Below are 72089 nucleotides of genomic sequence, written 5' to 3' on the forward strand. Positions count from 1 at the left end.
ATTTTTGTTTGTAGTTTATTTAGTATATATTTAATTATCACACAAAATAAGTTGAGATTCAATTACAGTTATTAGGAACAAATAAACAACACAAGAGTCAAGACGTTGTGGGTGCAGCATCCAAAATATCCAAAACAGTTCCAGGAAACTTGAACACAGGAAAACGGGAGACAGCAGAAACTGCATGAAAAAACAAATGGACATGAGAATCACAATGATCTGAAAAAGACAGAGCAAACATGGTGATAATATACAAATACACAGGCACAGTATATACACACTACCAGTCAAAAGTTTATGAACAGTAAGGTTTGTAATGTTTTTTAAAAGCTGCTTCTTCTGCTCACCACACCTGCATTTTTTTTTCCGAAATACAGCGAAAAACAGTAACATTTTGAAATATTTTTACTATTTAAAATAACTGGTTTCTATTTGAATGTACTTTAAAATGTAATTTATTCCTGTGATTTCAAAGCTGAATTTTTAGCATAATTTCTCCAGTCACATCATTCTTCAGAAATCACTCTAATATTCTGATTTGCTGCACAAAAACATTTATCATTATTGTTATTATTATTTGAAAAATAACTGAAACGGCTGAGTAGTTTTATTTTCTTCAGATTTCTTTAGAAAACCAGCATTTAGAAGAAACAGAAATCTTTTGTAACATTATAAATGTCTTTAAGCATCCTTGTTAATTAAAAGTTTTATTTCTATCATTTATTTCCCAAAAAATATTCACATCGGTATCTGGTCACTAAAATAAATAAATCAGTGAGCATGTTGATGGTGTTGTGGTTTTCCCCTCTTCCCCGTCAAAGAATTACTCTTGAGTCTTGGGTTTTGATGCCAAAAGATAGACTTTATTGCCGAGACAATCAAGTCGAGTTGTCTATAGAGAACTGATCTTTACTTGGTTGAGCACAGCGTTTTATACTGGTTTCCTCACGTACGCCTGTCAGCGTAAATCATTGGGGCAGGGGTCCCTTAGGTAAACACTATCATGGGAAACAGATGGTTTCCCTTAAGGCCTCTTAGTGGCCCCTAAAATAACATGACATATAACCCTGCTAGTGGGGCCCTTTTCCATGCTTCTGGTTTCTATAATAACACAGAATGTGCTGGCCCAGCAAATATAGGTAGGATTATAATGGTAAATTAATTTGGACACAATTCCTCTATATTTTAGTTAATAAAATCTTCCTCAATGGCAACTATATTGTTACATTAGCAATCACTAATATTGCCCATGTGATTTTATAGGTATCAGATGCACACATGCTTTGTATTTATTATTATACAGTACAAACACAACATCTGAGAAACTAAATTATTATTAAGCACATTATAAACACGTTTGAGCAGATATTTGCAGACAGAGTTTTTTACAGTATAGATTGGTCTAAGCAACTTTTATAAACATTCTAAACATTACATCGTATTACATCTTTCCTTTCAAAAAAAAAAAGTAATGTTTATGGAACATAAAACATTTCTGATGCCGTACAGATGCGTTGAAAGGTTTCCTATCATATTTCAAAATGTTGCACTTAATTTCACACATTTTAGTCAGGAATTATAGTTTTGAAAAAGTCCAACTAGTAAATGCGTGCAAGTTTATGTCTCAACAACACATTATCTAATGCCAAATGCTAAGCATTTCTTGCACTGTATAGGAGTTCTTCTCAGCCGGCCCAGTCCAGTCGCCTTCTGTTTGTGAGGTAAACAAGTTTAGCCTGTTCCTCTCTGTAAATGCATTTTGCAGATGACTCTGAAGCTTTGGAGCTGACCAAGTCCAAAAACACTCCCATCTGCGTTGTGATCATCGTTCAGAAAACAATCTAGATGTAGTCTTTGAAAAAAGTGTTGAAAAAGAAAAGAAACTAGGGCTTTTTTTTGTTTGTTTGTTTTAAGCAGAGGCTCTGCATAAGAGGCCTGTAACGCCATGCCAGCAGAGGGAGCCCTCACCCACTGACTGACTGTTGCTGCTCCCTCTGCTGCTTCGTTGGTTATTTCCTGTTTGATGGCCATAAAAGGAGGCCATTCTCAAACAGGAAGCTGTGAAGTATTGTTTTGCTGATGCGGACTCTACTAAGCATTTTTCCTGTTTTCATTGCCTTGTTTCATGCCATAGTCATAGTCTTGTTTGTGTTATTTTCATTGTTTTATTTCATTTGTTACTTTGGACTGCCCACTGGTATTTGGACCCTTTTGCCTGCTTGTGGATTTACGTTTTTGTCTTGCCCTGATTATCGCTGTTTGTTTGGAGATCGACCCTGCCAGTTCACCACGCTGTGTTCTAATAAAGCTTGTGCTTGGATTTATCCACGCTGTCTGTTGAGTCCCATTACAAGGCCATACCTTAAAAGAGAGAAAAGAGAAAATGAGAGCTGAAAGCTCAACACAAATGGAAGCATGCGAAATGGCAATAAAGAACTTTTTTTGTGACTTTTTTTGTGAATACTCTACACCACGAATACTAGTGGTAAAATGCAAGCATCTCGGAATATGTTTCCGCATTTACCAGTTCATATTGATGGTGGTTCTTCTCTGGTAAGCTGCTTAAAGAAACAACATTAGAAAATTTACAGTTTACACTTTAGTCTTCTTCTAACTTTATTTATTTGCAATCAAGTGAAAACTACACTAGTTAATTTCAAACTCTGTTAAAAAATTCAGTTTACCATAGTAATGTTTACTTGTGTTGATATGTACAGCTGTGTGTTTCTGAGTCAGAGCCACCAGGACACCGACAGCGTTGTCAGCTCCGTCACCACCAAAGTGAAAGGCATAGCTCTAATAAACAGCAGCGAGCTCGGTGAACAGATATGGGATGTGGCTGACTATGTCATTTCACCTGAGGTAATCTGTTGATACCGATTATTTTAACTGCACAAATGAATCCTCAACAGTGCCAACACATCACATTATGGCTTACAGAGAAGCTACTCGCTGAAAGAGTTTTTGCATGCTTTGTTTGCTCTATTATTTACAGTGTCATTACAATTGTGAATCTTATAATGAAGTGGTTCTAATGAGTTTTTATGTTATTGCTGTTTTAAAAGAATTACATTACATTTACATTTAGGCATTTAGCAGATGCTTTTATCCAAAGCAACTTACAAAGGAGGAAAAATAGAAGCAATCAAAGCCAGCAAAATATGTAAGCGCTGTGAAAAGTCTCTAATGGTGTACACACAGCAAATAAAAAGAAAACAAGTACTTAGAATAGAGAACGTTAGTGTTAGAGCAGGGGTGCCACCGCCTGCACAGTTTAGATTCAACTCTAAATATATCTGCAAGCAGTGATAACAGGGCCACACCCTGAACGCCCAAAATGAACAAAAAACACATTTACTGCTAAACCAAGAGGAAAAAAAGATACAAAGAAAAGTACAATGCTTACCCACATAATAAAGAAATCAAAATGACACATTACACACAATTTCAGTAAGTTCTCCCACACTGGGTTCGAATCCATGACCTAAAAGTTTCAGGATCAGTGGTTCAGCATAGCGCACCACTCTGTCGGTGCACAAATTGCAGACCCCTGTGGAGCACACAAAAGCATGAATTAGCATGCTAAGCAGACCAAAAAATTGGACAAAATTTATGGGAGGAGTAGTGAATTTATGGTAGGAGTAGTTTTTCATTTACTTCAATATGGCGGACAGACATACTGATGGAAAATGTCAAATGAGACATCACGAGAATCGACATAACCCCGGGAATGAAATGATACAAATATAAACATAGGTGGCACTGTGTTTAAACTTCTCAGGTACCTCCAGTACATATTGTCGATGATCCCCACCGATTTTTGTGCAGTTCAGAAGATATTGCAATTTATGACAAATTTCAAAATGGCGTGTAGCAGATCCCAATCTGTACATAAGAATGTCACTCTGGAGACAGCAGGAACGGCTTCAAATCACCACTGTTTTATTGGTCCGTAACACATGGGACACGTAATTAGAATGTTGCGTTCATCACGCTATCCTCTCTCCACGTTTCAAACAGATTAAACTGAGAGATGAGGAGAAAACTTTTTAGCATGTTGCCTCGCCAGCGTCCAAACGCGGTCTGAGGCTGGCGACAATAACAATATGTTAACATTGTACAATATATTAAAAACAAATAAAGAAATGGACATAAATTGACTGGTGTACGTTGTTCTTTGCACATGTATCATCAATAAATGACTTAGGAAATTAATGTTTACACAAACATTCCCCAAAATATCATACAAGTTCACAACAAAAACGATAGAAACATGAAATTGGTGCATAATCCAAATGCAAGCAGTACATTGTTTTTTTTTAGAATAAGGGGCATGAGAAGAAATATAATAAAACAATATTCAAGTTCACATATATTAACATTTAAATCACTTTTCACGGTTTGAAATAAGGAACAGAACATACCTGTAACACATGGGACACTTAATTAGAATGTTGCGTTCATCACGCCATCCTCTCTTCACGTTTACACACTGTGTACAAACCAACGATTAATTAGCTCCATGTGCGTCAGGCACAAATCACATAAATCTCACGACAAACAAAAGTACATATGCATAATCACATTTAGAACACATACCGTTTAGAACAGGGGTGCTCAATCCTGTTCCTGGAGATCTACCTTCCTGCAGAGTTTAGTTCCAACCCTGATCAAACACACCTGTCTGTAATTATCAAGTGCTCCACGAGATCCTAATAAGTTGGTTCAGGTGTGTTCGATCAGGGTTGGAGCTGAACTCTGCAGGAAGGTTGATCTCCAGGAGCAGGATTGAGCACCCCTGGTTTAGAATTTAATGAACCTTAGTTAACTAAACACTGTTATACATACCAGGTTTAACTGAGAGATGAGGAGAAAACTTTTTAGCATTTTAGTTGCCTCCCCAGCATCCGCTCGCGGTCTGAGGCTGACATAACTGAGCGCACAACACGGCTAAGAGTCCCGTTTGAATAAAACGGCATAATTAAAGTCCCTACACGCTGTAACACAGAATAACCTGTGTAGGTATGTAATACGTAATAATTGTCTTTAACAGTGGGAAATAGTTTTGGGAAGTTCATCGCAATAAAATACTATAAAATTAATATTTATCTTCCCAACTGGCTACAGGTGCACACATGCTTCAGCTGTTCCATTTCTGATCCAAATTGATATCCATAGATTTGGCATGACCAAGTTCTGACCAACTGTTCAAAGTTATAAGCAAAAATTCAATTATTTTTAATGATGTACTTTTAACTTAATTAAATTAAGTTTTAAGTCATTTTTCATATCTCATAGGTGCTGCTATTCTCAAATTTGGTATGGACCCTCAGATTGTGGTGTTGATGAGGCATACCAAGTATCATTAGAACTGATCAAAGTTTGGCCGAGATATAACCTCTGAACCAATTTTGGGTCAACTTCATTAAGTTTGCGACATCATTACCTTTGAACAAAGATGAATAAAAAAGTCATTTCTGTGCAGCTCAGTCCAAAGATCATCTGAGCCAATTTTGGGAAGAACTGGATCAATTTTGAAGGAGTAGCCAAAAAAAACCTGAATACTACACTTTTTTTTTTGTTTGTTTGTTTTTTTAAATGGCTGCTACTGTAATGGGCGGTGTCTTAATGTGAGCTATTGAATGTGATCAGCATGATCAGTTTAATTTTTCTAGAATGAAGCATTCAAAAGTTATAACCATTTGAAAAGTGAATATTTGAACTGGTGGTGGCGCTATAGAGTTGGTCCTAGAGACCACAATGTTGGTCAGATCACTTTTCAGGCCCACCATTTCAAGCCAAATTTCATAATTTTATCCTATATTCCGTTCATAGGGCTGCCATTGACTCCCATTTAAGAGGTATAGTATTAAAGAACACATATAAACGCAATAGGGGCTTGGCTCCTAATTAAACACACCTGATCCATCTGGTCATTTAGACTTATTTAAAAATCACATATGTTATGTGTGGGTTGGAAGTAAACTCTGCAGGGCTGCGAGTTTGACACCTCTGTGTTAGAGGTTCTTTTTTTTTCCCAAAGAAAAGTGGAAAGAATAGAGAACACGAATGTTAGGGGATCATTTTTATAATAAATACAAAGAAAACAAGTAGATAGAATAATAACAGAATAGAGAGTCTTAGTATCAGAGGGTCAAGCATAGATGGAAGAGATGTGTTTCTTGAAGACAGCTAGGGACTTTGAGTTGGGCGGGTCATTCCACTAGGAGGGAACAGTTAATGTGAAAGTCTTAGAAAGTGATTCTGTGCCTCTTTGGGATGGTACAGTAATGCACCGTTCATTCAGGTTTGTTTGGGTTTATATACCAGGCATAGGCAATGTTGTGGAGGACCACTGTCCTGCAGAGTTGACCTCCAACCCTAATCAAACACACCTGAACAAGGTCTTCAGCATTACTAGGGCTACAGGCAAGTGAGTTTTTTTTCAGGGTTAGAGCTAAACTCTGCAGTTTAATTAGAACTATATATGATAGTTTTCACATATATCCCTCGTTTGACTGTGAATGTTTCGATATTTTAAAAAAATATTGTTATATTTTGGAGGGTGACCACGTATCAATTAAGAAAAATATTTTTACAAGGCAGATGTTTAATGTTAAAAAGGGATTTGTTCAAAATAAAATAGCAATAAAAGTTAATGTTACAATAGAGAATGAGATCGTCACACCACGTTGAGTTCTGGGAAACATCTCAGGTTACGTATGTAACCCTGGTTCCCTGAGAAGGGAACAAGACACTGCGTCCTCTAGAGGTCGCTAATGGGGAATGCCTTCTGCGTGACCCGTGTCTGAAGCTATATACAAAAACTACAAGGTACTGACCGGCAACAGCCTATGACGTCACTGCCGGCGCGACTCGTCGCCGCTGGCGCGTCATACCAGCGCGACCGCATTGTACAAAAGGGCGCCGGTTGAACACAACGTCCGCTTCTTCGTCTGAAGCATGTGTCCGAAGCATGGCCACAAGTCTAGAGGACGCAGTGTCTCGTTCCCTTCTCAGGGAACCAGGGTTACATACGTAACCTGAGACGTTCCCTTTCGAGGAACTCGAACTGCGTCCTCTAGAGTTCGCTAATGGGGAACGGTTATACCCACGCTGCCATGCTGAGGGGAGTGCAAGCCCGAGACAGGGGCGAGCACTAAGTACCAGCCTCACTTAGGTAAGTGGAACTGCCCCAAAAGACGTCCAAGCGGCTGTCAGTGACTTAATCCCTTCGGCCAGTGGCCTGAGCTGCATACCCAAGGACTTACCTGTAAGGCCCAGGCTAATGACGCCTGGCTAAGGGCAGAGCTCAGCCTTGGAATCAGAAGAGAGATTCCTTTAAGGGATATAACCTACAGCCTAGGAAGGTAACCTAGACCTTGGCCCGTCACCAGGGAGTTCGCCTGTTGCTAGGTAACCCTGGTCGCAGGGAAAGTAGCACAGGTCAAAGCACCCTATTCAGAAGTATCGTTTAATAGGCGATACAAAGGTCGAGTGTAGCCCAAGATCCCGGGGCTGAACGACTCAAGAAAGGGTACGAAGCAGAACGCATGATCCCCACCATACAGGATTTGAGAAAGAACACAGAAAGCTAGTTTTATTTTACCCACTCTACCAAGGGATGGTGTGTTCTGGACCCCCTCGACCCAAAGGGTGGACATAACCTTTTCCTGGGGCGAAAGGACCAGAAAGGAGCTTCGAACGAGATCCAGCACCGAGGGGGAGTCAAACCGTTCTTAGAAGCATAGGCTGAGATCAGCCCATATCAGAAAAAGTGCCTTAGAACCTACAGCTGTAGCTGAGGCGAGCGCTGAGGCTAGCCCTCCGTGGAGGGGAGCCTACCAGGGCGACCGCAATGGCTGGGAAGGGACATCGTCACCCTCAGGAGAGGAGTTTCGGCTGCATTTACTCACGTAATATGTGCTCTAAAACCTTCAGCCCATAGCCGAGGTGAGCACTACAGGCTAGCCCTCCACAGAGGGGAGCCTATCCAGGGCGACAGCGCGGAACATCCTTACCTTCCGCCAGGAAGGGCTTTAGCTGTATTAAGCATCAAAAGGCTAGCCCTCCGAGGAGGGGAGCCCATGCGTTCTGGCTATATTCACCCAGGTAATATGTGCTCTCCTCCTCAGAGGAGAGTGCAGGCCCTGTTCAGCCCACCCTCAGGTGCGCATGAACAGAGGCCTAAACATGCCAAAAGGGGGTTTTTCTCAGAAAATACCCCAAGCATGAGGAGTGGGTGAATAGCTCGGCAGCAGAAGGCCCCTCAGGGCGAGACATGAGAAGGGTGTGATGTATTCAGCCAGGGACATCAGGGGCATCTCGTGAAGAGACATCCGAGAGCCTACCTAGAAAAAGGACAAAAAGTCCTGGAAGAAATACAGGCGAGCAGAGATAAAAACCAGAAAGGTTACCTGAATAGCGATCAACACGCCCTGGGGATTACAGTAATGTGGCGAGAGACCCAAATAACAAGAGCTACCTTGTAACGTCTAGATATGCTTCTGCAGCAACAGCAGGCAAATCCTCCAAATCCAGCCAGGAAGGAGATAACAGCAGCCTCCAGGGGTCCCATCCATGTTACCGTGAACCATAGAAGGAACACAGCAGCCCAGAGATACGGATGAGATATCACTGGGAGTCACCTCTATAAGACTGCACAGAGAGCAGTAGCATCCCCAGCCCTCAGACTATGTTTCTGGTATTCTCTTATGGAGGCAAAAACCATTCTCACCCCACCTAGGTCCATGTGTCTATCCAAGCATGTCCAGGAGCTTCCTGCGAGAAAGACTTCCGAAGAGCTTACCTGAAGGTAGGACCATAGCCTTAGATGCAGTGCTGTAGTGGGGACCTGAAAGTTTCCCAATCGATATGCCGAAGGCAGATCCAGGCAAGCAAACCATAACCATGGTCAAAGACCAGAGGGGGGTGCTCGAAGAGGACCTACCAAAGGAAACGCACAAGACAGGTCCCAGAAATACAGCATGGTTAGACACATAATAAGGGATCGTACTCACCCACCGTGGTTCCCACGCCTGAGTCCAGTTACCAGAAAGACCTTCTTGAGAAACTGCCAGACCATCATAGTGGGTCACCTACTTATAACCCTAACAGGGGAGATAACACCATCTAGGCAGGGGCTCAGGGAGACCACTGCTTAAAAACCCTGTTAGGGGAGCAATCACAGAGTTAACAGAAAAGGGAAATCAACCACGATTGTGCCACAAAGAATGGGCTGTCTACCCACATCCCAGGCAGGGGAGACAGCACTTACCTGACTAAGAGCTCAAAGAGACCGCTACTTAGAAACCCTAGGAAGGGGAGCGATCACCGAGCTAACACCTGGCTATCCTCAGATAGACAGGTCTATGAAAAGGGACAGGTTAACACACAGCTAGCCTCAGATAGCTGCACTTAACCACATAAATAACGCAAAAAAGCTATAACCATCCTCAGATGGCTACACTATCCTCTTCATTTTCTGTCCATACCCTCGAGTATGGCAGAAAATTAACACCACAATCGAAAAGCGCAGCATATGTTCAACCCCCTGGGGAGCTGAACACGCTCCGCCCATGCGCCAGACTCCCGCGGGAATCAGGCGGAACGGAGCCGCCACCGCGAATGCGTTGTTAATGCCCGAGAGGCGAGCACACTCATGCAAATTCGGGTATAGAGAAGACTCACCTCCCTCCTTTGCATCGCGATGAGCACATCCAGTTCCCTCGTGAGTTGGACGCACTGCTACCGACCACACATACACAGCTCGTGAGCTTCGTGCAAGCAACTACGAGAGCACACCAGTCCATCGCAAGAAATAAGCACTGTATGCGACGATTGCATTCAACTCCCTCGAGAGCTGAAAGCGCAGCTGACTACTGCACGACACGAGCCCTGTGTAAGCGAGTATGAGAGCGTGTCTGCCTCTCGCAACAAGCAATAATGCGGTGATCTCGTTCAACTCCCTCGAGAGCCGATATTTGCTTAATCCTCACCGTATGATAGGTGCGGGTATCAGAGCGTGCTTGTTTCTCGCAAGAGACAAGCAAAGAGCGCAATAAACTCCACAGGAGCAAAGAGCACTTGCTCCTTACCACGCATCGTCACACGTGAGCCATAATTAAAACATTTGGTGAGAAACATGCACTCAATTCACGCTTTGGTTACAGACAAAAGGTCAGTGAAGACGAAGAAGAGGACGTTGTGTTTAACCGGCGCCCTTTTGTACAATGCGGTCACGCTGGTATGACACGCCAGCGGCGACGAGTCGTGCCGGCAGTGATGTCATAGGCTGTCGCCGGTCAGTACCTTGTAGTTTTTGTATATAGCTTCAGACACGGGTCACGCAGAAGGCGTTCCCCATTAGCGACCTCTAGAGGACGCAGTTCGAGTTCCTCGAAAGGGAACTGCTTTATTTATTCAACACACTTGCAGGATTGTGCTGACTTTCTGATATTGAGTTTAGAGGCCTATTCAGATTTTTTTCTGGTTGTGATTGTGAAAAATCTCAGCATTATTATTACAAATATTCAACATTGAGAATTGCAATAGTAACTAATAGAATAACAGTAATAATAGATCATTGTTCTGATAGAAAACTAAACAATGCAATGTTTTTTCACCTTTTCTATGTGTAAACACACCAAGGGAAGCAGGTTGTGGAAATGATGAGAAGACACTGGATAGTAAACCTATTAATAATGTCCCTGATTGAACACACTGTCTATCACTCAATAAAAGAATCACACTGATGTGTGTTTTGGAAAGCTGAGAACAGAGAGCGTGTGGTAGAAGAGAGAGGCAATACCAAGTCTACCAAAACTACTTGCAATCCTTTATTTTTTGGCCTCTAGTTCAATGTACTGTGGCTTCGTTATTTTTTTTTATTCTTTATTTGCGCTGCACTTGGTATATTGTGTTGGTCTATATGTAAATGACATTTTGCATCTCTGTTCTTTAATTTGTTTGTTAGTAAATCACCCACAGAAATGTCTACACCCATCGGTGCTGTTTTGGAATTGCGTTCTCGCATTAATTTGCCCTGCTTAGTAAAACCGACCCCATGTGACTTAATGTACCAAGTGATAATGACCAAATTGTAAAGCATATACTGTGCAGATTAGCATATATGCCCAAAATGTTAACACGACACATTTATTTTACAAGTTAACTGTTCACTGCTCAGGACCATCTTAAGGGCAGCACGTGACTAGCTTAAACCAGCTCAAAGGACCAGTTTAAACCAGTCAACTAATTTGAAACAAGTTAAATTCAGCAAAAAGTAGTTTTACAAAAGGCAGCAATGCAGTTATTCAGCCTGATTCAGTTCAGTTCAATACCAGTGTCAATGTTGCAGGATGTGGTTTGCCTATAAATAAGCTCTACAGAAGATGATACTACTATAATCCAGATTAATGTAGTTCAGGTTTTGTTCTGCGATAGCAGCAAGACAGAAATGGAGAAAATGGAGAAACCAGGCTTGGGCGAATATTCTGTAGACCAGCATGCATGTCTTCTGGGATAGTTACATTCTATCACATGTTTTTCCATGACGCAGGATGACGAATCTTTCTTTCTGATGACCAACATGATCATCACGCCAAACCAAACACAGTCAAAATGTGCAGAGGTAAGACATGAAAAAATATGTTCTTTTGTCATTGCTACTTTTCTCAGAGCTTCCTATTAGACACATGCACAAAAAAACTAAAAAGATACCTCATTGTCTCTTAATAAGGAAATTATCAATGTTGTCATTTAAATGTAAAAAGCATAAGAAATCTGCAAGATCTGCATTTTTCAGAAATCACGATTCTTCAGAGATACTGTATATTACTTGATTCAGCATCAGGATCTTTCATTATCTTCGGCACATCTCGCACGCCTCTCTTATTTAACCTGATTGAGATGAGCAGCTAGTTCAAAGAGAGCTCCATGACTCAACTGTGTTGCGACATGTTCCCTACACTCCCTGAACAGGGGAAATCAGTTGAATTTGACTTTCATTTGAGGTAAATCAAACTGTTACATATATAATGAAATAGTTTGATTTACCTGTCTTTGACTTAGGCTATGTTCACACTGCAAACAAATGTAGCCCAAATCCATTTTCTTTCCTCACATGTAACTCAGATCTTTTTTTCTTATGACAGTGTGAACAGCACAAACCACATGGAATCTGATCTTTTCAGTTCAGATTTGTGCCACTTCTGTATGTGGTACTAAATCTGATAGAAGGTCAGATGTTTTACAATGTGACCTCAGTCTGAATAGTCATATCGGAATTCATGTGACTTTTATGTCACTCTGTATTAACATTTGTCACGTTTCTTCGCTCATGGGAGTCGCGTCAAAGATTTTACATACTCAGCGTTATCAAGACAAAAAGGTGGTCAGAAGGTCGTATTAGAGTGACAACTCTATATACAAGCAAAACATGAGGACTCGTATCATATAATGTTATCATAAAACTCTTCTGTCACATCCTTGTCCTTATTTTCCTTATGGCCTTCACATAATTTTGCTGGCTTCTGCAGCAGATTGCACTATAAATAAACACATAATTACTTATTTTATGTCCTCTGAGTTTACTTATCTTCCATACATTCAACTCCCTTGTATAATTTGTATAAAGCACATCTGTACTTATATTATATTGTCTATTGTGTATTGTCTTTCACATATTTCACATATTATTGCTTCCGGCTTTGCTACTGTTCGGATGCTTTTGCTTACTGCTCCGCGCTTTGCTCCCTGTTTATATACTTTTCAGACTTTTCCAAGATTTTAACCTCAGCAGATCAGCATAGCGCTCAAACAACACATTTTTGGCACAAACACTAAATGAAAAACTTTTCGTAACTGGAATAATACTACGAAAAGGAGACTCTTTGCCTCCCACTGCCAGCAGTTTACATTCCGGAGACGGGAAAACACAGCTGCCTACTTTCAACAGACGAGAAAGAAAATGCCTCTTCAGCCTCTTCTGGAATGTACTTGCAGTACAAACTGCCACAGACTTCTACAAAGGATTGTGATTCTTGAAACAAAGTTACTTGCTGGACTTCCAAAACAGGCAGAACACTCAGCAGATCATCGTCACGGACCCCCTCAGCAAATGAGTCCCGTCAACCTACTGAATCTCAACAGTTTATAAGTGTAGAGGAACAAGCTGAAACTGATCGACACACTAATCGATGGCACAAACACGGAGCGAGACCCAAAGGCACTCGATCAGATTGTCACGAGTGTCTCGTATTGCTGCGGTAGCATCCTCTACCCCAGATATGGCTATGACAAGGCTTGCAAAAACTGGTATTTTACCAACTCCTATACAGCTTGAGAACAGATTTGAAGCACTAATGAATGTGGGTGAAGAATCCCCAAATGTGATTGAACATGGATCGTATGAGCCAGCAGCTAACATCGCTACAAACAGGCGCTCAAGGTCGAACAGACAGCGGCATTCAGCTCAGAGCGCAGCCGAGCCCAGGACTCTGATAGTGGGTGACTCCATTATCAGAAATATCAGTAGCAGTACAACAACTACATGCTGCTTTCCTCAAGCAACCGTCTCTGATGTGAACAGGGAACTTCGGAACATCCTAATGAAGCACAAGACTGCAAATCGAATCATCATCCATGTGGGGAAGAATGACATTCGGAAAGAGCAGTCAGAACTCCTAAAGAAGGACTTCAGTGAACTCATCGAAACACTTCAAAGAATGGAAGTTCAGCCGTTTATCACTGGACCACTCCCAGCAAGGGGAACTAACATGTTTTCACGGTTGCTCGGGCTGAATACATGGCTACAAAAAACCTGCAGTCTAAAAGGAGTCAACTTCATTGACAACTTCAATCTTTTCTGGGGCCATAGACAACTGTTTAAACTGGATGGCCTCCACCCAAACAAACTTGGTGCAAGAGTGCTAAAGGACAACATCTATTTTTCACTCCGTCATCCTTCAGTACAGTGTGCCAGTCCACCCAACATGAATGGCACTCACACACCTGGACAAAGTATGAGTGACCACAGGACTTCAAATCAGATTCAGAGTCGTCATGTGGTCGACACATCTGACAAGGACATTGACAATGCCACACAGCCACAACAATCACTGTTCACGGACACCATCCCAGCTGAGCCCTGCCCACAGAGCTCATCACAGACAGACTGTGACGTAATACAACAGCTCCAAGACTCAGCGCCGAAGGACGACTTTCTGGTTAACAGCCAGGAAAGCCAAGACAACATATTTCAGCCACCGGAAACACCAGAGCCAGAGCCCCGCTCACCAGACACATTATCCCTCTCTCCAGCATCTCCACTTCTAAGCTTCTCATAGAAAATGGAGGAACTAGTATATGCTGGAACCAGGCTCTCCCACTCTTTTGCTGCAAGCCCCCAGATATCAACTAAAAAACGGCGGGCACCACAACCACCAAAGCCTGTGGGCCCAGCTCGCCCTCCTCCTCCTTCAAGAGCTCTCCGGCCTCTGCCACAACGCCAGGGCCGAAACCCTCCTCCATCTGCTGTAGGTGAACCAAAATCAACTGATAACAACTCTCAGTGATATGTGTCGGGTCCCCGCTACGATAGCAGCAACAATCAGGAATGTTTACATAACAAGCGGGAACCCAGTGTGCCTGTAGCTTTCTCTATCTCTGTGTTATCACGTGATAGAAAGTCTAAGACCTTCTCAAGCCGTACGGCTGACCCATCTAATCTGCGGCCTATTAGGCGTCAAACTAAGACTACTCTAGAGACAAAAACTAAATTGGCATCAAGTTAGCATTTTTAAACATTCGCTCACTAAAAAAGAAATCATATCTGATCAATGACTTAATAACCACATACAACCTGGATTTTATGTTTCTAATTGAAACATGGCTTGAAGACAGCTGCAGTGCAACAGTCCTCAATGAAACAGCGCCTCCTAACTTTACTTTCATGAGTGTCTGCAGAGCTGTTAGGAGAGGTGGAGGTGTAGCTGCTGTATTTAAAGATGTCTATCAATGTAAGCAAGTGTCATTTGGTCAGTACTTGTCTTTTGAATATCTAGGGATTGTGCTGAAAGGTGCTCCACGAATTCTATTTATCATTTTTTACAGGCCTCCAAAATACTCTCCAGCCTTTGTTGAAGAGTTCACAGAACTGTTATCAATGATTTCCTCAGAGTTTGACTGTTTTGCTATTGCAGGGGATTTTAATATTCATAAAGAAAATGCAGAAATCAAAACCACAAAACACAAAACACTTTTGACCTGATTCAGCATGTGCATGGACCCACACACAATTGTGGACAGACTCTTGATTTACTCATTAGTAAGGTTCTAAACATTTCATCCATTGTCATTAAGGATGTAGCACTATCTGATCACTTCTGTATTTTCTTTGATATATTGATCTCTGCTACCACTGAATCTAGATCCGTCTCTGTCAGAAAGAGATGTATTAACAAAAACACTGCTCTATTTATGAAGGCTATATCTTCAATGCCAAGCATTTCTGCAGACTCTGTTGATCTTCTCCTGGAGTCCTTTAACTCAAAAGTTAAGAATGTCATTGATGACATTGCACCAGTGAAAGTCAGTAAGATGACTGGCAGACAAAAATCATCTTGGAGAAAATCAACAGCAGTACAGAGTATGAAAAGACAATGCAGAAAAGCTGAGCGGATGTGGCGGAAGACAAAACTTAAAATTCACTATAGCATCTATAAAGACAGCCTTCATGCTTTCAACGTGGAACTAGCCACAGCAAGAAAGAAGTTTTTCTCAAACCTTATAAACAGTAACCTAAACAACACTCACACTCTTTTTGCTACTGTTGAGAGACTAACAAACCCCCCAAGTCAGATTCCCAGTGAAATGCTCTCTGACAGCAAATGTAATGAGTTTGCTTCCTTCTTTTCCGAGAAGATCAATAATACCAGAAAGGTGATTAGCACATCCTCAAGTTATGCAGAGGTTAGACAGATACGACCACAATTTCAAAAAGAAGTCACTATGTCTGTTTTTTAAGCAATTGATAGCAAAACTTTGGATGAAATAGTACAGCACCTTAAATCCTCAACCTGCAACCTCGACACACTTCCAACATCTTTTTTCAAAATTGTGTTTAACTGTTTAGAAGCAGATCTCTTGGAAGTGGTAAACACCTCACTTCTTTCTGGGACTTTTCCAAACTCCCTGAAAACTGCAGTTGTTAAGCCCCTTCTGAAAAAGAGCAATCTTGATAACACCATATTGAGCAACTATAGACCAATATCTAATCTTCCTTTTATAGGCAAGATTATTGAAAATGTAGTTTTCAATCAGTTGAACAACTACTTAAACTCAAATGGATACCTGAACAATTTTCAATCTGGTTTCCGACCGCATCACAGTACAGAGACGGCGCTCGTTAAGATAATAAATGATATTTGCTTAAATTCAGATTCTTGCAAAATATCAGTGCTGGTACGACTAGATCTTAGTGCTGCGTTTGACACTGTCGATCATAACATTCTTCTAGAGAGACTGGAAAACTGGGTCGGGCTTTCTGGGATGGCTCTCAGTTGGTTCAGGTCATACTTAGAAGGGAGAGGTTATTATGTGAGTATAGAAGAGCATCAGTCTAAGTGGACGTCCATGACATGCGGAGTCCCTCAAGGCTCAATTCCAGCGCCACTCTTGTTTAGCCTGTATATGCTCCCACTAAGTCAAATAATGAGAAAGAACCAAATTGCCTATCACAGCTATGCTGACGATACCCAGATTTACCTAGCCTTATCGCCAAATGACTACAGCCCCATTGATTCCCTCTGCCAATGCATTGATGAAATTAACAGTTGGATGTGCCAGAACTTCCTTTAGTTAAACAAGGAGAAAACTGAAGTCATTGCATTCGGAAGCAAAGAGGAAGTTCTTAAGGTGAATGCATACCTTGACTCTAGGGGTCAAACAACTAAAAACCAGGTCAGGAATCTTGGTGTGATTCTGGAGTCAGACCTTAGTTTCAGTCGTCATGTCAAAGCAGTAACTAAATCAGCATACTATCATCTCAAAAACATTGCAAGAATTAGATGTTTTGTTTCCAGTCAAGACTTGGAGAAACTTGTTCATGCCTTTATCACAAGCAGGATGGATTCTGATTAAGTATGACAGCACGCTGGAATCCCCAAGTAGGAGTCAAACGATACCAAGTCTAAAACTTACTGCAATCCTTCATTTTTTGGCTTCCGGTTCAATGTACTGTGGCTTCTTTATTTTTTTTTATCCTTTATTTGTGCTAATTTGCACTGCTTAGAAAAACTGATCCCATGTGACTTAATGTACCAAGTGATAATGACCAAATTGTAAACCATATACTGTGCAGATAAGCATATGCCCAAAATGTTAACACAACAAGTTGTGTGTTATCCTATCATTCAAGCCACTTTAGCTGGTCCCTAAAAAGTTCTCTGAAGGTTCCAAGAATGTTCTCCTAAACTCTTCACTCTGATCCCGCAGCTGTACGTCAGCACTCCTGCGTCCCGTAGTAAGCAGCATGGAAAACAGATGGATGTGGACCTCAATTACTACTACAAACCATGTCTTGTTTAATCCTTACAGATAATCAGAGCACATTCAACCATCATAAGGAGCATAACATGAGATGGAATAATCCTTTAATATGTTACCTTTTTCTTATTCGTTAATATGTAAGATTAGAAGTACCATATAATAACCCAGATTTTGTGTTTATTAAAGCACCAAATAACAAGGATTTGAACAAAATATTGGATTTTAAAATGTGAATTTTATTTTTACAAACATTAAAAACAAACAGCATTTATTTGACTTTAATTATGATAACATTTCTTTTAGTATCCAACCCAGAAATCTGTTTGCACATCTGACATGAACTGCACCAAAGGCTTTAAGGATGTTCAGGGGAACGGTAAGACTCAATCTCTACACTGAAGATAAAACAATACTCTTTGTGGCTATGAAGTACTGACTATTTATACTTGGCTGTGTTCTAGGTGTTCAGACAGGTAGATGTGTCCAGTACTCAGACTCGGAGAAGACGTGTGAGGTGTCAGGCTGGTGTCCTGTGGAGAAGAAAGTTGAACCTCCAAAGTAAAACTCTCGCCAATGACACCTCAAACTAAACTAAAAAAATTATACTGGTTCTGTAATTTCAGCACCAAAGTTACTCATAATATCTGTGTTTTTGCCTTGATATGTCAGTCCAGCACTCCTGACAGATGCCGAAAACTTCACAATATTCATAAAGAATAATATTCGATTCACCAAATTTGACTTCAACAAGGATGTTCTTTAGAGTTCACCTTCATCTAACACATATTTCAGCACCGTTTTATTTCCATATTACAACTACAATCCATGTGCAATAGAAGTGCTAAAAATCAAACACATTCATTTTTTACTTAATTTACTTACTTGTAATGTTCTTTATTTCTTGATTTCTCACAGAAGGAATATCCCACCAAACATAACCAGGTCCTACTTGGCAAATTGTGTGTTTAACAGAAACACAGACCCTAACTGCCCAATCTTCAGAGTCAAAGATATTTTTGAAGAGGCTCAAGAGGATTTTCAGACCATGGCGGTCTATGTCAGTAACTTATTTTTCATGAATAAGCTTTGATTCTCGTATGATTCTCTGCTGAGTAACGTGTGTGTTCCTGTGCTGTAGGACTGAATGTTTGAGTGTTTTCTGTGTTCAGGGTGGAGTGATGGCAGTGCAGATCCAGTGGAACTGTGATCTGGATAATGGCTCGTGTGTCCCGCAGTACTCCTTCCGCAGACTAGACAAGAAGGACCCAGAAAGCAGCGAAACACCAAGGCACAACTTACGGTAACAGGAGTTTGTACTGTTACTAGTAAACATGATCCTTCAGAAAAAAGTTCTGAAAATAAAGGAGTGGTTTTGTGAAATCTTTAAAGGTTTGCTAAGTATTACAAGAGCAGTGATGGCAAAGACACCAGGACCCTGATCAAGGGATATGGCATTCGCTTCGATGTTCTGGTTTATGGTGAGGTGGGTTTTCACAATTTGATCTTTGTTAAAAATGGTAAACTTCAGAGAGCAAAATCATACATATATTTTTTAATACAGGGAAGAAAATTCAGCTTTACCCAAACAGTTCTCAGCGTGGGTGCACTCCTATCATTTCTAAGGGTGGTAAGTACATCTTTTATGTATAGACATTTAATAATTATGGTATGAAAAATGAAGAGGAGAAACAATATCTAAAATGTTTGTTAAAATATAGTGAGGAGCTGTTTATAGCCCATTACAAAACAACTAATGCTGCTGATCTCTTTTTCAATCATCTTTGTGGGCCACTGAAGGCGGATTTTATTTGTGACTGGTTTGTTCGGTGCAACTCTAAAGCCTACAAAAAGAAGAAATTTACATATCTTAATGAAAATGACCTTGTGAGTATTTAATTTCTCACTCAATTTACAAATACAGAATTAAATGAATTATTCTGGCTGATTTTCTTTTATTGGCTAATAGAAGTAAATAGCCCTTATATATAACAATAGTTGTTTGTTATTTTAAGGAACTAACAAGAGTTCTTTGTTTCATTTAGGTATCAGAACAACAACATCTAGAGACACAAACTTGATTCACAACAGAAATCCCTGTAGTGCCTTCAATTGATTGTGGGCTTGTGTTTATTAGGGATGCAACAGTACAGCTATAGCCCATGGTTCAATACATACCTTGATTTTTTAAACACGCTTTTTGGTTTGGTTCAGTTCTGATGGTTTGATGGTTTGAATGAACAAAAAACAGAAGTCCTGTATGCTTCTATACACTGGATAAAAACAACGATTATCAAAATGATTATTTCCCAAAGTAGGATGGGTTTCCTCATTATTAAGTGCTATAAACATATGTAATGTTTCATTTATACTGGACGCTAGAGGGCGCCCTCCACACATGCATCACAGAAGTAATAGAACACAGAAGTAATAAATCTCAGGTATTTTCATAATAATTATGTCTATTTATAATCTAGTTTATTGACAGCCTTTATTACAGTATAGTCTATATTTTCTGCTGATATTGTGGAGTTAACTCATGTTCTGTTTTGTTATACAGCATGTTCTGAAAAGCTTTTTATTGCAAGTCATTACAAGGGAAGATTTTCTCAGTGTTTTGCTTTTTCCAGCGCTTGAACTCACGGACACACAAACAGACAATTCAAAGATCAACAAAACACATGGAAATGATTTAAATCCAAAACCAAAAACACACTTCACAAATACATATTTAACCGTTTCTCTTTCTTAATGGTGTACTTTAAGCCTCATTTTTTGTGATTAAAAGTTTAGCAAACACAAATATCTAAGTTGTTACTTAGTACAACTTAAAATTTCAAGTTGACTAAACTTATTTTAGTTGACTTAACTTAAAGTTTTAAGGCAGCAGTGTAACAAGTTATTTTAAGCTGACTCAACAAATTGTGTTTTTAATTTTTTACAGTGTATTAGAAAATCTGGAATCTGAGGGTGCAAAAAAATCTGAATATTGAGAAAATCGCCTTTTGAAAACTGTCCAAATGAAGTTTTTAGCAATGCATATCACTAATCAAAAATTAAGTTTTGATATTTTTACAGTGGGAAATTTACAAAATATCTTCATGGAACATGATCTTTACTTAAAATCCTAATGATTTTTGGCATAAGAGAAAAATCGATAATTTTGACCCATACAATGTATTGTTGGCTATTTCTATTCAGTTCTGGTTTTGTGGCTCAGGGTGAAGGATCGGACGATCGTCAAATGCAAACTGTGTGTTTTGCCTCGAGAGCAACCATACATTGGTGTTGTGTTTTGCTTTCTTTTTATATATTCTTCATTCATTTTTATTCATTTATAATCATTAATCATTTAATTCTTCCATTTAATCATATAATCATTATAATCATTTATATGTTCATTTTATTGATTCATGAATTGTTTAGTCATTTATAGTGTATTTTAGTTGTTTTTTATATATATTTTTCCATTGTTGTTTAGTCTTATGACTGTGTGGTTTCAAGGGCTGTTTGTCTTCATGAATAAGAGATACAAGGGAATGTTTACAGAAACTCAAGGTTTATGGGATGTTGTTGTGTATAACAATACTTGTTGAATTTGTGTTCTTCAGACGAAATCTGAGCATTGAGACATACTAAAACTATTCAATAAACTCTGCTCCTTTTTACCATTATACTTTGTCTCCTGCTTCTGGTCTTCACTTTCATTGGCTTTTTCCTCAGTCAACTTCTTGGCTGATAGAAGACTGTTATTAGTGTTTGGGTTTGGGCTGGATCTTAATTGTCTAGTCATGGAGACAGAAATCTAACAGGGGTCACATTTCCTGCAGAAAGCAAAAGACAGTTGTTAAGCTCTGAAAAGGACAAAAATGGGACAAAGGACTAAAATGTGTTTTGAGTTGATGATGAAGTCGTAGTTTTCATTTTGAGAGAGACTATCTGGGGAGTGCTCCAAAAAGCAGGTTATGTGACCTACCCGGGTAAAAGTATGGATAAGATAACCTCAACTTTCAGTTCCAAAAACAGAGGTGACTTTCAGGGTTGGTAATCAGCCATAGCATCTAATTCTCTAAACATAACCTGCTCCGAAAGCAGCTTCTGTTTCAGGGTTAGTTTACTTCACAAACATCAGCGCACGCTCGACCTGCTGACCAGACTCCAGTGGGCGTGACAGACTGCACACAATATTATATATTACAGTTATATATACTTATTAATACATTTCTTAATTGTGTAATGACGAACTAATATGATCTGAGGAAATGTTTATTTTACTGTCATTTAATCTTATTTCATGCTTCGTGGAACTGCATTCAAAGTTATTTCCCCTTTTTTTTCACACAAGAGTTTTCTATGTAGTTTTCACATATGTGTGTTGTTGTAATGCATCTGACCCTACAGCAAAACTGGAGACAAAATGGTTAAACATTAAAAAAATAAAATAAATGTATATGAACAAACATGAACTGTTTCCTTTTTTTTCTATGTAATCAATTATTAGCTCCATACAAATATTATGATTCTTGTTCACAGTTGAAATATTTAGTTAAATCTAAATCTTTAAAATTTGATAAGAACAATAAAGCCCTTAAGCTGACTTCTCTCTTGGATTTGTATAAATTGATTTAAAAGGACATTTTGTTGTATTTTATTTATTTTTAATGCATTTTAATTTATTTACTTTGTTTTTCATTTCTGTTTTAGTTTTGTTTATTTTGATGATGTATTTTTTTTGTTCTATTTTTAGTTATGGGCTGAACAAGACTGGAATGTGATTATGTCCCTTGTTTGTTTGTAAAGTTGATGCAATTAAAAAAAACGGATGATTGAAAATGTAACAAATGCTCTGGAGTTGTTATAATTGGAATCACTTCACATTTGCATACACATAGCATTGAAAACAAATCTCAGTGGTATTGATCGCTTTTACAAATCTCTGATTTATCCTTCGAATCAATCCTTAATTTTATTACTTGAATATGTTTTCGGTGTCGACACTCGTTTTACTCGTTTAAACGGGACTTTTATTTTGGTGCGGTGATGTGACGTCACGAGGCTGCGCCGCACACCTTCGACTGTGCCTCAGCTGGAAAAAGGTGCGTTTTTAAAGTTTGTTTTTAAATGTTTAAATGAATGCAGCCCGTTTTTTGTAGTGGTCTTTTAAATGAGCTGTGTATTTTCGTAAGTCACACTGATGTGTTTACTCAGGTCGATGAACACAGTGTTTATGAGCGCATCATCAGAAAACATGAGTCTCATTTCACTCCAGACACACTGAAGCACTTCATCAGAAACACTGATCACTGCTCAGTAATGAGACACAAACTGAGCTTTTTAACTCAGATTAATTGAAACAAATGCTTCTCAAAATGATTCACTGTTTGTAAACCAGTGTAAATTCAACAAGAACAACAACACAAGCGTCTGTAATGAGCACTTTACAAACACACTAACAATGTTTTCATGAAAGACTAATGCAGTAAATATAATCCACAAATCAATACACACCAGATGTACATCACACATACCTGAGTATTAACTGTGTGTGTGATCTGTTCTTCTATTAATGTGCAGTGCTGGTTGTGAGTGTTTTTGTGTAATCAGGTGATTTGAGTCCATGAACTGTGACTGTGACTGACTCCCTTACTAGTGCACTGACTACTGAACTAGGGAGCTGATTGAGACGCACACACACATTTAGTTTGTTCATTATTCTCATCTTAAACACACAGAAAAACTCCTGCTGAAGAGACTGAGATCCACTTAAAGATGGCGTTTATTAAAGACGAGAGTGAAGAAGTGAAGATTGAAGAAACATTCAGAGTCAAACATGAAGATACTGAAGAACAACAAACAAAGATGGAGTTTATTAAAGATGAGAGTAAAGACGTGAGGATTAAAGTCAAACATGAAGACACTGAGGAACAAACAGGTTGGTTTCATTCTCAAAGTCTTTCTTCATGAGTCTCTTTAGTGTGTTTACTACATGTAACTCGTGACAAAATGAATGACGTTGCAAGAAAAGAAAAATAATAAAAGAATAGCCAAAATAATTATTTTGTGTAACATTAAACCCATATCTACAGCTCAGTTAAAAAGCAATGAAAATAATTCATTTATATCACTGAATTATGTGAGAGTGTGTAACTCTACTAGAGAGTATCTGTGGTTCAGACTGTGGTTAAACTGTAGTTTGTTGTTGTTGTGATGTGTTGATGAGGGCTCTTTGCCCAGTTGCATAAAGAACCTGAAGTTTTTCCCTTAAGTATAAAACTTAAGACATGATTTAAGGGTGTTGCATATAATCGCTTAAACACTTCCTTTACTAAAGGGAAACCGTTAAGTGTTTTACGACAGCGACTCAAGGTTTGCAGTTAAAAATTCTACATGGACACGTTATTTGTTAATGCAGATAGCGGTGTAAGTTTTCACAGAAAACAACATAACACGGATAAGGAGAACAAAAAAAGAAAATCAAATATAAACGAGAAAGACCAAGCGAGACGGAAACTCAAACTGACAATTCACTCAAAACGAAAAATTCTGAAAAATCATTTTATTGAGTTTCTGAGGTGATGTGAACATTATGAATCGCTGAACTCCATCATGTTGTGTATATTTCATTCATACTCGAAGCCGGAGGGCGCTCTTGTGCTGAAAATCCAATCCGGACTCATAGAAGCATGTTATGATGGAATACAGCAGTAATCGCTGCAGCTAAACTGAAACATAAGCACAATAAACACACGATTATGACAATATACGGTTTATGTGTGTTTTTCAAATCATATCGAGGAAATATGTAGGAAAATACAGGAATAAAATATAGAATATAAATTGAGGTATGATGTGTGAATGTAATTTGATCAGTGGTTATATGTGAATAAAGGCCTTAATTAAAATCTGTTTAACATATAAAGACGCCGATCGTGGATTGAATCAGCGCGCTGTGAAACACTTAAGGTGACATTCTCCATACCTTATGTTAAATGACAGCTAAAGGGCTTTATACAACACTTAAAGCGTTTTAAGGGATACTTAAGAGAAATTCTAAGGATTTTTGACGTTTCAACTAAAGAAACTCTTAAGATTTAAGGGATATTTTATGCAGCGCCCATAAGTGTAAGGGAAACTTAAGGGAAAATTACATTTAAGGTGCTTTATGCAACCGGGCTCCGATCTTCATTCCTCACTTAATATCTGAGATGATTCGAAAGACGCCGGTAACTGATCTCTGGCTGATTTAGTTCCTCGTATGAATTTGCAGGTTTGATTAAAATACCTGCATTTTGTCGTCTTAAGATTAGTCTGCGTTCTCTTGTTCCCTGGAAAGGGCAGATGTGTCGATGCTCAAAACATCGATCAGCAATGCAGCGATTGGCTGGCAGCAATTTAAAGATTTGGAGGGTGTTCACTAAAATGAATATGATTGGTGTGGTGTAAGGTTCGGTGAGAGTATACTAGTCTCACAAGAAACAAGATTTGTTAACAGCAACAGAGGAAGCAAAATTTACTTTTTTTTTTTCTTTTATTTTAGCAAAATTCTCTCCTCTTGGCTTTTGAGTTCCTCCAACATTTTTCTTCATAGATCCTCGTTTTGTACTTGTAATTCATGACCGGTTTGTCACTCCTCACCAGATCTTACGCTACACCTACAATCCTACGTCATCCGCCGGAGCAGTGTTCTGTAGTGAATGTGCGCACGACAGCGGAGGAAACGCCAGCATCTGCAGCCGCCTCCAAAACATTTTCATGGCCCCATTTTGTTGTATGAAAATCTAAACATGTAATATGTTGGGATGCACTGAAATGGAAATTCTGGGCTGAAACCAAAAATGCTTCGTAATATTTATTTACTATTTTATTAAGTAATATAAAATAATTTCGTGAGACGTTTTTAATTTAACTCAAATTTAATGATACCAGAATTAAAAAACACAAGCCAATAAAATAACAACGCTTCTACTGAAAGTAAAACAATAAAATTTGATAGAAAATATTATATATGTTTTGTTTTTTTTTTCTGCTCATATTTTTAGATTTAGGTTTTTAGATTTAGAAAATGCCAATGAACATAGTCCCTGCTTTAAAAAATGCACAGAAGCTCAAAAAACAGTTGGTGTTGTCCAGTGAAAACACTGAAAGCAGGAAAGTTCAGTCAGTGTCAGGGAAGCTCAGCTGTACATTCATCATCAGTAAGTTACAATAACAACGCCTGGTGTTTATCCGAGAAAATGACACAAACCGTCCAGTGTTAGGCCTACATTTCAGTGAAAATGAATGGCAGGTAATATGCAGCTTTTGTGTGTTGAAACTAGGGATGCAACGATACCATTTTTTCAAAACCGATCCAGTCCGATACCAAAAATTCAGCCGATACCGATACCAGGCCGATATCAGTGGGGGTATTTCCATTTATTAAGCATTTAGTCACATACTTTATTTAATCACAAATCCCATATTTTTTTTATCTTACATTTAATTAGTCAATAACCAATAAAAGGGAAAGTTAACAAAATAATTATCTATTTTTCAGAATAAATAATGCTCCACAGCTTTTCATATATTGGTCAGACATCACGAATAGAAATTACAAATTACAAACTAAAATAAATAATTTTATATAAAGGCCAAATTTGATCATATAATACAATTTTAAGAGGTCGTTATCTGTCACCCAATCACTTAAAAAAAAATCTTGCGTATTTTTTTCCAGAACGAATCGAAACGAAAAACAATTCATTCTAGTCACAAATGCGTAAGGCATCGGATGGCTTAACATTATTTTAAAACGAATGAAAATCTGCACAATATGGAAAGCATTTCCAACCCTTATTTGAGCATGACAAGTGTTAATGACAAAAACTTTAAAATGAATTAAACTAAACTTATATAAACGTACAAATCTATTTTAAAATAATAATAATATTAGCCTGGAAGTTGGAACAAAAAATTAAAATAAGTCCTCTGTAACATCGTAACATCTCAGCACTCTAAATAGGCCTAGGCGCCAATAAAAATGAGTCTTTCTTAACAAATTAAATTAAGGTAAATTCTAAATTAGGATGGGAATTTGCATGACAATAACGAAATTAAGATAAAGGCTCCGCGGGACTTGCTTCACTGCTTCTCTCCACAATCCGCCTCAACACGACGGTGAATAGCATCTGAAATTTAATAAAAGAATAATGCCAATAGCCTATATACTCTACATTATGCATTTAAGACTCAATTAATATTTAGTTAGAATTTGAAAAACCTTTACTCACCAAGATTAGCCTACATGTTTTTGTGTGGAAGTTTATTGAATTCATGGCAGATGGCTTTAACACGGTCCTGTGCTCACTGATGCGCTGAACACCCTTTCACTGCTGCTGCTACTGGCTGGGATGCGCAGTACTGATCCGGCTAATTTTGCAAGTTTTGTAAATTTTTCCAAAATGTAATCACCAGAGGCAAGCCTCCGTTTCACCTCCTCACATCCATTTTCGCATCTTTCTTGTGCTAATCGAAACGCATCACATGACCGCTCATTTACTGCACAAGCCGGAGCGCAAGTCCGAGCCCGGCCGAGTCCATGTAAAATGATATAAATTAAGCCCGAACTCGACCGACCCCGTCGGGTCCCGTTGGGTTCGGGCAAAGATGTGTCTACTGTGTCTGTGTCTCTCTCCTGAGACAGAAAACATTTCAGAACTGAAACTGTTGGAATGACATCCTCGTTAACAACTAGTATAATTTGGGAGTCCCTAGTTTGGGCTGTGTCGCCCACTCACTACTTTGGCTTGGCAAATATTACAATTTGCAGTGCTACTAGCTGCTGTATCAAGAGTAAAATATTTACCGACATGTTTACCGCGCTGAGGTAGACTGTGCATGTAAAAGGCTCCCTCTGAACTCGCCTGTCACACTCACATAAGCAGCGCAACGTATTTTAAATGTAATTTATTTTTAAGGCAATATTTTAAAATAAATAATTGTGTTCTTATAGGAGTTATTATAGTTTTTACAGTAGACTATTATATTTTGCTATTCATTTAATGAAACTCTGGTAACGGTATCGAATTTGTATCGGTCACGCATCACCGATATCCGATCCATTCAAAAAGCTTGGATCGGCGTCGATACCAATCCAGAGTATCGGATCGATGCAACCCTAGTTGAAACCAGCAAAATTGTCAGGAAAGTGTAGAACACGGATTCACACGAGGTCACATCACACACCTGCATCTGCTGTGAACACAGAAAACAGAATAAAACTATATAGGCTACATGAAAAGAAATAAATGGGCCTGTACACAAAATATAATTCACTTAAATCATTAACAGCTTCACAAAACAAAAGATAAAATAGTGCTGAGTTTCAGATCACTGTAATGTGCTCCAAAGTTCACAGGAAAGCCTGTTTTCTTTATTTTGCAAAAACGTTATCATTTGAATGATGTTTTGCTTCTATCTAATGACCGTCCCACGTCGGTATGACCATAAATTAGGGGGTAACGTCTGCAGTGACCGCTCCGTGTCCTACAGAGTTCAGCTCCAACCTTAATCAAACACAACTGAAGCAGCTGATCGAGCTCTTAATCGTATGCTTCAATCTTCCAGACGGGTGTTGAGGTCAGAGCTGAACTCTGCAGGACGCCGGCCCTCCAGGGTCAAGTTCGGTGACCCCTGGCTTATGTGAAGGATGATATTTTATGTGGATAATGCGAGTGAAGAACAAAGACTATAGTTTACGTAATAAATCATATTTGAACATCCAGATATGTTGTAAATGGAGAGATGTGGACTGGTGCAGAATGAGAGAGATACGCTTCAGTTTCACTTTCAAATTAATTCGTTTCAGCTGGACATTTATATTTAGTCTAAATACAACATCAGAGGACTTGTTGTGGAGAGAAGGGAACTAAAATGGCCTAATTGTATTTGTAATGTTTGTAAATATTTAAAATTACGGTATTTGAGTCTACATTATTTCTTAATGTAATGGTAAAATGCGACAGACAGCATTACTAATTTGTGCTGTTTTTTTCTTTTCAAACCCATAGGAGGAGCATTTTTTAATCCATGCTGCAAAGATTTTTAAATATCTCAAAAAAAAAAAACATTAATGTCTTTAAAGCGAAGCCAGTTTTTTTCTTTCATTAAATAAATTTGGCCAAAATATAGACAAAATGATGATGATGTTTTGGCTATGACAAGAAACCAAGACCACATTCTTGTTTTTTTTTTTTTTTTTTTTTTTTTTTTTTTTCATTGAGCAAAGAAAACACTATATTTTATTGTTGTTATTATTATTATTATTGTTATAGACAAAGAAAAAGTTTTTAAAATAACTTCATTAACAGATATTATTTCTCTCGTTTCGAAAGGGAATAAAACACACAGAGAAACACAGAAACATTTAAATACCAATTCTGCTCGTAAACCAATCAAATTTAGTTTTGTTTTGGTTTTTAAGCCCTACTTCATGCAGTTGACCAATATCTGTATCAGAATCAGCCAATAATTCCAGCCAAAAAAAAAAAATCATACCCAGCATGCCTAGTTATTAATATTACTACTCATTTATTTAATATTGTATCTTTATTTACAAGTGAGTGACACAATTCCAGCTTTAATGAGCAACACCCTTTATGCCACCTGGTGGTGATTTGCTGAACGAGATTCAGATTAATGTTGTGGCCTGTTGTCAGTGGTAATTTTGGTTCACCACCTACTGTATGTGTTGTTGATGTTTTACATGTCTAAAGGTGTTCATGTCTTTGTGGCATTAAACTGGCGTTAACGTTTGTTTCTGTTCACTCTAGACCTGATGGCGCTGAAAGAGGAGAGTCTGAATGAAATAAAACAGAAAAATCAGAATGACAAATATCATGATCTCATGGCTGAAGAACAATCTTTGAATTACTCACAGACTTATAAAACAGAAACCACAAACCTGAAAGTCCAGATGAGTGTTTACACCGGAGAAAGAGCTTTCAGCTGCCAACACTGTGAAAGGAGATTCAGTCTAAAAGAAAGCCTTAAAAGCCACTTAAAGATCCACACTGGAGAGAATCTGTTCATGTGTCCTCAGTGTGGAAAGAGTTTTACACAGAGAAAAACCCTTAATGCCCACATGAGGATTCACACCGGAGAGAAACCTCACGCCTGCCAACTGTGTCCGATGAGCTTCACACGGAAAGAAGGTTTTAAGACCCACATGAGAGTTCACACTGGACAGAGCCCTTTCACCTGCCAACAGTGTGGAAAGGGTTTTAATCGAAAACAAAGCCTTAAAGTCCACTTGAACATCCATGCTGGAGAGAAGCCATTCATGTGTCCTCAGTGTGGAAAGAGTTTCGCACAGAAAACAACCCTTAATATCCACATGAGAGTTCACACTGGAGAGAAACCTCACGCCTGTGAACTGTGTGAGAAGAGTTTCAGACACAAAGATCGTCTGAAGTCTCACATGACGCTTCACACTGGAGAAAGCCCTTACATCTGCCAACAGTGTGGAAAGAGTTTTAATCAAAAACGAAGCCTTAAATTCCACTTGAACATGCACACCGGAGAGAATCTGTTCACGTGTCCTCAGTGTGGAAAGAGTTTTACTCAGGAAAGAAACCTGAATATCCACATGAGGATTCACACCGGAGAGAAACCGTTCGTCTGCTCTCAATGTGGAAGGAGTTTCACACAGAAAAATAGTCTTGACGGCCACATGAGAGCTCACACCCGAGACAAACCGTTTGATTGTGATCAGTGTGGAAAGAGTTTGAGATGTAAATCACAGCTGATTTATCACATGAGGATTCACTCGGGAGAGAACTGCTCTGTATGTCATCTGTGTGGAAAGAGTTTCCAACGCAGGGTGAACCTCACGATTCACATGAGAGTTCACACCGGAGAGAAGCCGTACTCCTGCTCTCAGTGTGGAAAGAGCTTCACCGTTAAAGGAAACCTTAAGATTCACATGAGAGTTCACACCGGAGAGAGGCCTTACAAGTGTGATCAGTGTGACAAGACTTTCAAAAATAACACAAATATGAAGCAGCATATGCAAACTCATTCTGGAAATAAACTCCCGTTATCCACAGTGTGACAAGACGCTTCGAAAAAGGAGCAATTTCAGCAATCATCTGTGCGTTTACTCTGGAGAAAAACAATGCAGTTGTGTTCAGTGTAGTAAAAACATCACACTTAAACATATTAAAGTCATGTGAATGTCAGACCCTGTTTGTGTTCTTTTAAGAGTATCCTTATTATTCAGATTCAAGTGTTGATTTAAAAAGAAAACACATTTTGTGCTGTTTAAAAGCAAAGGTTCTGCTCGCTCTTTTGATGTACTGAATGTTCAGATGTTGAGACGACAAACGTGGGACTTTTTTGTGTGAAAATGTTCAAAAATGCTGTTTACTTTAAAAAATGCTTGGAGGGAAAGATTTTAAGTATAGTTCAAGTATAAAATCAAACATTTAAATAAGAATCTAATAGTATACTTAAAGTGCAAAAATAATATATAAGTAATAAATTATATAATATTAAGTGTACTTAAGAAAAATTAACTAAAACTACTTAAAGGGATACTTTGCCCAAAAATGAAAATTACCCCATGATATACTTACCCTCAAGGCATCCTAAGTGTGTATGACTTTCTTCTTTCAGATAAATCCAATCGGAGTTCAATCCAACCTGAACTATCGCTTACTAGTAGTTTAATGAGAATTAGTGATGGGAAGTTCAGATCATTTTACTGACTCGGACCTTTGAGTCGGCCTTTGAGCAAAATGAACGAATCTTTTTGAGTCATTTCGTTCATTTTTGCAAAATATAATTAAAATGTTACGTGTTGTTTCCCTAACACGTCTACTGCTTATACAAACACTGATCACACTACAAACAAGACAAAACTACAATGCTATAAGAAACAGAAAATATTCATTCATTGTTTATCTGGGTCTTTAGTCTATGATTCGCTCACCTCACCTCTTATCTGACAAGTTTTCGGGTTTGAGTCGTTCGTTCATCACGTGACAGCCCAATTAGCTTAACCAACGCAGTCTGATCTGGAAAAAGAATTGATTAGTTCATCTCTCGAGTCTTTGGGTTCGAGTCATTTGTTCATCACGTGACTCTCCATAAGATGAACGAACGACTCTAAAAACCGCAAGATTCGAAACAGGTGAACTAATTCCAGTACAGAACCTAATAGATGTTGAATGAATCACTCCCCGAGACGACTCGTTCTTCCCGAGTCACATTAAAGATTTGTTTAAAATGAATGAATCATTCAAGAACGACCCATCACTAATGAGAATGTACTTTAAAGTGACTCACTAGTCAATTGTCATGTATGTGCTGAATCAAAATAAATAAATCCACAAAGTGAAAATGCAGGAGTCAATGTGGCACAAACACGAAACGGGTCACGTTGGACCAAAGAGCTGAAGGAGACACACGACTTAAATAAAGAAAGGAGAAACAGAACAGGGGCCGTTCTGAGATGATCTGAAAGATGCCAGACCTTCTAATGGTGATCACTGATCTCTGGCTAATTTGGTTCTTAAATGAATTTGCAGACTTGATTAAAACACCTGGATTAAGTTGTCTGAGATTAGTGCGCAGATGTGTCCACTTGAAACTACAATCAGCAATGTAATGACAGTATAATAAAAAAAACACCTGACGAAAAACATGACGAATTTCTGGACCTTTGTAAGGAAACAGCCAAGCGAACTAAACTACATAAATGTAATAGATAAATGTGCACTGTTTTTATCTTATACTTGGTTCATTAATGTGTTGGCCTCGTTCTTGAAGCTGCGGTTGATTATTTGGCAACACTGGTCTTCATCCGTAAGGACGACCTCCTGACATCTCAATCAAACCACAGCGTTTCAGCGCTTTAGTCAGACTTCAAGACTGTTTGATCTCCTTCAAGAATCTGATGAAGATTCACACAGTCTCCTGATCTTCACCTCACAGTTTGGATATATTAAAGGTACTTTCTTCCCACAACTTTGACTTTTATTAATGTCATAAGAGATTAGTGTAGCCCTGTGATAGATCTCCTTATAGAGTTAGTGTTTTTAGTAAACTGGTTTTATTGCATCTTGTATCTAGAAAACAAACACACTCTTAATAAGTGCAGAAGAGGACTAAGATCTGAATCATATTTTGCCAAGTAAAGGAAATCATCAGATACATCTTTAATCTGTGTATTCTATATACAAAATTGCTCATGTAAAAGAACATTACTTCTAAAATCAATAAGATCAAACACATCCCACACATTACTTATAGAAGATGAACTTGTTAGTTTTCACAACGTCTCTGTTATTCCCTAGAGGACTATTCTGCAATTTATTCTGTTTAATCTTATCACTTGAATGTGTTTTCGCTGTGTAAACTCATTATTTGAGCGGGACTTTTATTTTGGTGTGGCGTCGTGACGTCACACGCCTGTGCCGCATTCCTTCATCTGAGACTCGGCTGAAGGAAGGTTCGTCTTTAACATTTAAAGTGTTGAAGTTAATGTAGCCCGGTTGCTTTATAGTGAACTTTGTAATGAATTGTTTTAGAGTGTGACACTGACGTGTGTATGAGTAAAGAAAGATGCGGTTCATTTCAGTCCTTACAGTGAATCAGATCATCACAAACACAGTCTGATCACTGTTTACACTGACACATATAACACATTCAAACACATTTACACACAAAGATTACAAAAGAGCTTTTCATGACCTGATGACAACTTCAAAACGTCTTGTCACATCAGTTAAAGTGAAAGTATGAGACTGATATGTAGGGTTAGTTACATTACATATGATCTGTATATATTTACATTAATTAGGGGGTTTGGGGGAGTGACTTTGGTCAAATGACATTTTTTCTTTAAGTTTATCAGAGTCTTAAGTGCTGCAATCACAGCAGACTGACCACAACAACACAAACACAAACACAAACATCTGTGATCACAACTAATACACTCACAGTGTTTTCATGAAAGTGTAATCCGTTAAATATAATCCACAAATCAATACATACCAAATGTACATCATAAATGGCTAATATTAAATGTTTGTATAATCTGTGTTAGAGCTGCACGAATTAATTGACAGTCATGATTGTTTTTGTTTAAAACAGAGATCACGATTCTGAACTAAACAAAATAATGTGTGACAAAATATTATCGCTGCAGCCTATTTAAATGAGTTAAACATTTTAATATATATGGTATAAAATATATTTAGTACACCAATTTTTATATTAAAATGATGAAAAAGTGTTTTGAACAAATGATTTAATAATTCACTCGTGAATATTTCACTTGTTTCGTTATTGCATGAATCGGCGTCTGATCAGGTGATTTGAGTCCATGAACTGTGACTGTGACTGACTCCCTTACTAGTGCACTGACTACTGAACTAGGGAGCTGATTGAGACACACACACACATTTAGTTTGTTCATTATTCTCATCTTAAACACACAGAAAAACTCCTGCTGAAGAGACTGAGATCCACTTAAAGATGGCGTTTATTAAAGACGAGAGTGAAGACGTGAAGATTGAAGAAACATTCAGAGTCAAACATGAAGATACTGAAGAACAAACAGGTTGGTTTCATTCTCAAAGTCTTACTTTGTCATGGTGGTCTTTATTTTATTTATTGTACCACCGAAAACAAAGAAAGCACTAGTTTATCAATAAATGAAGTTAATGTGGCCTCCTTACAATTTTACACTGAATCATTCTTAATCATTACTTCTGCTGGCTGTGTAGGCAATTAAAAGCTCATTAGCATGATTGAAATGGTTTATTATTGAATGTGTGCTTAGTCTACTGATACTTAATATGAACAACTACTAGTCAACCAGAAACTAGTCAACTAGATAAAAGTTATAATTCACATGTGTGGATGGAGCGTCTCAAACTCCATCTCTGCATGTTGTTGTGAGTTTGAGTTTATTAAAACATTCATCTGGGAATGCAATCTGCGCCATTTCATCACATTTATGAAGATAAATCATTTCTAAACCTCTGAAAACACAGGAGAGTACATCAGTATCTTTCTCATTATGCGAACTGTTCATTACAATTTCAAAATAAGAGTTTAAACCCTTACTCTTAGCTTTGATGTCCACATATTCAAGAAATTACAGTTGCTGTAGCTTTACGTAGTGTCCACGTAAAGAGTGGGCACTCAGTGGACGTTTGAATTAAATATTAAACAAGGATTAGATCACGCAGTAAAGTGTAAAAACAATGGTCAGGCCATCGACGCCCTCTGCAGGCATTTGTTATAATGCGTAATGTACATTAGCTCGAGTGTTTATGCATTTCAACTGTTTAGTTTTTGATAGTTTATTTGAACTAATTATTATTGCCTCACTGTTATTATGTCTGTATTTTAAGTCATTTTAAAGGTTATTGTTCCCTTAGGTCTATTTTTATTCCCACAAAAAAAACATATTATAATTATACAATTACTTGATTAATCGTCACCATAATCGACTGAGTACTCGATTATACTTTTATACACAAATTCAGTCACTAGAAGTATTGACAAATATAAATGTACAAATATACAAGTAGAACACTGATATTATGGCGCTTTTCCACTGCATGGTTCCCTTAAATAGTAGCACCGATACTAAAATGTGACGTGTTCACATCAGGGCTGGAAATGCAGGGGGACGGAGTCCAGAGAGTGAATTTCAAGGGGGGACAGCGTTTCATTTCCAACTAGTTAGGCTTTTTGGGAAATGAAAGCGATTTCTATATTTACCCATTCAAAAGATTACGAGAGCGATCTCAGTTCTGCATATAAACATATCGCAATATAGGCCAAAAAACTAGCGGGATATTTGTGTCTATGTTTCATTGCGCAATGGCGTCTTTTGCCATAATACCTGCAGACTTCTCTGTCGATGTGCGTCCTGCTCCTCACAGCACAGATCGTGAAAGCAAACTGCAGTTTTTGTCAGTCATAATAACAAACAAAAAGTGTACAAACAATGTAAATAACAGATTCAATGTGCAGTGTAGAGAGCTTCATTAATTCAAATGCAAGTTTGTGAGATCACGATAGAATGAACGAAGTTCTCTACACTGCACATTCAATCTGTTATTTACATTGTCTCCACACTTTTTGTTCACTTCAGCTTTTTAAATGTATACAACCGTTTTAGACATTTTTGATTTTATACAAAAAATTAATCTTAAGTGATTTTGTAAAAGTTTATAAATCAAATATTTTGTAAGCGTATAAAGTCCTTACCAATGTAATGCAACCTTTTAAAAAACGTTTTTGGAAAGTGTAAACTATTAAATATAATCTACAATTCCTCCAAATCTCAGGTGAAAATTGCCAAGTATTCAAAAATGTCAATTATTTGTAAAAGCAATAATGCCTTGTAAATAGTGCTAAATGTCTCACTGTGCATTGCTCTTCATGTTATAGTGGAGACTTTGCTTACACATCTGCACTTTACTAGAGAACACACACTAACTTCAGATACTCAGCAGTTTGATTCCTAATTGTTTTTGTCACACAGTAAATGTTTAACTGTCCATCTGAATTAAAATGTATGACTTTGTAAATCAATTAAAATAAAATAAACCTCTTCCTGTGTCTCCCTGATCAAATGTACCTGATTGGGGTCATCAGCTCATTCACAGACAACAAGACCTGAAATGTACAGAAACATTGAAGACTCCTGGACTAAAGCAGCACACGTGACAAATAACTGGAACTATTTGACAGAAATTAGACAAAAACTAATCAGAGATGTAGCGATTAGTTCACCCAAAAATGAAAATTAGCCCATGATTTACTCAGCCTCAAGCCATCCTAGATGTATATGATTTTCTTCTTTCAGACGAATACAATCAGAGTTACAAAAGGATCCTGGCTTTGTCAAGCTTTGTAATGGCAGTGAATGGCTGTTATTTTTCAATAGTCCAAAAGAAGTCCAATAAAGTGCATCCGTCCCTAATAAAAAGTGCCTCTCACGGCTCCAGGGGTGAATAAAGACCTGATGACATAAGATGTCGGCGTAGTTCTTGACTAATTCGTGTTTTTTTAATTTTTTTTAAATCATATTTTGTATTACTCACTTTACATCAAATCATGCAGGGTTGAAAACACCAATTCAGGGAGATTCACCGCACATGATATACAGACAAAAAACAGATATTAACTCAAAGGATTCATTAACCAATCGTTTTAGTTTTAATAAAGCATCCTCATGTTTATTTTTCTCAGTTAACCATGAATATGTTAGTCATTTCTTTTTCTTATATATTATTATACATATTCTTATAACACAAGAACATATAAATAGAGTGCTCTAACATTTTAATTAATACAAAGGAAAGATTTAATAAAAAGACAATATTGTAATTAATGGACATTATAGTTTTCATTATAGCAGAGATGTGTCACAAAAGGACAGATAATAAGTATGTGTGACCTGCTGAAATGCATCAACAAATTATTACTTAATATAAGATTCAGACCTTTCATTAATGTGACATAATGGTGCCATAATATGCATTAAAACTAGGCCTGTATCACTCATAATCCATCATTTATATTGTTTTATTGTTATGACATCTGCACACCTGTTTAAATATAATCTACTATAATCAAAAATACTGGCTGGTACTGTACAGTAAATGTAAATGTTAATGCAATTAAATGTTACAATGCATTATTATTGTTGTTATTAACATCACCGCTGATTTAATTATTTTATTTTTATTTACAAGTGAAAATGTCACAATTCCAGCTTTATTGAGCAATACAGTTTGCGCCACCTGGTGGTGATTTTGCGAAAGTGTGATCTTGCGGCAGCGGTATACACAGTGGTATTAGGCATTTTGGTTGACTACCTACTGTACGTGTTGTTGGACTTGATGTTTTACATGTCATTAAAATATTTGTGGCATTAAACTGGTGTTAACATTTGTTTCTGTTCACTCTAGACCTGATGGCGCTGAAAGAGGAGAGTCTGAATGAAATGAAACAGAAAAATCAGAATGACAAATATCATGATCTCATGGCTGAAGAACAATCTTTGACTTACTCACAGACTTATAAAACAGAAACCACAAACCTGAAAGTCCAGATGAGTGTTTACACCGGAGAAAGAGCTTTCAGCTGCCAACACTGTGAAAGGAGATTCAGTCTAAAAGAAAGCCTTCAAAGCCACTTAAAAATCCACACTGGAGAGAATCTGTTCACGTGTCCTCAGTGTGGAAAGAGTTTTACACAGAGAAAAACCCTTAATGCCCACATGAGGATTCACACCGGAGAGAAACCTCACGCCTGCCAACTGTGTCCCATGAGCTTCACACGGAAAGAAGGTTTTAAGACCCACATGAGAGTTCACACTGGACAGAGCCCTTTCACCTGCCAACAGTGTGGAAAGGGTTTTAATCGAAAACAAAGCCTTAAAGTCCACTTGAATATCCATGCTGGAGAGAAGCCATTCATGTGTCCTCAGTGTGGAAAGAGTTTCACACAGAAAACAACCCTTAATATCCACATGAGAGTTCACACTGGAGAGAAACCTCACGCCTGTGAACTGTGTGGGAAGAGTTTCTCAGTAAAGGGAAGTCTTAAAATTCACATGAGGATTCACACCGGAGAGAAGCCGTTCATCTGCTCTCAATGTGGAAAGAGTTTTAAACAGAAAAAAGAACTTGACGGCCACACGAGAGTTCACACCGGAGACAAACCTTTTGATTGTGATCAGTGTGGAAAGAGTTTCGGATATAAATCACACCTTAATAAACACATGAGAATTCACTCAGGAGAGAACTGCTTTATATGTCAGTGTGGAAAGAGTTTCTCACACAAAGGAAACTTTGAGAATCACATGAGAGTTCACACTGGAGAGAAGCCTTTCACCTGCCCTCAGTGTGGGAAGAGTTTCACCGTTAAAGGAAACCTTAAAACTCACATGAGACTTCACACCGGAGAGAAACCTTACAAGTGTGATCAGTGCGAAAAGAGTTTCAAAAATAACACGAGCCTGAAGCGGCATCTGCAAACTCATTCTGGAAATAAACTACCATTGTCGTTAAAGTGACGAGAGGTTTAGAAAAAGGAGCAATTTCAGCAATCATCTGTGCATTTACTTGGGTGAAAAACAATTCAATTGTGATCAGTCTAATTTAAACATCACACTTAAACATGCATATTAAGGTCACTTACATATTAAAGCACATTTCATACCCTGTTTGTGTTCTTTTTGAAGAGTGCCATTACAAACAAGTGGATTCAAGTGTGATTTGTATACTTCTTTTAAACTAAAAATAAGGAATTATACGTTTAGTCTGCACAAGTGATAGAAGCACTGCATGCGCACATGTAATCATTCAACAGCATAAATCAAAATGGTCTGACGTTACTTCAAGGGTTACTACACCCAAAAAATGTTGTCTTTAATCGCTTACCCCCATGTCGTGCCAAACCCATAAAAGCTTAGTTCATCTTTGGAACACAGTTTAAGATATTTTAGATGAAAACCGTGAGGTTTGTGACTGTCCCATTGACTGCCAAGTAAATACCACTGTCAATGCCCAGAAATGCATGAAAGACATGGTCTTTAATACTTTTCTGGGCCTTGACAGTGGTAACCCTTTAAGTAACCCTTTAATGAACTGCTGAACCCATGAAAAGGAAACAATTGTGAAGCTCTAAGGGTGTTGATGGACTTGATCTACTCCACTATGGGACATAATCTTTGATTAAAAAAGAGTTTTTTTCAGCTGTTTGTTAAAAATGTATCTACATTCCACAATCACCTTCCTGAGATCCCCTCTACTCTCTTTAACATCACACCTCCTGTGTGCTCTACTGCTGAAAGGGGAGGAGCACAATAGATTTCTGGTCCCGTCTGCAATCCTAGGACTGAGACCTGGACGCTACCAGGTCGGCATACCGTGACGATTTCTGCTTCTACACCTCCGGATCTGCATCCTCCCAGGGCACTGTCAGTTCCACTAGCACCACCCGTTCGCTCATCTTGGACCAAGCCACATGGTCCGGTCTCTGTGTGGTTTAGGCAATAGAAGTGGGGAACTGCAGCCCAGGTCTGTCCAGGTCTACTCGTAATGACCATTCCTTTCCGCTAGTCAGGATTGATGTCTTGTGCTTAGGAGGGCATTTCTGCATTAACTGACTTGCTGTTAAAAATTGTACAGGCTGACTCTTAAAGCTCTGATGCCTCTTGTTTGCCTTCGCCCTTGGTCTTTCTGTGTATTTTGCCAACTTGCCTTGGAAGTCTTTACTCTTCTAATCTCATCATTTCTGTGACCAGCAGACTTTTACTATTCCTTTGTCGTTGCCTTTGACCAGAATTTGCATGGGTGACCCTAGCCGAGAGGCAACTGGAGTCTGGCTCCAACTTTACTTGCCCTTGGGAAGAAAACTTTAATGACATCTTATTGTGCTGCGATATATATCTTTATAAAAAAAATATTATCTACTTCAAGAAAGTGTTTTGTATCTTTACACACCTCTGGGAATGAATGGGTCTGAGAACTCAACACCTGCAGTGCAATCACTATGATAGTATGGTTCAGATATAAATCAGGACAGTCCTTGAGATGACACATGAATTGTGGCAGGACTAATCCTAGGTAGCACTGGGCCACCGTGGAGAAACGAGTGGCTAATCATTTGACCTGCGACAACAAATAGGTCACTACCAAGCAGAGTGTGACTGCAGCGAGGAACAAGGTGCTCTATTAATTATAAAGAATCTTTCTTGCAAAAATTAAGATTGTAAACAAAATTGTAATAATACAATACACACCAAAATTAAGAGAAAACAGTCCTCAACTTCTCAATAGTCAAACTCAGGAGGTGTTTATTGACCCCATCACCGACTGCAGCATGTTCCTGGTTCCTGTTGACCTAATTAGTGCAGCCTAACAATCCTTTAACGGATCTGAATTACAGAAATGTGTTAGTGTGTTATGTGTAAGCAAGGTTAAAGAGACGGGTCTTTAATCTAGATTTAAACTGACAGAGTGTGTCTGCGTCCCGAACACTGTTGGGTAGATTGTTCCAGAGTTTGGGTGCTAAAAACAAATGCTAAAAACATGGGTTTCAAAGGAAAGGTTGCTGTCAAATAGCACACCTGCCCAACCAACACATTATTTCACAAACAAAACAAATAAGAAACAGTGCAGCTTCCCACTCCTTGGCTCTCCCAATGGCCCTTGGGTTTGTAAGGGATTTTTTTTTCCAAGCTTCCTGTAAAACATAAAGAGCATTTAAAGTGAGATTAAATTCCATATTTAAGTCTCAATCTGAAATAAAATCAGTAATTTTATTTTGGTCCTCACAGACAAGTTTTCACAAAAATAAATAAGTACACATAATTACAGAGAAAGGTGTAGGCCGAAGCTTTGCATGTTATGCCTACCCTTCATACATAATTAACTGATGAACGATACTTATCACTAAATTTGATAATACAAGATAAACCAAATTACATAAAACATTTCCCAAAATGTACATACATAATTCCAAAATACATAATAACAGAAATACACAGTCCAGCTGCACAATAGTTGAACTAATACATTCACAATTTACTAATAAAGTCATAGAATTACATTTTCTTACATTTAAATTGCATAATTATTATTACAAAAAATAATAATAAAAATTAATACCTTATCACATTTATTTCATAGACCTGTTTTTTGCATTCATTTTTGCCCTTACTTTTTTAAACATATACATGCCTCTTAGATTATACGGACTTTCTCTTATTCTGAACAGGCTCAGCCCATGCAACAAATAAGCAGTTATCTAAATTTTAACACTTTTCAGGAGATGCAATAATTGTCAGCCCTGTGTGTGCCTTTTGGACTGTTTGTTTGTATTTTCCCAGTGTGCGCCCATATTTGGTCTTCCTGTTCCTGTCCTCGTTAGCCACGTCATTGTCACCTGTCCTGTTGTCATTGGTTGTCCTGTGTATTTAAGTTTGGTTGTTCCCCCTGGTGTCTTGTCGGTGATTATATTGTCATTCTGTTTATGGTCGTCGCTGTTTCTGGTTCCCTGCTGTTTTCCCTGAGTTTGTTTTTCATGTTCACCTTGGATTATATAAATAAACTGCACCTACTGGATTTCCGCCGTTCTCCTGTTCATTTCCACACACACGACGACGGATATCGTGACAGAATCACCGACCGACAAGATGAACGCTGAGGAAGCCTTGACTCGTTTGCGACAAGACGGCCGGAGTTTGGAGCGGTATGTAGGGGATTTCCTGGAACTAGCTAATCAGCTAAGCTGGCATGACACAGCTTTGGGTTTCGTGTTTCAGATGGGGTTGGACGAAGACATGATTCGTTGCGATCTTCCTGTTTGTAATTATCCCCTGATTGAACTGATTAATGTGGTTCTCTATTTAAATGGATCTGATTTGGAGGTCAAAGAGTGCCATATGTCGAATCGTCCAGCCCCCTCTAAGGCACGCCGCGTCGTGTCAGGTAAAAACACCTCGGGAAACCCCGCATACCGCGCCAATGGTTCGGCTCGCCAGCCCCGTCGCAAACAAACCCCCCTGATCCAAGGCTCCATCGGCTTCCTCAGCCCAGATCCCGCGGCCAGCACTCGGACGCCGCCCGCGGTCCGAACTCCGAATCCAGCCGCGGTCAGCACTCGGACACCGCCCGCAGCCGGTCCTTCGAGGTCCCGGCCGATCATGATGGCCAGCGTGCTGGACCCACCACTAATGTCTGTGCGGGCAGTCAAATTCCGAGTGACAGATGAGCTTCCTGAGTCTAGTCTAGCTGCGTCTCCTGAATCAAGTCAAGTTACAGCTATGTTTATGGAGTCAAGTCACGTCACAGCTGTGTCTTCAGAGTCAAGTCTTGCTGCAGCTGCGTCTACTGAGGCAAGTCAAGTTTCAGCTGCATTTTCTGAGTCAAGTCAAGCTGCAGCTGCATCTTCTGAAGCAAGTCAAGTTACAACTATGTTTTCTGAATCAAGTCAAATTGCAGCTACATCTCCTGAGTTAAGTCAAGTTTCAGATACGGCTTTGGAATCAAGTCTAATTGCGGCTACGTCTACTAAGTCTAGTCAAGTGACGTCAGCATCCCCCGAGTACAAGCAAGTTGTAGCTGTGCTTTCCGAGTCCAGTCAAGCTTCCGAGTCAAGCCAAAGCTGTCGTTCCTGAATCAAGTAAAGTCAAAGCTGTTCCCCATGAGTCAAGCCAAGTTGTTGCGGGTGTTCCTGAGTCAAGTCACATTACCGCTGTGGTTCCTGAGTTAAGTCACGTTGCAGCTGTGTTTACTCCGTCAAGTCAAGCGGCTGGTTCAAGTCAAGCTACGGCTGTTGTTCCTGAGTCAAGTCACGTCACGGCTGAGTCAAGTCACGTCACGGCTGAGTCAAGTCACGTCACGGCTACATCTCCTGAGTCAAGTCTAGTTCCTGGTGTGTCTCCTGAGCCAAGACAAGTTCCAGAGCACACACCAGAACCCGAGCTCTCTCCAACGTGCTCTCTAGAGGCAGTGTTCTCGTCTGGTCTCAAGTCTACTTCAGAAACCTCGTTTGTCGGAGAAGCCGCGCCAATGCCTCCTGAGGTGTCAGCCCAGGCTGTAGAACCTCATAGGGAGGCGGCGTTAACTGTAGAACTCTCTGCTTCTCCCTTTTCTCTGTCCACCTCCTATCCCTGCTCTCCCCAGGTCCCTGTCTGTGACGCTGTTGCCCGCTCTGCCCTGGAAGGCATCAGCTCGCCCTCCAGAGCCGGAGCTCTGTCCAGCATGCCCTCCAGAGTCGGCGCCTCCTCCAGCGCGCCCTCCAGCGTTCACCAGGACGGGCGGAACCCTAAGTTCCCCCAAGAAAATTTTGGGGGGGGGGCTACCCCCTCGATCTGCCATGGCCGCCCGGACGATGCCCTTGGCCATGGCTCCCTGACCTCCCTGACCCACGTCATTGTCACCTGTCCTGTTGTCATTGGTTGTCCTGTGTATTTAAGTTTGGTTGTTCCCCCTGGTGTCTTGTCGGTGATTATATTGTCATTCTGTTTATGGTCGTCGCTGTTTCTGGTTCCCTGCTGTTTTCCCTGAGTTTTTTCATGTTCACCTTGGATTATATAAATAAACTGCACCTACTGGATTTCCGCTGTTCTCCTGTTCATTTCCACACACACGACGACGGATATCGTGACAATGTTATCAGATTTAATATCCTATCATACACAAGTGGTTTCTGTGTATTTGTACAAAAGTGACAAGGGCAATATTTTTGGGTGTTTTTTTTTTTTTTTTTAAAAGGGTTTACTAACTGAACAAACAGAAACAAGGGCACTGGGCAACATTTAAAGGCATAGTTTACCCAAAAACTACATTTGTCTCATCATTTAATCACAAATGATGTAAAAATCTGTGCATCTGAAATTTTCTTCCAAAATTAGCATTTTTATCAGGCAATATATAGGTCCTTTCATTCCCATTACAGTGAAATAACAAACATAAGAGCCTGATAAAAATCATTTTACAAGAAAATTTCAGATGGCTTTTGTATCTTATGTCTTCATTAGTTCTTATTTTAGTATTTCTTAACTTGTATTAGTGTACTTGTCTTTAATAAAGTTTGAATTTTATTATGTATTATAAACTGTGAGTTTTGTGATCGCTACACCACAAATGAACAGTTCTTGATCTCTAAAATGAGCAGGACACCTGGACCGTATTCTCATCATTTGGGGTGCTGTCTGTCCAAGCATGGACAATTAATTTGCATACAATCAAACTGATTTGATTGCACAGAGTTAGATTTTTTGGGCTTTTTGTTGCTTTATTATTCAGATAGAACAGTGGAGAGATGACGGGAAAGTATTAGGTAGAGAGAGGGGAGCGGGATCGGCAAAGGACCTCGAGATGGAAATCGAACTCGGGTCGTCTTGAGCACAGTTGTGTTGTATATGTTGATGCACTAACCACAAGGCTACTGGCGCCGACGATTCCACAGATTTATGAAGAATCACCTCTGTTTGCACATGAATGTTACAAATAATCCAACAGAAATTAAACATAGCATATACAATGTCATGGCAGCGTGTGGCAAAGAGAAATAAACATCTTTAATAATGAAAACACAGAGGAATAAAACGTAGGAGAACTCACAAACAGCTAGTGACACTGTAGACTGGACGAAACAGAACTGAACAGGCAGGGACATAAATACAAAGTATGACCAACAACACAGGTGTAGGGAATCTAATTAATTAAATGAGAACAGGAACCAAACCAAATAAGGAAAAACAGGAACTAAGAAAACAAGTTCAAAACCCTGAGATACAACCTCAAACATAATGAAGTTTTAATCCTTTTCAAATGCTTTTAAAATCCATGTGTCCGAGAACTGTAGTCTTACCTTCTTCTGCGCTTCTCTTTCCAGAATTTGACATTTACAAAACATTTACAATTAAAAAATAGTACCGGTAACTAGTACTTCAGAAGCATGCCTTACTTTTTTATGTATTTATTGCCAAACAACATAATCGTCTGGAATTTCATGGTGAGCTCAAACACGAACACATTCGTACATACATATATACATACATAAATTATTCCAGCCATTATAAGGAGTGAAATACTGATGCATAAGTGCCAGAAGAGTTTAAACCATCCTACAATAGAAACTGTTCAACAATTGCTCTAAGACGTCTGCCTGAGGGTAAGGGATTTCAGCTTTATGGTGCAGTGTTCGTGCAGTGTACAGGGGGAAACGAGAAGTGATTAGACTTTCCCGACAGGCAATCGGACGGTCGGATGAATTTCTGATTTGTCAGGAATTTTGGTCACTCCTCGTGAGGAGATCACAATGTTTTTTCCCTCACTGCGCCTGTGCAAAAATAGAACTTTAACCGTTAAATCTTTAATGCAGCAAGAAAGAAAACTAAAAGAGGGAGATCTTTTGATAAAATAATGTTATTATCATGGCAAATGTGAACATGGTCCATCATTTTGCAAGTAACGATGAAGACAAACACGTCACAAAATTATAAGCTAAATATTTCCGTTTTAAACCATGATTGCGGGGCAGTACATGATGCCACACAAACAATTGGCAAACTGCATGAGCGTTACGCCCTTGAAAAAGTTTTAAACTCCAGTCAATTCGTTTAACTACAGAAAGTGAAAGTAAAAATCTGATGCTGCATTAGCGGCACATATTCTCTCAGAGGAGACAAGAGACATATTGGGTATTGCCTTAATTTATATTTTCTAAAAAAAAAACTCTACATAGTGAAAAACAACAACAACAGAATTCAATTATTTCATGTTAAACAGGTGGTTTTTGGAATTTTCTTGTCTGTAATAAAGGTCTTATTTTCAGCAATGACTGATTATTAGTGTTTCGACATAGGCTACTTCAGATAGTTGGGAATTTTAATTATAGGCCTATTCATTATTTATAATCCACAAAAAGAGCCCTGACATAAGTGCCAGGAGTCTCAAGGTGTTGCAGGATTGAGTGAAGATACAGACATCAGCATCATCGACTGATCTATTAGTCTTACAAGAAAATTGGTAAGAATCCAAACAGTTGAGATTATTTTCTTCATTACCAACCTCTCAAAGATTTTCATTATGACTAATGTTAGGGCCACTGGTCTGTAATCGTCTAAGCAGCTAAGATGCAGCTTTTTTGGCACAGGAATAATAATTATAGCTGCTTTAAAACATGCTGGAACTCTACGCACTCTTAGCGACCAATTAAATATCTTGGTGAAAACAGGAGCAAGAGAAAATTCTGCCTCCTCAACAGATTCTTTTAAAGAGGCCAATGAGAGGGACAACAACTTTCAGATAAAGTTTTGCCAAGTGGGCTTTAGAAGAGAGGGGACTGGCACTGGAGGAGATGAGATTTGCAAGGCCCTCCATTTCAAGTGCCAATTATCTTGCCAGCCGTGTCAGGTAATATTGTTTAATGATCACTGATTATATATGCTTTAATAATATGTTATGCAACATGAAATATTCTTTTGGTTGTGTAGTTAGGACTCATCTTTTGCAGATCCTGGGGATCAAACAACAAATTTGAATCAATAAAAACGGTTTAAATTCAATGCTTTGATGACCTTTTTGGTGAAGTATTCTTATTATAAAGGTTTCAAATTCAAATGGCTACTTGTAGTACTGTTCAAAAATAAGCACGCAAGCCCTATATGTTTTATTACATCTCGAGTCTTGAGGGTGTATGTGGCTATTTACAATGAGATGGAGTGATTGATGGTACTTTAACCCCCATCAGTACACCATCTGTGGATGACCATGCTGCAAAAGTTAATGCAGCTATCAACTGCCAGGTGATTTGTGATCATAAGGGTTTGATGACAGACACTGTTGCAAAGGTGTCCTGAGAGCGCACGACTCCTTTATCTTTACCATCTCATCTGTGGGTCAAAAGGCCCAAAATTTGCGGGAACAGCGGAGGCTACTTGGAGACAGCGGATATTCAATGAGGCCATATCTGTTCACCCCTGTAACTAATCCTGTCAATAACAGGGAAGCAGATTTGGTGACATGATGGCGCTGTTGTGTGTGGCTTGTCATCTGCTCCCTTCTGTGTCTCTTAATTTATCTATTTTATTGTGTTTTTGGTTTTTCTTTTTATTTCAAGCTGGTTCAGCGCTTATAGTATATCCTCCTGAGACCCAAAGAAAAAAAGTGTCTTTTTTTGTTTGTTTTTTTTGTTTTGTGATTTCCTACATCCTTTGGGTTAAAAAAATTCTACAATTTAGAGTTTTTACGTTTTGTTTTTATTTTTAATTTTATAGCATGTCCATTTTAGTTCGAAACGCCGGCAAAACTCAGACAACAAAACTGTACAGAATATGGCTGTAAAGGGATATTAATCCAACATTAATGTAACAAAAACAAAACAAAAGCCATTTTTTCCTTTTGTATTTGAAATTTTTCCTTTTGTATTGAAATTCCTGGATCGAAATGCCAAAGAAAATCCTCATTTCTTGGGGAGTAGTACCTATAGGTACTCCTCTAGTTTGTAGCTCTCTTTGATTTGTAAATTCAGCCAAATTCTTGAAAATTTCATTGTCAATGTACTGGTAAAAGTACTGAGTTGGACTCCAGTTTGCACGGGTAGTAGGGTCATCTGTACAGTCAGGAAACGCAGGCAGCACAGGTGTGAATCTATTATGATGGGGAAACACCAATAAATGCAAGTTAATAGGAATTATAATAAAACTCCAAAGAAATGTATTAGATCTTTGTGTTATGAGTCTTACTGAACACTTAAGTACAAGTACAAAGTTTGCATTTTTAGTCATTTTGCATGTACATATTGCATTTGATCCCATGTGGTTAATCTTTAAGTCTCACTAATAAATTTTATCAATGATTTATCATATGATGTAGTAAATAGTGTGTGTGTGTGTGTGTGCGCATGGACTCAATTATAACAGAGGCTAAATGCTAGAACTGAATTATCCTGCTAAATAAATCAGAATTAATTCATACGTGTCACTCCTGGTCCAAAGAGTGCGGCGTCTTTCCTGTTTTTCCCTTTCTGTCTCTGTGTCTGTCTCAGTCTCCTGCAATTTCTTCCTCTTCTTCAACATCTTCTTGTATGTTAGATTCAAATTCATCCTCATCTCTCTCCTCATCTGACAGCTCTAAGTCAGAGTCTCCCTCAACTATCTTATAAAGAATCCTCTCTGCTTCAGTTCTGCAGTCATTAATTACATTAAGATGGTCCTGGTGTCCACTATAGTTGACATTTAAAAAAGGATGATATTTTGAAACACAAACAATTTAACAGCTTTGAAAGCTAAATGTATTGTTCCTGACAGTTTAATAAACAAATATATATGTGATAATAATAGTAAAAAAAACATTTAAAAAGCTAAATTTTACATACCTCTCTCCTTCCCATAAAATGTGCTCGTTTGTATGCCGGCCATTTTGGATGCAGTGTAAGAAGTGGTTCCTAGCATGCCAGCCAATCAAATGACATATCACTAGAAAGCCCAGGATGTCCTCTGCACAGTACAACAGGACTTGACAGAGTAGCTCAAAAAATTCAAAGAAAATTCATGAAAACATAAGGTCCACTACAGAGGACACAAGTCAATGTGCGGGGTCTCAGGAGGATATGACCGTCAAATGCTTTTAAATTTGCAAATCTCTACGGATGCGTTTAACCAAGTTCAGAGAGGCCCATATCATTCTCCCCCTCCCTGGCTGGCGTTTCTGCCGCATGTCTACGCCGAACGCCGTGCACTTTACCTGTGAAGAAATGCCGCAAAAGACGGGGGAAACAGGGAGGCGTTGGCGTCAAGATCAAACTTTTGCTGCCAGCAAAAAAAGAGTTCAGCCATTGTTTGGTCGCTCCAAATCATGTTGTGGATCTTAGACGTTTTGTCATTTGGCGTCCATCGGATCCCGTTTGTTCCTGGATTATTCCGGTTCAACCAACTGCCTTTGATCAGTTACCTCAGTCCCGTTCGCCTCGGCTTCGTCGTGGCGGCGCGTGTGTGCACAATTTCCGCTCGCTGTGTCGGACCACACAGGCGGCGGACAGTCCGGTGCGGGTAAGAATGGCTTTGGTCAATGCAAGATCAGCTGTGAATAAGACTTTTATTCTTAATGACTTCTTCACTTTGTGTTCTCTGGATTTTCTATTTGTTACGGAAACCTGGTTCACTGCTGGGTATGTGAGTCCGTTTTCAGAATTGGTACCCAGCAACTGTACGTTTTTAAATTCCCCCGTGAACTGCGAGAAGGGGAGGAGGATTGGCAACTATTTTTAAAGAGAACTTTTCTTGTTGGGCTCTAAAGACGGATGCATATAACAGCTTTGAACTTCAACTCCTGACACTGGGCACTGTTAATCCGTTGGTGATTGCATTGATTTATCAACCCCCAAAACCTATTCCTAATTTTGATAGGTTTTTAATCCTTGGAGATTTTAATGTTCATGTGTGCTGTCCCTCTAATCTGTTGGCTAAGGACTTCATCAGCCTTATAGACTCATTTGATCTAATTCAACTGGTGAAAGGTCCCACTCATTCACATGGACATACACTTGACCTTGTGCTGTCCCGTGGTTTTTCAGTGTTGGATATTGAATTAGATGATTATAGTTTCTCAGATCATAAATCTATTTTATTTACAGTTCCTTTGTCATCTCCTGTTGTTAAATCATGTAAACCTGCCTGTATGACTCGAATAATATCTTCCTCCACTAGTGATGCTTTGTCATCAGTGTTCAAAGAGTTTTCTCAATCTTTAGTCTCCTTTCCATCTGATCAAAGTGCTGAAGAGCTTATACATTCTTTTAATGATGTCTGCACTAATATTTTAGACTCTGTAGCTCCTCTGCAGTTTAAAAAATCTAAACCAAAGACTGTACCTTGGTTAAATGATGCTACACGTGCTCTTAGACAGACTTGCAGAAGAGCTAAAAGAAGGTGGAAGAAAGATAAGCTTCAGATTTCTTATGAAATCTTAAAGTCTTCTTTATCTCAATATCAGAAAGCTAATATTAGATCAGCTAAGTCTATGTATTTATCTCAGCTCATTGATAAGAATGTTCATAGACCAAGAATGCTCTTCAGTACTATAAATGCTGTCGTGAATCCTCCTGTTTCTAATTACCTTTCTGAAACATTTGAGATGTGTGAAAGTTTTTGTCATTTTTTTGAAGAGAAGGTAAGGAAAATTAGGCGGAATATTAGGCCTGCTACTTATGATCCTGCCATTTTTTTAAAATCCTAGTGCTATCTTTAGCCAGTTTAGCTCTGTTTCCATTTCTGTTTTACATGAGATTGTTAATCAACTAAAGCTCTCTGGGTGATGTTGTATCTCCCTGTCTTTTTAGAGAAGTTTTTGATGTGGTTGGGCCTGTTTTTCTAGTTTTTATTAATAAGTGCCTGGAATCAGGAATTGTACCTGATTGCTTGAAGCATGCCACTGTTAAACCTCTTTTAAAAAGTCCTAGTCTGGATCCAACAGTCGTATCTAATTTCAGGCCTCTCTCTAATATCTCTTTTTTTATCTAAAATGTTAGAGAAAGTGGTTTTTAGCAGATGCAGAGATTTTTGAATGACAATAAGATTTTTGATGTTTTCCAGTCAGGTTTTAGAAAGTTTCACTCTACAGAGACAGCACTTGTAAAGGTTTTAAATGATGTTTTAATGGTCACTGACTCAGGTGACTCTGTTGTGCTGGTACTATTAGATTTAAGTGCAGCATTTGATACAGTTGACCGTACGGTCTCGGCTAGAGCAAGTTGTGGGCATCAGAGGAACTGCATTAAGTTGGTTTCAGTCATATCTTAAAAATTGAAGCTTCTCAATCAATATTGGGCAATATTATATTACTCCCCTGTTTTGTGGGGTCCCCCAAGGCTCTATTTTGGCCCCTTTATTGTTTTCTTTATATATGCTTCCTTTAGCCTCTATTTTTAAAAAGCATGGGCTGTACTATCACTGCTATGCAGACGATACTCAACTTTATTTGCCCTTGAAACACAGAATGGTGTAGACTCCCTCTGTGCCTCTGTGATGTCAAAGCCTGGATGTCTCTGAATTTCTTAAATCTTAATAAGAGTAAAACGGAGATCATTGTGTTCGACTCTTCTGATGTCCTGAACATTCATCATGTAAATTCTAGTGCTTTATCTTCTTCAGTTAAATCGTGTAAAAAACGTGGGCGTCTTATTTGATAGTGCACTCAAATTTGATAGGCAAATAAATTTAGTTGTCAAATCAAGTTTTTACCAATTAAGAGCATTGGCTAAAGTGAAGACCTTTCTTTCTTTTAAGCACTTTGAAACTGCAATTTATCCTTTTATTTCTTCTAGACTTGACTATTGTAATTCCCTATATCTTGGAATTAACAGTTCTATTGAGATTACAAATGGTCCAAAATGCAGCTGCACGTCTTTTAACAGGTGTTCGTAAACACAAACATATTGGCTCCCAGTACGCTTTAGAACTGATTTTAAAGTGCTTCTGCTTGTTTTTGTTTAAATGTTTAAATGGCCTCGCTCCCTCCTACCTTTCTGACTTGTTGCGTGAATATCATCCGGAAAGAACTCTTAAATCTGCCTACCAAAGTCAAAATTAAAATCTAGTGATCTAAAATCTAATGATCGAGCTTTTGCTAAAGCCGCACCTAAACTTTGGAACAAGTTACCGATCCATATTAGAACTGCACCGACATTGCATATTTTTAAATCAAAGTTAAAAACATCAGCAAGTCACTGACACATTTTTAGCTCCTCTTTTATTTTTCCTGTCTTTAAAGCACACTAGCCATTTTCCTGTTAAAGGAAATTATTTTAATTAATTTTAATTATTTTAATTGTAATTTAATTTTAGATGACTATCGGTGTGGCATCTGTATAGGTTTTTTTTATGAATCTCTGCAATCACCTTGTCACAAATCTGCCAACCTCCATCACACTGTCTGTCACTCAATCCGGTTTCTCCACGAACTACATTTCCCAGAATCCCTCCAGACTCACACCGGTCTCACCAGCCACAGTCACTCGTTCCCAATCACCAGCCTTCTAATTGGACTCACCTGATACCACTTACCTGCACACATATAAGCACATGCACTCCACTCAGTCAGCGGCTGGTCTCGAGGTCTCAATGTTGGGATTACCTACCTGTGTCTACTTGCCTTCCTGGACGGATCAATGCAAGGATTTCTGGAAACAAACTTAAAAGGATTATTTGAGAGATAAGACTTTGAACCTTATACTGCTTTATGCTTCCACCTTATGGATATTCATCACCCTTCGTTTGTTTATGTTGGAAGTCCTTGAGTTTACGTCAAATAAACATTGTGATCAAAACTAACCACGTCTTTGCCTTTCTCATCTGTGACACACCTTTTCTAATAAGGTGCTAGTTAGCAAGTTTAGCGGCTAACGTGGCTAAAGTAAACAGGCTCGTCACTCCACAGAGAGAAGAGAGGGGCGGGGCGAGCAGAGCTCATTAACATTTAAAGGAACGACCCCTTAGAATGAGATGATTTTTGCAGAGCTGATTTTGACAAGGTAAAAAGGGTGTTGTTTTACACAACCATTGAGAATTTTTTTTTTTTTAATTTTTAGACTTTTCATTAAGACCCTAAAGAATCATATCAACTTGTGGAAAATGGGCATCTAATGACCCCTTTAAAAGAAATATGTGTACTATCCTTGAAATGTCCATATACAGCAATGTACTTTTTCATTCTTTAATTTATTTGTGTTCAGTCATTTAATTTTTATTTCCTTTATTAGTTTTTTTTTTTTTTTTTTTTACAGAATTTTATGTTTAATGAATTTAAGCAAAAATAAGAAAGAAAGAAATGTATGTAAAAGAACAAAGTCACACTGGACAGGAGATTTTAGGTGCAATTTACTGGTTGTCCTGCGGGTGACCTCATAACTTTGTAAATCCTTAACTGCTTCATAAGGAGACAAATATTTCAGAGCACCTGCAGTTCTACGAAGATTTTCAAGTACTACTTAAGTTACAGTGTAATTGGGATATGGCCCACAAGTCCATTGTTTTTACAATCTTATGATGCTTTAGCCCCGGTATAGTTGCTTATCTCATGAACATTTTTTTTACTGGATACTTAATGTTAATAGTATTGTTTATACACCGGGCCATTGGAATTGTCCTCACTGTCCTAACCTTAACAAACAAGACTTCATGAGAAGTGTACAAGAATGTGGGGCATAAATAGTCTGGGTAATGAGGATCAGGTGAGCAGTGAGTGTTCTAGGTATGTGGGCTCTAGGGAAATGTAGTTAATTTCAGGTGAGTGAGTCTGCCAGTGGAGTAAGTAAAATATTATTAATATATTATAATATTTTATTATATTTATAATAATATTTTAATGTCAAACGCTCGTCTTGTCTTACTCTGCATGATCAGTTTTTGTTGCGGTTCATGTCAGTTAGTGTTTGTGGAAAAACTCCCATCTCATGTTCTCCCTCAACTTCAAAATCGCCCTATATCACTGTTTTACCTTTTTTGTTAAGGGTGTTTGATGATCTTTGCATGTTCACTTTGCAAACACTGTGTCTGTTCTTCTGCAGCGATGTAGGATGATTCTGAAATGATTTTTGAAGTTGAGGGAGAAAATGTGATTGGAGTCTTTCGACATACACTAACTGTCTTGAACCAGAATACACAGAGTTCAGGGAGAGAAAGACAAGACGAGTGTTTGAGATTAAAAAGTATTTAAATTGTATTATTTTTATGAAAATAGATAAGACCCTTCTTCCTCGGCTGGGATCGTTTGAAGCCGCATTTAAACTACATTTTGGAAGTTCAAACTCGGGGCACCATATCAGTCCATTATATGGAGAAAAATCCTGAAATGTTTTCCTCAAAAAACATAATTTCTTTACGACTGAAGAAAGAAAGACATGAATATCTTTGATGACAAGGGGGTGAGTTGAGTACATTATCTGTCAATTTTTTTTTCTGGAAATGGACTTCTCCTTTAATTTAGTTTTATTTGATGTGCCATCAAAATTACCAGCAACCAGACAGCGTCCACGTCTCTTTTAGAGGTGAATAGAAGAGTGATCACTCAAATACAGGTAACCACTTGGCTCCAAAGCAAAAATATGAATGAGTGGATCCACACCAACATCTTATAAACCTTTTTTTTACTATTCAGAGGTGATTGGGACTCCCAAATGAAACCACATACGTAACATTGAATGTGACTGACTTAAAGGGAACTTGCAGTGACATTTCTGGAAAGACGCTCTAAATGGTTTGCCAGTCACAACGGACTGGGCTAAAAGGAGGGGTTTCATCAAAACAGGGACGAAACCAGGCGTTTGAGACAGACAGGGAAGAAAGGTGCTACAATAATGTAAATTTATGTGAAAAATAGTGCGCTTTTGGAACAATCAGGCATGAAAACCTATTCCAGCATACCACAAAAGTGGTAAATGTCTTGTTCATTGAAGCTTTATTAGACTTGTGTAAAACAATAATTAACAAACAGGCATTTCAACGCAAGCACATCATTCTTCTAAAAGCCTCAGAGGATAAAAAAAAAATCTAAACACTTTTAAAAAGCCATTTAAACTATAATAAAATAATAATAATAATAATAAACGCTTGTTGATACATTTTTGTACTTGCTTGTACTGTAGTAAGTAAATAGTAATTATGTAACCAATATTTGACCGTTTTTTTAAATAACTGATATAAAAAAATGTTATGTTTATATGTCTGATAACTGGTATGAGGAACCAATATTTGTTTTACATCTTACCACACAAAAAAGACATAGTATGTTGCATTTTTCTAACAACTAATATTGACATGAATGTTTTGTGGTCCTGCAGCATTACAACAAAAGCAAAGTACACCATCTGAACTGAGCTGATTGTGATGTGAAGTGGAGGGAAAGTGTAGAAATAGAAGTTATAGAAAAGTAATCAACACATTAAAATGTCTGTTACAATGACAATTACAATAGATCTATTGGATAAATCATTTACTGAAGCCTCTGTGTGATCAACTAAAAGGGATGACACCGTTTCACTGATGATCCAATGGAAACAGTAAACCCAGGATAGAGCGGTTGAGTAAATGTGGTCCGGACTGTGTGGATGAGACTCATTGTCTCCGAGACGCTGTAGAAGGACAGAGTTCCTGCACTCACATCCACAAACACTCCTATTCTCCTGACATAATCATCACACACTCCTATTCCACTGCTGATGGACTTTACAGGGAGACGAGACTGTATCTTATTGTGTATGAATACGTATCTGTCAGGAGAGCAGACCAAACTCCAGGACTGATCATTATGTCCAAACACACACTTATGACCCCGTCCCTTCCTGCTGATGCTCTTATATGACACTGATATTAACACATAACGTCCACTCCACTCAATCTCCCAGTAACAGCGTCCACACACACTCTCTCTACACAACACCTGAGGATACACATCAAATCTGTCTGGATGATCAGGATACTGATGATCTGTGTCAGTGACAGTAATCAGTCTGTTGTTCTCAGACAGACGGAGGCGTTTATTCACTGTGTTCAGATCCAGAGTGAGCTGATGGGAATCTGATGGAGATAAAACACATCAGAATCAGGAATTATGAATCTGTTTGATGTTTTCATGTAGCTGAACTCTTCATGTTCAGTGTATCATCAGTGTGTCAGTACAGATGAGCAGATATCCTGTGCAAATCATCATTTACATCATCAATTATAAAACTCTTCTTTCACCTTCTACAGGAAGAACACGGACACACTTACATTGTAGGAAGTCGTTCCTGGGCCCAGGAACAATGTTGTTGAATGTGACTGTGGAAATCAACAGACATGAACAGTGTGATTCTCATGATCCTGCATCCATTCCTAACACATTTCTAATATGATGTTCTCCATGATATGAGATGATGATGGACTCGTTTCTGAGAGCAGATCAATCTCCAGGACTTTACCTCTGTCTGAGATCTTCTTCAGCTCCTCTTTGCAGAAATCCTCCAGTTTGTCTCTCAGCTGACAGACACATTCTCTCATGTCATCAAAAGAAAAGAGAGAAATGAAGGGCATATTGGGTGTGTCTGTAGATTCAGGAGGTGCTGAGAGACACTGGAAACTCTACAGAAAAAAAGAAATCAAAGCTCATTCGCTCCACACTTCACCCAACATCCTGCACTATGATTGGAGTTGTGTGGCTCTGTGGGATTACAAATTTAAGGATCTGTTTAACATCTGCAGATCCCACTTCCTAACGTAACATCATATAAAAATCTAAGGTGATCTACATTGTATTGGGCATTTAATGTAAACATAATGGCATCTGTTTGCAAAGTTTTAGTTCTCATGACTTATCCTTGTGATGTTGATAGAGTCTTAGTTCCCGCTCAAACCATTTGGTGATGTGATTATGATTATTTGGATAGGTCTGCTGAGGTGTTAGAGTTGGGGGAAGGGTAACGTCCTGCATTCTCTGTTCTTGATCTGATCAAAGGATGTCACCTCTGAGTACTGTGTCAATATCTCTAAGCACTGCCCCCTAAATGTATATAAACTACAATGTATCACTGCCTTAGTTAGACGACTTCTGATGACTGCAGCGACGCACAGCTAGTATCTCAATAAAGAGAAACTTCTGCTTCAAGATATCCAAAACGTCTCCTGGTCTCTGCTAAAAAGTTTACAACTGCTGGTATTGACTTATTTTTAGTAACTCTTGAATAAGACAACAATCCAGCACTTTCAAAGCATTAGCTACATTCTTCTCATATTAATAATATGATCCTGGAGTTGTACCGCACGTCACACATTTTCATCAGTCTGTTTGTTTTTAATTGTCATATTAACAAAACAAACATGCATTCTTTGCCTTAATCCAATTAAACAAAACCGAAATCATATGTAAGTGCTTTGACAAGTCTCAGTTAGCTTAACGTGGCACACATAGCAAGGTATTTTACAGATATATTGCCAGGTGGCAACCCTACCTGTACATGAACATGTAAATGTGCACATCACCTTCATAATAAAAAAAAAATCAGCAAACTTCGTCACATTCATCTAGGCTGCTGTTCACTTTCAGAAGAAGATGCACTGTCAGGAATTAGCCTGGTATTTACCTCAGAATAAGAATACAACTGCAATAAACATCCACTGGAGTTCGAGCTTGTGGAACCCAATTCCAGTATTTATTCCAAATAGACAAACTTAACAGAACATGATTGTAACATGAAATAAACATGACCTTAAGGCGAGACACTGCAGGTGAATAGGGTATAAAAAAAAGAACTAATAGTTATCACCTTACTTACCCAGTCGAGTGATTACATTGATAACTGCAAACATTTTTTTGTATTACAAATTTTATTAAATGTTAGGTGTAACTATGCAAATATCTAAACACTGGATAAAGTCCAGTCAAATGTTTTTACAGAGGGAATTTCAAAATCTCATTTGTGTTACTCCATAGTTCAGAAAATACTTAGAACAGACAGAAAAATATATTATGTTGTAATCAAGCAAATTATATATGAACACATCCCTCTATAAAAACCTTCAGGATATAGTCCGAAAAAAAAAGTAAAGTTTGGTGTGTGTGTGTGTAAGTGCTACTGAAGTATAGATTTATGGCTCAGTGTAGGAGAAAAAAAATGCATTTTGGGAAAACAGCCTTTAAAAATATGTACGGTAATTGAAATCTATCGACACAAATAGATAAAGTGCTATAAAAGAAACTCTTAAGTGTCTTTTGGATGTTTTCTTTCCACTAGTCTGAAAAAACACTTTATGGAAAGCCAAAAAGCCTAAAATCTCAAACTTGACAGGTGCATGAAAAAAGTGTTTTTACCTGCAGTGTCTCTCCTTAAACAGGAACAAGAACACACCAAACAGTGGTACATGGAAGAAAGCTAGACAATGGACAATGGGAACATGAAGGCTATAGGTGTGTTCGACTTAACGCAGCGCTGCGCAGCTCGATCAAATTCTGACTTGAAGCAGTGTATGCCGGTTAGAAATTCTGTCCGACTTGAGGCGGCGCCGACGCCTCGTGACTGTCACGTGTGTCATCAAAGTACCGTGATAGCGATTCGAGAGCAGCGACTGACTCAGCCTGCGCAGTTTGTTCAGAGCGGCTGCAGTTTCTCTGATGATCACATGACTGTTTCACGATTGGCCAGATTCACCACCTGACAACGATCACGTGTGTTTTGGGTTTATTCTAACATCCTCAAGTTCGATAATGCTGACAAATCTGTGTTTTTAGAACAATAAAAGTGTTTTTACTGTAGTCGCAATGTTATATTGAGTCAGATTTATTCATAAAACACTGATAAAAGCATAAATAACCCCACTTTATTAGTATTTAAATAGTATGTGTTTATGTTTATCATTATTCTTGTTCAGATGGTGCTGTATTAAGCAGTATACGAAACGTGTTTCTGTTGCTCAAGAAAACTCTTTTGAAAAGTCTGTGTATTTGATAAATATTGCATTTAATTCACTTCTTCTGTGATGGAGCATGCAAACACCGCGAACCTTCGACAGTTATATGTCATTATCAGCACATGTTGAAGTAGATTCGTGTCTGAGAGAATATGCGCCGTATTGCAGCTTTAGAAAACTCTGTCAGTTATTTTTTACTTTCACTTTCTATATAGTGGATTGTAAAGTTAAAACTGAAGTTAAGACGTTCACCGGCATAACTACGGCGCAAAGTTTGATATCCACTGGCTCGCCTTCATGGTTTAAAACAGAAATACTTCCAATATTGCGACATAACCCCATGCGTATGCATCTTAAACGCAGGGAGACGTGAAAGAGGAATCAACTCGATATGCCGCTCTGTCTGAAACACGTCTCTGTGTGTGCGAGAACAGCGCGCAAGTAATGAATCGAGTTCTGTTTCGTTTCTTCTTCTTGTAGTTTTAAATAGCTTGAACGTGTACATTGGCAAATTAACCTGCGAAATCACATGCCGAATGGATCAGATCAGAGCAGATTAGAGTCAATGCTTCAGGGAAATAGTTTTGCCGGTCCAATGGCAGACTCCAGGGAAAGTTTTGTGTTCACCGTTTGACACACACCAATCACATGCGCATATTTGTATCTTGACTATACTACTAGGTACTTATACTATATTGACTGGGTTAAATAGAATTGCATTACTAAAAAAAAGAAACTAAAATACAATGTTCATTGACTAAATCTAGACTAAATGTCATCAGTTTTTGTCGACTAAAACTAGACGAAAATAGTCATGGATAATTCTGACTAAAACTGAACATGACTAAAACTAATAAAAACTAAAATGACAGCTTCATACAAAGACTAGACTAAAACTAAAATTAAAACAGGCTGCCAAAAACAACACTACTTGTAAATCACTATGCTTCGATCCTAACTATGATCTCACCGTTTCCAATGTTCTGCTAAACAACCACCAATTTACTCTAATTCTTAAGCACTCCAAGACTGATAAATCTGATAAAGATGTCCCTATTATTACATCTAGTATTAATTCTGTCTTTTGCCCTCTCCTTTCTATGTCTCGGTACCTGGAAACCCGGCATCACGCCTTACCGGGGGGATCCCTTGTTCCTTACGGAGGATGGTAACCCCTTGACAAGCTCCTGGTTCGCCTTAAAATTCAGGCAGCTCTGTCGGCTCTGCAGCCTCGATTCAGATGTGTTCACTCCGCACTCAATCAGAATCGGTGCAGCAACTACAGCAGCGCCCAAAGTGTTGACCTCCACTCTTAAAGAAATGGGCCTTTGGTCTTCAGCAGCTTATGAACGTTATATCAGACCTAATTTTAAAGATATTGTTGAAGGCCAAAAGTTAATGAGTTCCTAATGTAAGCAACATTATATGCTTACCAGGTGGTGCTGGAATAAATAGTAACTGGGCATAACCTTCGTCTCCATTCATTCATTTATTTTATTTGCTATAGAATTATCCCTAATTCCGGCGTAGTCAATTATCATAGTTTTGTCTTTTAAAAAAAATAAAAACAAAAAACGTTTAGTCTAAAAGAGCTAAGCCATTGGTGCAGTGGTCCATGCCCTCTTTCAGGTTCATGGATCTTGGAGTGCAGCAGCAATTACTCAAGTCTTGGCAGGTAGATCTGCAGGGTCGGGGGGTGACATACGTTAAGCAACTTAGAGTCTGCTTTGTTGGGGGGGATCTTGCTCTTTCTCTAGCAACAGCAGCAGCAGCAGCAGCATGTTCTTCATGATCTGAGCATTTAGCCGAAGCAGGTCTACTTGCTCCGCAGCAGCAGCAGCAGCATAGCAGATCTAGTCCGCCAAGACCAAACTCAAGCTTTTCTATTTTTACATTAATAAAGATTTTGCAATCCTTTCTGAAAGTTGTCATGACTTTAGTTTATCTTTTTCTCAGCTAACATCTACAATAATTACATGACAGAATTGCAGTCAACTGCTCATTCGGAATGTTTCTATTTGAGTCTCCTGTTACAGCAGGATCATGCTGAAGTCCACTATGATCCTGATCTTCTAGATCTGTTACCTGCAGGAACTGGATGTGATCCTGTGTGTGTGAAAGCTGCTCCAGCTCAGCGTCTCTCCTCCTCAGATCATTGATCTCCTGCTCCAGTCGCTCCAGTCGTCCTTCAGCTCGACTCACCGCTCGCTTTTCCTGATCTCTGATCAGCCGTATCAGCTCAGAGCGGCTTCTCTCAATGGAGCGGATGAGCTCAGTAAAGATCCTCTCACTGTCCTCCACTGCTGTCTGTGCAGAGCGCTGTTAGGACACACAGTGATTCAGGCTTCAGTGGGACTGAAAGAGGAGAGTCAAACTTCTCTTCTTCTCCAGACTCACCTTATAAGACTCCACAGCCTTTCTCAGCTTCTGAAGATATTCCTCTCTCTGCTGGATTCTCTGCTGGAACGTCTTCTGCATCTCCTTCAGCTGGTGCTGGGGACAAATGGATGATAGTAAATCTCGTGGAAAACTACTACCACAAATTCCTCAAGTGAACAGTTGATATGCTGAAGTTGTGAGACTAAGGAGTTAGAAATCTAATGTGATAAAGTTATAAATTCAATCATACGTGCTAGCATTACTTTGTCAATGCCTAGTGTTAAAGGGCAGTTAACTTAAAACATCAGACCTTGCTGGTTCATGCATTTCACATGACTAAACATGCCAACATATTTGATTTGGGCTCTGTATACATTTACCGATAAAAGAATTGATTTGATTTGAGAGTGAATTATGGTTTAGGATTATACGAAGTAATTGTATCACTTCAGAAGACTCGTATTAAACCTCTGGAATTGTATGTATAAATTGTATTGTGTTACTTTTATGCTATTTTATTTGAAATAAAACTTTTAAAGCCAATTGCTGTTCAGTGTATAGACACAGTATAGACATTCTTCAAAATACTTTCTCTTTTGTTCCTCAGAAAATATAGTCATAAAAGACTGGCACAACACAAAAAAAGTCAATCATGCAGATTTTGAACTATTGCTTTAAGTTTGCACCTGTTTCTCTGTCCTCTGTGCTGCAGCTGATAAAGTGTTGTGGTTTTTATGCTCATCCATTGAACACAGCACACATATACATTTCTGGTCAGTGTGACAGAAAACCTCAAGGATCTTCTTGTGTTTCTGGCAGATCATCTCCTGCAGTCGTCCGGTGGCTTCAGTCACATTGTGTCTCTTTCCTTTGAAGAAACTCTCATGTTGTTCAAGGTGATTCTGACAGTGAGAGTTAAGACACATCAGACAGGACTTGACAGTACAGACGTCACACTGCACATCTCCAGCGTAACAGTCAGCGAGAAGTTTGGTTATCTTCAATTTATCTACCAGTTCAGTCAGCATGTTGTTTCTACCTAAAGCAAGTCTTGGACTGAAGGTCTGTCTGCACTGAGGGCAGCTGTAGACTCTCATCTGATCCTCCTGATTCCAGCAGCCTGTAATACAGCTCTTACAGTAACTGTGTCCACACTGGATGATCACTGGATCCTTCAGGAGACACACTTGACACACTTGACACACTGAGATTCTGGCTTCTGCCATGTTACTGCATGAATACAGAGACACAAACACACAACAACACATTTCAGTTTCTCTTTCCCTGAACTGAAGAGTTTTGTATTTCCTGCTTCTGCGTTTGAGTGACCAATGTACAACAGATTTGTCAGCAAGTCTTTAGTTGCTTCAATGGAATTTCAATGGAATTAAGCCGACACAACTTGCAGTTTCTGAATTTGTTTATTCAACTTAACATTAAGTTTTCAATGTCTCCACTAGTTTGTAAGTTGGCTAACACCGCTTTTCCACCGGGCCTGGTGCCAGAGCTGGAGCCCAATCATTAACCAGGCTGCGCTTTTCCACTTAAAAAATCCTGGACTGGTGCCCAGATCCTGGTTCCGAACCGGCCCCAAAACCTTGCTGGTCTTGAACAAGGGAACCTGTGACGTCAGTGGGCAGAGCTTCCACTACAGACCACAGTTTGAAAGGCGCCATTTTTAAAAGCCATCGGCCCTGTTGAAAAAACCAGCATGTGCTGGTCAGGTATGGCAGCTGGTTTGAGCTGGTTCAAGCTGGCCCTTATTTGGTCCTGAGCTGGTTATAAGGTGTTTCTGAACTGGTCCTGAGCAAGAGCCAGCTGCTTAGGACTAGCACTTGACCAGCTTAAACCAGTTGCCATGCTTTGAAACATACCTAACCAGCATATACTGTTTTTTCTGTTTTTCTTTTCCAACAGGGGGAGTATTCCAAGGAGAGAAGCTACATAGCAGTGATTTTAAGCACAAAAAACACAGGTGCAGGTCAGGTGCAGGTCAGGTGCAGGTCAGGTGCAGCCTGGATGCTTTAAGTGTGAATGTGATCATCATATGATGTAATAACAAGTGCAACAACTTAAAAGCAAAAAAATATGAGCACCAAGTTCAATTAATCTATCTATCTTGTTAATAATGAAACTTGCTCATTTTGTGGTCTTGTTGAAAAAACAGCTGTCCATTTATTTTATGATTTTAGTAAAACCAGTACATTCTAGATTGATTTAAGTGATTATATTTTAAAACCCTACTATCAGTTTTATCCCTTAATATATATTTTTATTACTTAGATCTGAGCCGCTGAAGATGCAGTAGATTTGTTTGTGAAGGGGATGCGCCTCCCGATCTACATATATCCATCTATGTTCGTGCGAATCATTCGTGATATAGCTTCACTTACAGCAGAAGTGAGCATAAGTTTTTTTTTTGTGTCTTTGCGATCGTCTTTCCTAATCCGATGACCCCTTTAATTTACTTCTTTTAAGTGCAAAATTCACAATTCATAAGTGCCTTAAATCTCCTTTGAGTAACTCTAAACTTAAACTCTAATTCATTCCTCAGGCTTATAAATAACAACAACAAAAAGTGCATTATGATGAATTATTTAAAGATGTTCAACCTTGTCATTGTGCTTTTTTCTGTGTATATAATCTCATGCTTTTATGTACGGAAACCCATTATAATTATGTCATGATGATTGTTTATTGCTAAAGACACAATCATGGAATCTTTCCCTGATCTTGTATATAACTGTCCCTTCACAGGGAGTTTGATTGACAGGCAATCTGACCAATCATAATGTCGAATCTGTCATTTTTGTTCAGTAAACAAACCAAACAGGAGAGCAGAATAACGTTGGTGGACTTGAACTTGAAAAGTTTTGAGTCTTTCCATGGTTGACACAAGATACCTTTTGATGTTTATTCATGTTTATTTCAAGCTATAACTAATAAAGAGTACGAGATGATCGGTTTGCATGGTGCTTGAACTGAGGTTCTACAGCAATCTGTCACCACACATTAAACAGCCACAAAACAATATTTGGTGTTTGAATCTCCTACAAAATAACACTGTGTGTTGTCAGTTTTCTATTTGTTCCACAATGTTTGTTTGTTTGTTTGTTTGTTTTTTACTGCATGAGAAGCTGATGTGTGGAGGCCTTCACCTGATATAAGAGGTCCATATGTACCTAGGTCCCTCCCCTTTAGCCTATGTGATTTGTGCATAAGCAAAGTTGTTAGGGGCAATAGTCCAAAAGTTTACAAAATATTAGTTTATCAGCAATACAATAACATTTTCAGCATTTAATGAGATATGTATTATATAACCACTTAAATGCCAGCCTACTGTGAAAATGACTTTTGCTGATCAATCAAACACGGTGTGCGCTGGAATCTGTGTTGAGGGTTTGTCATGTTAAAGACTACAGAGAACAGTCACTGGTTCACAAAATGCGCTTTCAAACTCAGAAATAAGGTGTGGTTTAGTCTTATGAATTCTTGTTTTAAAATCATTTGTCAATATTTGCAATCTATGTGTAAGTCATGCAGGATTTACAATATACTTTATATTCTGGATGTCACAGCCAGTTATTGGATTGCCCATGTTAGCCATCAGAGGGCACTCTCTTTGTGTTACTGTTTGTGTGTTCTGGACTGCATTTCCCATAACCCTTTGTACTAATTATTGGTTCGTTATTGGCCTCACCCTGTGTATACCTTGTTCATTTAGTCTTTAGTTGCTCAGTATTGCATTCTGTTCCTCTGTTCCTGTGTTGCTATCTTTGTTTTCTGTTTTGCTCACGTGGATTATGTTGTTTTGGACTCTGAGAATGAAACTGCAAATAGATCTTTTGTGTGAGCATTCCATGACACTGGAATTGCAATAGTTAAGAGTCTTGCTTTGGTTAAAAGTAATTATACAGTAAATACTTAAGTTTTATTGTAAGTAATAATAGCTATTGTTTTGACTATTTATTGCATAAGTCACTATTAGACTCGGATCATCTTTAGGTCATTCAAAGTTCTTTTTTTTTTCATAAACCCTCAAATCTAATAAATCTAATGTGAGTTACTTTATTATTATTTTCTTTGAAATGATTTATTATTAGGGCCCGAGCACAGATGGTGCGAGGACCCTATTAAAATTGCTCCGTTTCTTCTTCTTCTCCAAAATGAATTGCATTTTTGAGGGCCTAAAAATGCTTGAAAACTCATAAAACACATGCCAGAAGTGGTAAAAAAAATATCCATCTGATATAGCTTTCAGAAGTGGGTGTGGCAAAATGACTCGATAGCGCCACCTAGTCACGTTCAACAAGGGCCTCTCAAGCACAAAAATCGGCACACACATGTAACACACCAATACCTACAAAAAAGTGTTGGTATTGCAACAACATGTATCTTGTATATGTATTTAACGTTGTCTGCTGCTCAATATACAGCACTGAATAAAGTTTACACCAGAAACACAAACTATCTATAATGCTTACAATGGTACATCTTAAAATATAAATAGAAGTACAATTAGCATTGAGCTATATTTGAAAATGTATGTGATTATTATTATTATTTTTTTAAACCATCGTCAAGTTCTTGTACTAACTTCCGTTTGAGATCTTTTTTCTGTAAAAAGCAGACATGCACTCTTTAAATATATTTTTAAATATATACTTTATATACATACTTTATATACTTTGACTCATAACACTCGTGCACATGGAAGAAAACGGACAGTGCTCTTCAGATCACATAATTCATTGAGAAATTAATAGAAATTATATTTTGTATAAAAAAAATACGTGAGAATATATCTGCTCTCAGATACTAATGATTCTTTTTCTGTGTTTGTTTACACTGGTTTTTCAAAACAGTGCCACCGCTCTCGTCCTTTTGTGCAACAGCAGATGCTCAGGGCTCATGACGTAATGCTCAGATCTTATTGGACGGCTCGTGTTTTCACTTTGCAAAACTGAAAAGATTCGTCGGACTGGTTCGAAAAAAAAAATGCATTTTTTGAGTGTGAATTTTCGTGGTCTATGTGGAAGCATTGATAGAAATCTGTTTTTACCCCATATATGAATCAGCTGCAACAGGAGCAGATGTCTTCATACTGTCCTGATCCTGAGCTGTGTGGACAACATAAATCATACAAAAACATGAGCAGAATAAAGAGAAAACTTTATGTCAAACAATCACACTTTTAAAACATTACTTTGTTTGTATTTGTTTGCCAGGTCTTCAGCCAGATGTTTCTGCTGTATCTTCCTCAGGACGTCCACAGTGATCTTCACAGCTTCTTTTGGACCAAAACAGCCCACCATCATATCCACTGTTTTTAACCTATCTGCATTCTCCATTTCACTCTTTCGTATACCCTCATGATCATTGTTTAAGTGCCACTGAAACTTCTTCAATTTAGCGTCTTCCAGTTCCTCCAGTGAGTTCACAAGAAGCTCTTGTAAAGATTCCATTGTCCTTCACCGATTCACAACTGCAGAACAAGAAGAAATAGATTTGAAATAGTTTCACCCTTAACATGGACCAAAAGCCTGAAATCCTATTTGGATTAGGAAATGAAGCTCTGATCAAATCAAGTCTCTCAGAGGCACCTCATCCAAACCAAATTCTTTTAAGCAGTCAGAGATTCCTCTCTAACTCACTGGAGTAAATAGAAGTAAGAGGTTCTAACTTACTATCCCCAAAAAAAAAAAAATTCGGTCAGATGACAAACTTCCTCCAAATTATGTAATTTATAAATGTATATGTGATGTGCATATGCTATATATAGTGCACAATGAGAGGATAATACAAAAAAAAAGCACAGAGTAGCATTATAACAGAACAGAACACACTTGAGAAACAGTTTAGAGAGGAGAAATCACTCTACATATTAAAATATTGGTCACAAATTATTGGCTAATTTCTAAATAATAAAAGTACGGTGCATATACTAATAATTAGATGTAAATAAATATTTTTTTAAAATATGTTAGAAATGATGCATGTATTCATATTTGGATGATTCTATGTTTATATATGAATGTGTAGGCTAAATATGTGTAAAGTATGTATATATAAATATATATTTCTGTGTTTTTGCCCCAACCTTAGTTCCTGTATCTCCTTCTTTGGTCTCCTTCCTGTTCTTGTTTGGTTAATTGATTACTGCGCCACCTGTTTCTAATGATCTTGTGCATATTAGTTCCTGCCCTGTTCCATTTCCCTTTGTCTAGTCTTAGTGTTATTTTGCTGTATGTGTGTTTAACTGCCCCTGTTTTTGGATTTTCCTTGTTTTACGTTGATTAAAGACTGTTTATGTTGAACTCCATTTCTCCTGCGTCCTCCCTACAACGTACGCCGTGACAATATTGCAACACGTTAGATTTTTATCAGTTCGGGTATCTTTTTTTCTACCTAAAATCAAGCAAAAAGGCCAATAACTGTACCCGCAAAGCTGTTCTGACTGTTCAGTGTTCTATAATGATCAATAAAAAATAAAGTAAAAAAAGAAACTCATGTTATGTTGTTACATATATTACTGTTACGGATCTGGTCGGTGTGCTGCGGACCGCTCACCACCAGATGTCGCTCTCACTCTGTTTGCACACACGGACTGTTGCACTACACCCCAGACTACATTATCCATCGGCCACTGCTCTTTTCACCTGCACCAATCAGAGACAATATAAAAGCCCCGGTCTTCCTGTCACACATTGCAGAGTATTGATTTGTGTTTACAGTCATACAAAGCGTTCCCCTTTATCCTGTATCTAGTTTTCTGATTTGCCTAGTGTTCTCGTTCAGTCTGTCTCGCCGCCTGCCTTTTGTACTCTCGCCTGTCTGACCATTCCCCTGCCTCGCCCTACGGATAACGTTCGCTGCTGAACTGACCCTCGCCTGTTTTAAGGATTACTCTTGGTTTGCGGTCTATGTACCTGTCTGCCGTTGTTCGACCTTGCCTGCCTTTTGACCATGTCTATGTCTCGTCCTCTGAATAAAAGTATGCACATGGATCCGCTCGTCTCTCGCACCTCTGTTACAGAATACTTGGACACACAAGCATCCAGCAGCTTCACCCCTGGACATTCAGCAGGTATGGACACCACAAGACTGTTGTTAGCCCTCAAGCAGGGCACACGAACGCTTGAGGGCTACATACAAGAGTACTTGGCAATCGCACATCTTTCGGATCTCCCCGACTGTGTTCTTATAGACTTTTTCATTGAAGGAACAAACCCACCACTCAAAACAAAACTCAGACGCAAGGGTCCGCGTTCATCACTTAGTTTGTTTTTGGACTTTGCTTTAATGTGTGTGGGCTCGTCGTTTACTGTGGGGGTCGTGGAGGAGGAACGCGACAATGTGGGAATGGTGGCCGCACACCCCGCTCACAAAATGGCGGCTGCGCTGGAGCGCGACGCCACGGACACGCTGGCCGCCTGGCTCATTCGTGAAATGGCGGCCACGCTGGAGCGCACTCAAACAATGGCGCCCGCGTTGGAGCGTGTTCATACCATGGCAGCGCAGCGGAGCTCGTTCACAAAATGGCGGCGAAAACGGAGCTCTGTCATGTCACAGCTGCCATTACCAGAGTCAAGTCAAGTTGCAGCTGCGTTACCTGAGTCAAGTCAAGTTTCTAAGTCAAGTCAAGTTGCAGCTGTGTTTCCCGAGTCAAGTCAAGTTTCCAAGTCAAGTCAAGTTGCAGCTGCGTTTCCTGAGTCAAGTCAAGTTTCTAAGTCAAGTCAAGTTGCAGCTGCGTTACCTGAGCCAAGTAAAGTCACAGCTGTCACCCCAGAGTCAAGCAAGATTACAGCTGCTGTTTCAGTGTCAAGTCAAGCTACAGCTGCTGTTCCGGTGTCAAGTCAAGCTGGAGCTGTGTTTCCTGTGTCAAGACAAGTCAGAGCTGCTCTTCCTAAGTCCAGTCAAGTTACAGCTGTTGTTCCTGTGGCAAGTAAAGCTACAACTGTATTTCCCAAGTCAAGCAAAGTCACAGCCGTGGTTCCTGAGTCAAGCCAGGTTCAAGCTACGGTACCTGAGTCAAACCAACTCAAAGCTGCTGCCGCTCCTGAGTCAAGCAAGGTCAAAGCTGCTGCTCCTGAGTCACGCAAAGTTAAAGCTGCTGCTCCTGTGTCAAGTCAAATTACACCTGCCGTTCCTGTGTCAAGTCAAGTTACCGCTGTCATTCCTGTGTTAAGCCAAGTTACAGCTGTTGCTTCCAAGGCCAGCCCAGCTTCCAAGTCCAGCCCAGCTTCCGAGTCAAGTCATGCTAAAGCCATGTTTCCTGAGTCAAGCAAGGTCACAACCATCGCTCCTTCAAGGTCAAGCAAGGTCTTGCCCGAGAGCCCAGAGCCACTGCGCAAGATGGCCGCCACGCCAGAGCCTGTCACAAAGATGGCCGCCACGCCAGAGCCTGTCGCAAAGATGGCCGCCACGCCAGAGCCTGTTGTCAAGATGGCCGCCAAGCCAGCGCCTGCTAACGCCACGTCAGCCAAGCCAGTGCCCGCTCACGCCACGTCAGCCAAGCCACAGCCTGTTAACGCCATGTCTGCTTCCCCTGAACCTGCACCAGCTGCTGTTCCTGCAAAGTCAAGTCACGTCACAGCTGCTGTTCCTGCAGAGCCAAGTTACGTTGCAGCTGAGGTTCATGTGACAGGTTAAGTCACAGCTATTCCTTCAGAGACAAGTCAAGACACAGCAGCACTTCCTGAGCCAAGTCAACTTACAGCCACACTTCCTGTATCAAGTCAAGTCTCAGTTGATCTCCAAGGGCCAAGTCACGTCTCGTCTCGTCTGTCTGTTCAGAGCCCCGTTACATCTCTACTGTCTGTCCAGAGTTTCGTCATGACACGCCTGATCGACAAGTGTCAAGTGAAGTATCGTCCGACGGCCCAGAGTCAAGTCACACCCTGTTCGACATCACGGCCTATCATGATGGCCAAGGTATTGGATCCACCACTAGTGTCAGTGCGGGCAGCCAACATCCCAGTGGCATCGGCACCTTCCAAACCCACCAGTAAAGAGACCCTGCCACCCGCTGCTGCTCTTCCCTTAATGGCAATTGCCATTTTGGTGTGTGTGGGCTGCACACTGTGCTCCTGAGGTCACGTCTGTTCACGAGTCAGCTCCTGAGGTCACGTCTGTTCACAAGTCAGCTCCTGAGGTCACATCTGTTCACGAGTCAGCTCCTGAGGTCACGTCTGTTCACAAGTCAGCCTCTGAGGTCACGTCTGATCCCAAGTCAGCTCCTGAGGTCACGTCGGATCCCAAGCTTGCTCCAGAGCTCCCGTCTGACCACAAGTCTGCTCCAGAGCCCCCGTCTGGTCTCAAGTCTGCTCCAGAGCTCCTGTCTGGTCTGAAGTCTGCTCCAGAGATCCCGTCTGACCATGGGTCAGCTCCAGAGGCCTCTTTCGCCGGAGAGACTGCGGCAATGCCTCCAGAGGTGTCAGCTCCGGCTGTAGAACCTCTTATGGAGGTGGCGTTAACCAGTAAACTCTCTGCTCTTCTCCTCATTCTGTTTGCCTCCTCTATCCCTGCTTTCCCCAGGTCCCAGTCCCTGACGTGAGTTCCTGCTCTGCCTCCTGTTCCGCCCTGGAGGGCTTCTGCGCCTCCTGTTCCGCCCTGGAGGGCTTTTGCGCCCCCTGATCCGCCCTGGAGGGCTTCTGCGCCCCCTGATCTGCCCTGGAGGGCTTCTGCGCCCCCTGCTCTACCCTGAAGGGCTTCTGCGCCTCCTGCTCCGCCCTGGTGGGCTGCTCTGCCTTCTGCTCTGCCTCGGTGGGCTGCTCTGCCTCCTGCTCCGCCCTGGAGGGCTCCTGCGCCTCCGGCTCCGCCCTGGTGGACTCCGGATCCGCTTGGGTGGGCTCCTGCCCTGCCGGTTCTGCCTCAGTCACTGGGTCCTCCGGCCCTTGCCCTGTCTCACCCCCGCCCCACCGCTCCCCTGGACTGTGGTTTGTTTGGAGCGTCTGGAAGCCGCTCTTTGGGGAGGGGCTATGTTATGGATCTGGTCGGTGTGCTGCGGACCGCTCACCACCAGATGTCGCTCTCACTCTGTTTGCACACACGGACTGTTGCACTACACCCCGGACTACATTATCCATCGGCCACTGTTTTTTTCACCTGCACCAATCAGAGACAGTATAAAAGCCCCGGTCTTCCTGTCAAACATTGCCGAGTATTGATTTGTGTTTACAGTCATACAAAGCGTTCCCCGTTATCCTGTATCTAGTTTTCTGATTTGCCTTTCCCGCCTGCCTTTTGTACTCTCGCCTGTCTGACCATTCTCCTGCCTCGCCCTACGGATAACGTTCGCCGCTGAACTGACCCTCGCCTGTTTTAAGGATTACTCTTGGTTTGCGGTCTATGTACCTGTCTGCCGTTGTTCAACCCTGCCTGCCTTTTGACCATGTCTGTGTCTCGTCCTCTGAATAAAAGTATGCACATGGATCTGCTCGTCTCTCGCACCTCTGTTACAATTACATTATATGTTCGATTTGAAAGAGTAAAAATACAAGAGATGTATTTGCCTCAATTTTAGAACACCTAGACAGCATATTTGCATATTCCATATTCTTTTGCATCAAATAAATCATAGGCAACACAAACTTTCAAAGATTCTTACAAAGAACTTAAAATCAATTGCAAACAAAAAAGAAACATTGTACTTTTTGTTCATGATTTCTAGACTTGCTTTTCTATGACGCTGTTTTAGTGCCACAAGATTACGAGAGTCAAGTCAAAATATTTAGCGAACAAAGTCGAAATTATAAGAATAAGGTTGAAATATTTCTAGAAAAAAGTCTAAATATTGCGACAGTAAAGTCAAGATTATGAGAATAAAGTCAAAATATTTTTAATATAAAGTCAAAATTACGAGAATTCATCTATAACAATTACGAGAATAAAGTTTAGATATTTTGAGAGTGTATCAGGCCTACTGCACATGCAAATGGCCCAGATTGGGAGCACCGGGAGACAATCCAAAGTCTCAGCTTTCGAAATCTGTCAGTTTTATAGCGAAATACAAAAAATGTGTCTATTACAATAATGTGTAATAATAATCTGATTACAACGAGACATTTGTTTTATCAAATTAGGCTACAAATAATGAATGGAAGATGTTAAACATTATTTCCAATCATTTACTCTATTATAGCATATATAAAAAAGCTTGTGTATAGTCACTAATGTACCTCAGAAAAGACGACAG

General features: G+C 39.2%; 3 protein-coding genes across 3 annotated transcripts in view; 2 read left to right on the forward strand and 1 right to left on the reverse strand.

The window, feature by feature from the left end:
* The first annotated feature begins 2709 nt into the window (after positions 1-2709).
* On the forward strand, positions 2710-21216 carry LOC127164312 (P2X purinoceptor 4-like). Its single transcript, XM_051108173.1, has 11 exons — positions 2710-2862; positions 11561-11632; positions 17854-17926; positions 18012-18108; positions 18220-18300; positions 18466-18607; positions 18720-18850; positions 18940-19033; positions 19112-19177; positions 19348-19434; positions 19593-21216. The coding sequence occupies exons 1-11, from the start codon at positions 2710-2712 to the stop codon at positions 19626-19628; spliced, it is 1032 nt and encodes a 343-aa protein (XP_050964130.1). The 3' UTR covers positions 19629-21216.
* A 1337-nt stretch (positions 21217-22553) lies between these two features.
* LOC127164509 (zinc finger protein 271) lies at positions 22554-39994 on the forward strand. The gene is made up of 6 exons (XM_051108481.1): positions 22554-22643; positions 23280-23479; positions 29358-30635; positions 32429-32519; positions 34029-34150; positions 37524-39994. Exons 2-6 carry the CDS (start codon positions 23317-23319, stop codon positions 38630-38632), a joined length of 2763 nt encoding a protein of 920 aa, XP_050964438.1. The 5' UTR covers positions 22554-22643; positions 23280-23316; the 3' UTR covers positions 38633-39994.
* A 14577-nt stretch (positions 39995-54571) lies between these two features.
* LOC127164311 (tripartite motif-containing protein 16) overlaps positions 54572-72089 on the reverse strand; it is an 18347-nt gene continuing 829 nt past the window's right edge. Inside the window, exons 2-9 of the mRNA XM_051108172.1 lie at positions 66099-66377; positions 65955-66012; positions 61579-62122; positions 60911-61006; positions 60599-60832; positions 56032-56191; positions 55844-55891; positions 54572-55648 (exon numbers count right to left, since the gene is read on the reverse strand). Of these exons, the coding sequence (XP_050964129.1) occupies positions 55089-55648; positions 55844-55891; positions 56032-56191; positions 60599-60832; positions 60911-61006; positions 61579-62122; positions 65955-66012; positions 66099-66357 (1959 nt within the window). The 5' untranslated portion in view covers positions 66358-66377 and the 3' untranslated portion in view covers positions 54572-55088. The remainder of the gene's footprint in view (positions 55649-55843; positions 55892-56031; positions 56192-60598; positions 60833-60910; positions 61007-61578; positions 62123-65954; positions 66013-66098; positions 66378-72089) is intronic.

The sequence above is a fragment of the Labeo rohita genome, chromosome 4 (genome assembly GCF_022985175.1).
Source record: "Labeo rohita strain BAU-BD-2019 chromosome 4, IGBB_LRoh.1.0, whole genome shotgun sequence".
NCBI classification, from domain to species: domain Eukaryota; kingdom Metazoa; phylum Chordata; class Actinopteri; order Cypriniformes; family Cyprinidae; genus Labeo; species Labeo rohita.

Bases quoted from the DNA above. Each gene is read 5' to 3' on its own strand.
- LOC127164312 (XM_051108173.1), top strand. From the start codon at position 2,710: ATGTACAGCTGTGTGTTTCTGAGTCAGAGCCACCAGGACACCGACAGC. The intron at 11,633-17,853 runs GTAAGACATGAA...CATTTCTTTTAG, and splicing joins CACAGTCAAAATGTGCAGAG to TATCCAACCCAGAAATCTGT. The intron at 19,435-19,592 runs GTGAGTATTTAA...TGTTTCATTTAG, and splicing joins ATCTTAATGAAAATGACCTT to GTATCAGAACAACAACATCT.
- LOC127164509 (XM_051108481.1), top strand. From the start codon at position 23,317: ATGGCGTTTATTAAAGACGAGAGTGAAGAAGTGAAGATTGAAGAAACA. The intron at 30,636-32,428 runs GACAAGACGCTT...ATCAAACCACAG, and splicing joins ACTCCCGTTATCCACAGTGT to CGTTTCAGCGCTTTAGTCAG. The intron at 34,151-37,523 runs GTTGGTTTCATT...TGTTCACTCTAG, and splicing joins AGATACTGAAGAACAAACAG to ACCTGATGGCGCTGAAAGAG.